A 52,438-nucleotide genomic window follows, 5' to 3' on the forward strand; every position below is an offset into this window, starting at 1 on the left:
ACTTCTTCGTTTGTCTTTCATTCAGTGTATGAGATACGCATCATTCTTCTGTATGTCCACATTTCAAAAGCCTCCAACTTATCTATAGTCTTCTTGTTTGTGGTCCATGTCTATGATGCATACAATAGAGTCGATAATATGTAGCATCTGAGCATCCTCTTTCGGAGAGCTAACATCAGACTATAGAAGGAGAATAAAAACAGCAAACTATGGTAATGTGATTGGTGTCTGAAAAACAGTATTGTGCCATTTCTACTTTGAGCACATTGTTGATTGTTAGCTAAAAGTTGACTCGGTGAACATTAAAAGATTAAATTTACGTTTAGTGATAAACATTATCTTAACCGCTTGAAAAGCACTGGTTTAAAAAAAAAATTTAAAAAGCGCTATGGTGCTACTGGAGCAAGGTGAGCACGTTTAACCAAATTAAGGTGGACTGCATCACACTGCACTCTCCATCCATGAGTATATGTATAAATATTTCCGTGAATGGATGAAACAACACACGCGTTATCTTATACAGTTAAAGATGTACCTACTGAGAACATGAACTGAACTCATGAATGAATGACCTCTTAAATCAGACTGTGTAAAGCAGAGATGGCAATACATTTAATGTTGGCTTAATATTGGTTCATGAGATTAAAAATAAAAGTACAACCTCATAACAATCACCAGTTCTCAAAGACAGACAACAAAGAAGTCAGGTCTGCAGACTTGCCTCTTCCTGGCACAGAGAGCCACATGTAACGTGCTGTTGCTTTCTCAGACTTTAATAGAAAGATCCGAGCACCATCCAGAATAAGGCCACAAAAGGCACAGCAGCACAAGGCCATGTAGATTCAAATGACTTTACAGTGGCGTAATGGGAAAAGTTGAAGAATCAAAGAAATAAAATTTAAAACAAAAAACCTGTCACAGGCATGGCTTAGTGTATTTATTTATAAAAAGTGTGTATCCAGCCTGGTAAAGAAGGTTTAGATTTTAGTACATCATTCCTCTGCTAAAGATTCCTTAGAAAATAGATCTTCTGATAATGATTTAAATAATTTTTAATAAAATATGTTAATAAAACAAAACTAAATCTTCTTCAGCAAAGTGCAGTCAGTAAAAAGCTGTTCTCTCAGGGGATTGTTCAGTTCAGTTTCTTATCCCAAAAAGCACTGATGGATTATTTCAAGACCATTTTTCACATCCAATTACTTTGTATGAAGTGAGTGTAAACGATTACCAGCCTAGAAAATGTGCATTGCGTGAGTATGTCATGTGTAATCTTTTTTTTTTTGGAGGAGGAGGAGGAGGAGGAGGAGGAATTCAGGAAAAATCTTGCCTCAGTCCAGACAAATTTGTCCATCAGATACATAAGAATGTAAAAGCCATTTTCAGCTCCATGGGACTAGCACTTTTAACAAAGGGGAAAAGTGTTTAAAAAAAAAAAAAATCAAGAATTCCCAGCACCATCAGATCAGCTAATAAAAATTTTAGAAACTGAAAGAAATATCTCGATTAGTGAAACTCAACAAACTCCTCCAGGCTTTTAGGAATCTGATCTCGGTAGAGGATGTGATGCTGTCGGACAGCCCGAGCAGCCAGGCACTTTAGACTCATTTTCATCTGCGTTTTCAGGAGGATCTCCGAGACTCCTGTGGTGCTCTTCTCCAACGGGGTCTTCTTCTGCTTGTTGGTCATGTCAGTGTGAGCTCCGGCTTCCACCAGACTAATGATGATGGCATGCAGGGTAAGGAAGTCACTGATGGGCCGATTGTACTGCACTATGAGGTGCAAAGGGCTGTTTCCTTCATTATCAACGCAGTTCACTTGTGCCCCACAGTCCAGTAGTATTTTGGTGACTTGCGCGTTGGGGAAGCTGCACACATCATTTGTGTGGAAATCATCCACTGGAGTGCTGGAGCTGGCGGCCAGGTGGAGCAGCGACGAGCCTTCTCGGGTGCGCGGGTCGAGCCGGATTAGGTCATAAATCTGCTTGTTGATGCGTGCACGGTCCTCGTCATCGCACTGCGTCTTGGTAGAGATGCACACCAGGTAGAGAAATGTAAAAATGTTTGACTCGTAGTTGTCGGTGCAGACTGGACGCTCAGCCTCAGAAGCGGTTTCCAATCGCGCCATGCTGCGCCGGATCTCCAAAACACTGCAGCACAACACCTGCTCAACGTCAGGTGCCTGAACTGGCTCCTTCAGGTGCACCATCTGTGAAAAAACTTGTGCAAAACGCAAGAGGTCCTTGTGTGTGTTCCGGTTGCTTCGTTGGCGCAGGTGCAAGGCATGTAGCCACAGCTTAATGCACTGCTCAAACTCCATGTTGTCAGCGTAGACGGCACCACGGTATATGATGGGATGGGAAACATCTACATTGTCCGTTCCCAGAATGCGCTCACGAACCATCAGACCTTCCATGTGCAGTGCGTCACGGTCCTGCCTGATCGCCTCCAGATCCTGCGGGGTCCTACACTCCATCCGACCACCGTAAGCTTCCACGGGCGGCGGGAGCTCTTTGGCGATGATCCTCTCAGGGTCTCGGTAGCGCTCCAGCATGGCCAGATACAAGTAATGGTATGTCTTGAGGATGTCGTAATTCTCACGGTCGTTAGCAAACGAAGCTCCAAGCAGCTCTAAAGCTTCGATACGGCTATGAGGGTCGCAGTCAGCGTGGGAGAGAAGCAGCTCAACAACGTCTGCCTTGCAGCTTTCTGCCGCCACTTTGAGTGGTGTCATGCCGTGGCCGTTCACCACCATCGCTGCCTGACATCGCACCAGTTCCTTCACAATTTCCAGATGGCCAGCTTCGGCGGCGAAGTGCAGTGCCGTGGCACCACAGTGGGCTTTGGCATTTGGGTTGGCGCTCTGCTCTAGTAAGAAGCGCACCACGTCTGTGTGTCCCTTATAAGCAGCTATCATCAGACAGGTATTGTCGTACTTGTTGGCGATGCTGATGTCAGCGTTATGCTCCACCAGGTAGTGCACAATGTCCAGCCGTCCATCGAAGCAGGCTGCCCTGAGAGGGGTCGAGTTGGTCAGGGTGGTGTGGTTCACGTTGGCATTGTGAGACACGAGAAGCCGCACGACCTCAAAGTGTCCTGCACCCGCTGCGCACCAAAGAGCCGTGGCTCCGTCGATGACGTACCTGGAAAAAGGTAAGGAAGAAGTAGTTGTTGTTTGGTATTAGTTACAACCGGGTTAATCTGTACAATAGTGTTCAACATTCTTACCCGTCAAACCTGACTGTCCCGGTCTGCTCAGTGTCCACTCGGTAGTGGTCCAGAAGCAGACGGACCACTTTGTCATGGCCGTTTCTTGCTGCTATGATGAGAGGAGTTGAGCGTTGGCCAGCCAACTGTGTCGTATAGTCTAACAGGTACCGGGTCTCAGAGGCAGAATGGTTGAGTAAAAGAGCAGCGAGGGTCAGGACTCTGCCTTCACTGGCCGCTTTATAAACGTAGCCTGCCAATGACTCCATTCGGGCCGCCGGTTCTTCTTCCGTCTGCGCGAATATCGCCCACAAATCTGGCAGAGACGCGGCTCGAATCCCATTAAAAAGTCAGTCTGAGCTCACAGGCTCATGGGAAACATCCGCATGTGCTCGACTGGATCCATAGCTGTGCTCCACTCTGAATAAACCAACACATTAAATAAATATAGTGACGAATTCACGTTAACTAAATCAACAACCCAGGCAATATTACACTCGCTACACTCAACACTCTCAAGCCAAGCTGGTTAAAACATAAAATACGATAAAAATATCCATCAGGTACCTCGGTTTCCTCCGTTTAAACGCCGTGTGATAACTGAGCTAGCTAACAGCTAACGCTAACCATCACAACACCCAGCGACTTCTGATCGTTAGCCAGCTGTCTACAACTAACTCAACCCAAATCCTCTCAGTATTAACCTGTTAACAGCATCCAATTACGTTCAGAACTTTTCGCGATAAAATAAACAAACCCGCAAATACAACACGTATACGCTTAACATATTTATTAAACAGCCAAAAAGCTAAGCTAGCAGTTTCCGGAGTTAGCACAAAATCGTAAACTAGGACCAGCGTTCACTTCCGGTTGCGTTCAACCAAATCTTTCAAACCAAAAGTTCAAATTAAAACAAGTTTAGAGTCCTGTCGTTATTATTGTACGACAGTCAGTCATTTATGAACATATAAGTGAACGAGAATTTCTTTCTCGAATGATATGTGTGTATATATGTATATGCTTACATCCACACTTGAGTTTAGGTGTGCATTTATAGGTGTATATATGTATGTATGTATGTGTGTATATTCTGAATGCCTATTTAACTTTTATTGTTTGTATATTCACTAGACATCTGTATTGCAAGTTAGTTCTTCGTATATAGCCTTAAGGATAATTATAACCACCCCTTTTTTATAGCCCTACCTGTACATACTTCTCCCATAACTTTTGTACATATACTGCACAGATGTCTCATCTCATCTCATCATCTCTAGCCGCTTTATCCTTCTACAGGGTCGCAGGCAAGCTGGAGCCTATCCCAGCTGACTACGGGCGAAAGGCGGGGTACACCCTGGACAAGTCGCCAGGTCATCACAGGGCTGACACATAGACACAGACAACCATTCACACTCACATTCACACCTACGGTCAATTTAGAGCCACCAGTTAACCTAACCTGCATGTCTTTGGACTGTGGGGGAAACCGGAGCACCCGGAGGAAACCCACACGGACACGGGGAGAACATGCAAACTCTGCACAGAAAGGCCCTCGCCAGCCCCGGGGCTCGAACCCAGGACCTTCTTGCTGTGAGGCGACAGCGCTAACCACTACACCACCGCTGCACAGATGTATATGTGTATATTCTGTATGCCTATTCAACTCTTATTCTTTTATATTCACAAGACATCTGCATAGCAAGTTAGCTACTTCTGTATATAGCCTTAAGGATAATTAACCCCGCCAACAGTAGTCGGAGGGGTTATTATTTTCACCTGCGTCAGTCTGTGTGTGTGTGTATCTGTCTGTCTGTCTGTTTGTCTGTGTGTCTGCAAGATATCTCAAGAACCAATGGATCGATTTGGACCAAATTTTGTACGTGTTGCCAATCACCCAGGAAGGAAACCATTAAATTTTGGAGGTCAAAGGTCAAGGTCATGGCAGAACTTCGAAATTTTCGCCCAATGTATTTTAATGGGGAAAAGGCGGGGTTTGCACTCGTTAGAGTGTCCCTGTCTAGTTATAATTATAACCACCCTTTTTTATAGCCCTACCTGTAATTACTTCTCCCTTAACTACCATACATATACTGCACAGAACTATTGAACATCCTATTTATTTATCTGTACATTCTCTACTCACTATAACCATCTCATTTGCACTAGCTGTACATAACTGCATTCATCTATACATATTGCTTATCTGCACATACTGTATTTATTTGTATTATACTGCATTTCTGCTATTTGCACTTCTGATTAGATGCTAACTGCATTTCGTTACCCTGTATTTATACTGAGTAATGACAATAAAGTTGAATCTAATCTAATCTAATCTAATCTAATCTAATCTAATCTAATCTAATCTAATCTAATCTAATGTACACTCACTGTCCTCTTTATTAGGAACACCTGTCTTCTTCTTCTTGAATGTTCTGCCTGATGGCAGGTCCGCTCTGGCCGCCATCGATGTTTCAATTACACTACCATTCAAAAGTTTGGGGTCACTTTGAAATGTCCTTATATTTGAAAGAAAAGCACTGTTCTTTTCAATGAAGATCAATTTAAACTAATCAGAAATCCAGTCTATACATTGCTAATGTGGTAAATGACTATTCTAGCTGCTGGTTTTTGGTGCAATATCTCCATAGGTGTATAGAGGCCCATTTCCAGCAACTCTCACTCCAGTGTTCTAATGGTACAATGTGTTTGCTCATTGCCTCAGAAGGCTAATGGAGGATTAGAAAACCCTTGTACAATCATGTTAGCACAGCTGAAAACAGTTGAGCTCTTTAGAGAAGCTATAAAACTGACCTTCCTTTGAGCAGATTGAGTTTCTGGAGCATCACATTTGTGGGGTCGATTAAATGCTCAAAATGGCCAGAAAAATGTCTTGACTATATTTTCGATTCATTTTACAACTTATGGTGGTAAATAAAAGTGTGACTTTTCATGGAAAACACAAAATTGTCTGGGTGACCCCAAACTTTTGAACGGTAGTGTACAGTAGTGGTTTCCTGTTGCCTTCGACTGGATTATTATACAGGTTTTCTCATCTCAACCATTCACACAAACATTCACACCTATGGACAATTTAGAGTAGCGAGTTAGCCTAACCACATGTCTTTGGACTGTGGCATATGCAAACTCCATGCAGAAAGGCCGCCGTCAGTTACTGGACGCAAACCCAGAACCTTCTTGCTGTGAGGCGACAGTGTTAACCACTACACCACCGTGCCAGGAACACCTGTACACCTACTCGTTCATTCAGTTATCTAATAAGCCAATCATGTGGCAGCAGTGCAGTGCACAAAATCATGGAGATACAGGCCATCATTCATCCATCCATCCATCCATCCATCCATCCATCCATCCATTATCTGTAGCCGCTTTATCCTGTTCTACAGGGTCGCAGGCAAGCTGGAGCCTATCCCAGCTGACTATAGGTGAGAGGCGGGGTTCACCCTGGACAAGTTGCCAGGTCATCACAGGGCTGACACACAGAGACAAACAACCATTCACACTCACACTCACACCTACGCTCAATTTAGAGCCACCAATTAACCTGACCTGCATGCCTTTGGACTGTGGCACCTGGAAGAAACCCACACAGACACAGAGAGAACATGCAAACTCCACACAGAAAGGCCGCCGTCGGTTACTGGGCGCAAACCCAGAACCTTCTTGCTGTGAGGCGACAGTGCTAACCACTATACCACTGTGCCAGGAGCACCTGTACACCTACTCGTTCATTCAGTTATCTAATAAGCCAATCATGTGGCAGCAGTGCAGTGCACAAAATCATGGAGATACAGGCCATCATCCATCCATCCATTATCTGTAGCCGCTTTATCCTGTTCCACAGGGTCACAGGCAAGCTGGAGCCTATCCCAGCTGACTATAGGTGAGAGGCGGGGTACACCCTGGACAAGTTGCCAGGTCATCACAGGGCTGACACACAGAGACAAACAACCATTCACACTCACACTCACACCTACGCTCAATTTAGAGCCACCAATTAACCTAACCTGCATGTCTTTGGACTGTGGCACCTGGAAGAAACCCACACAGACACAGAGAGAACATGCAAACTCCACACAGAAAGGCCGCCGTTGGTTACTGGGCGCAAACCCAGAACCTTCTTGCTGTGAGGCAACAGTGCTAACCACTATACCACTGTGCCAGGAACACCTGTACACCTACTTGTTCATTCAGTTATCTAATAAGCCAATCATGTGGCAGCAGTGCAGTGCACAAAATCATGGAGATACAGGCCATCAGCTTCTAGTAATATTCACATCAACTATCAGAATGAGACAAAAAAAAGAGAGAGTGAGTAATCTCAGTGATTTTGATCATGGCATGACTGTTGGTGCCAGATGGTCCTATAAGTGCTGATCTCCTAGGATTTTCACACGACAGTCTGTAGAGTTTACTTAGAATGGTACAATAAAGAAAAGCATCCAGTGTGCGACAGTTCTGCAGACAAAACACCTTGTTGATGAGAGAGGTCAACAGAGAATGGCCAGAGCTGACAGAAAGGCTACAGTAACTCAGATAAACACTCTGTACATTTGTGGTGATCAGAAAAGTCAAGTCAACTTTATTTCTACAGAACATTTATCAAGCAACAGGACTTGCTCCAAAGTGCTGTACAATAAAACAATAATAGGTTAGTTTGACGTGGGGCGGCCTTGGGCTGAGGTGCCCTTGAGCAAGGCACCGATCCCCTGACTGCTCCCCGGGCGCTCTGGTGTGGCTGCCCACTGCTCTGAGTGTGTGCATGTGTTCACTGCTTCAGATGGGTTAAATGCAGAGGATGAATTTCACTGTGCTTGAAGTGTGCATGTGACGAATAAAGGTTTCTTCTTCTTCTTCTTAATAAAGGAACATAAACTAGTTAAGAGCAAATAGAGTATTAAAAAATAAGATAGACCGATACTGGTTAGATAAAATAGTAGAAAGTCATAGATAGCTACAGGACAGAAAGCAACTACTTTACACATGGAACACCAAATTAAAATAACTCAAGGCATTATTATGGTACATTAAATGCCAAAGAGTAAAAGTGTGTTTTAAGGCAAGGTTTAAAAGTATCAATAGATGGGAAGGACCTTATATGGAGAGGGAAACCATTCCAGAGCTTAGGGGCAGCAAATGAAAAAGCCTGATCTCCCTTTGATTTTAACCGTGACTGGGGACAGAGTGAAGCAACTGACCAAATGACCAGAGTGTCCTGAGAGCAGAACATTGGAATGAGGATGTCATGGCTGTACTGAGGAGACTGACTGTGCAACACCTCATAAATATGAAATACAAATTGTGTGATGCATTCATGTCAACATGGACCAGAATCTCAAAGGAATGTTTCCAACTTCTTGTGGAATCCATACCGCAAAGAATTGAGGCTTTTTTGAGAGCAAATGGAGGCCCTACCCAGTATTAGTATAGTGTTCCTAATCAAGTATTTGATGACTGTATTTTTATGCCTCCTCCACTAGGTGGTGGAGAGATATCTCAAAAATGTGTGGTTGAATGTGTGTAGGATTTCTATTGAATTATCACTGTAAACTGCAGATGAACTGATAAAATTTTGGAATTGATCCAAACAGGGTCAAGATCACGGCAAAAGGTGGACTAAATCTAGAACAGCATGTTCAGCAAGGTGTGATCGTCAGGTGTCCACAAACTTTTGGACATATTTTGTATATCTATCCATCCATTATCTGTAACCATTTATCTTGTGCAGGGTCACGGGCAAGCTGGAACCTATCCCAGCTGACTATGGGCGAAAGGCAGGGTACACCCTGGACAAGTCGCCAGGTCATCGCAGGGCTGACACACACATAGACACAACCAATTTAGAGACAAACAACCATTCACATTCTCATTCACACCTCCGGTCAATTTAGAGACACCAATTAACCTAACCTGCATGTCGTTGGACTGTGGGAGGAAAGCTACCCAGACACAGGGAGAACATGCAAACTCCATACAGAAAGGTCCCCGTCGGCCACTGGGCTTAAACCCAGAATCTTCTTGCTGTGAGGGGACAGTGCTAACCACTACACCACCATGCCACCTGTATTTTGTATATTTAAATTTTTATTATATTACATCTTTAACACATTAATCTCATTTATCAGCAGTGCATTTCTGCCACACATCTGCTTACTGGTATGTGTATATATATATATATATATATATATATATATATATATATATATATATATATATACTGTATATATATATATATGACCAGAGTGTCATATATATATATATATATATATATATATATATATATATATATATATATTAGTGCTGTCAAGCGATTAAAATATTTAATCGCGATTAATGTCGCGACTGTCATAGTTAACTCGCGATTAATCGCAATTTAATCGCACATTTTTGTCACATGAAAAACCATTGTAATTCTCTTATCAGCATAAAAAAGTGAATGGGCTTGCTTTGTACCAATGTTTTTTTATTTATTGCAGAGCATAACACGTCTTGTCACAGCCACTGCAAAGTCGGGCTGGAGCCGCCGATGGGAAAACGAAACCTAAGCCGAGCACCGTGGCTCTTCTTCCCGAGGCGCGGGGCTAGCGCGCCCTGCCCGCGCTGGTTCTTTGGGGGGAGGGCAGAGGACTCTGGCTGTGCGGGGTGTGGCATTACAGTCTACAGTGGTGCTTGAAAGTTTGTGAACCCTTTAGAATTTTCTATATTTCTGCATAAATATGACCTAAAACATCATCAGATTTTCACACAAGTCCTAAAAGTAGATAAAGAGAACCCAGTTAAACAAATGAGACAAAAATATTATACTTGGTCATTTATTTATTCAGGAAAATGATCCAATATTACATATCTGTGAGTGGCAAAAGTATGTGAACCTCTAGGATTAGCAGTTAATTTGAAATTAGAAATTAGAGTCAGGTGTTTTCAAACAATGGGATGACAATCAGGTGTGAGTGGGCACCCTGTTTTATTTAAAGAACAGGGATCTATCAAAGTCTGATCTTCACAACACCTGTTTGTGGAAGTGTATCATGGCACGAACAAAGGAGATTTCTGAGGGCCTCAGAAAAAGTGCTGTTGATGCTCATCAGGCTGGAAAAGGTTACAAAACCATCTCGAAAGAGTTTGGACTCCACCAATCCACAGTCAGACAGATTGTGTACAAATGGAGGAAATTCAAGACCATTGTTACCCTCCCCAGGAGTGGTCGACCAACAAAGATCACTCCAAGAGCAAGGCGTGTAATAGTCGGCGAGGTCACAAAGGACCCCAGGGTAACTTCTAAGCAACTGAAGGCCTCTCTCACATTGGCTAATGTTCATGAGTCCACCATCAGGAGAACACTGAACAACAAGGGTGTGCATGGCAGGGTTGCAAGGAGAAAGCCACTGCTCTCCAAAAAGAATGTTGCTGCTCGTCTGCAGTTTGCTAAAGATCACGTGGACAAGCCAGAAGGCTATTGGAAAAATGTTTTGTGGACGGATGAGACCAAAATAGAACTTTTTGGTTTCAATGAGAAGCATTATGTTTGGAGAAAGGAAAACACTGCATTCCAGCATAAGAACCTTATCCCATCTGTGAAACATGGTGGTGGTAGTATCATAGTTTGGGCCTGTTTTGCTGCATCTGGGCCAGGATGGCTTACCATCATTGATGGAACAATGAATTCTGAATTATACCAGCGAATTCTAAAGGAAAATGTCAGGACATCTGTCCATGAACTGAATCTCAAGAGAAGGTGTGTCATGCAGCAAGACAATGACCCTAAGCACCCAAGTCGTTCTACCAAAGAATGGTTAAAGAAGAATAAAGTTAATGTTTTGGAATGGCCAAGTCAAAGTCCTGACCTTAATCCAATCAAAATGTTTTGGAAGGACCTGAAGCGATCAGTTCATGTGAGGAAACCCACCAACGTCCCAGAGCTGAAGCTGTTCTGTACAGAGGAATGGCCTAAAATTCCTCCAAGCCAGTGTGCAGGACTGATCAACAGTTACCGGAAATGTTTAGTTGCAGTTATTGCTGCACAAGGGGGTCAGACCAGATACTGAAAGCAAAGGTTCACATACTTTTGCCACTCACAGATACATAATATTGGATAATTTTCCTCAATAAATAAATGACCAAGGATAATATTTTTGTCTCATTTGTTTAACTGGGTTCTCTTTATCTACTTCTAGGACTTGTGTGAAAATCTGATGATGTTTTCGGTCATATTTATGCAGAAATATAGAAAATTCTAAAGGGTTCACAAACTTTCAAGCACCACTGTAGCTGCTATCGTTTTTCTAAGCAAAGTCTCTGTTCCAAGTTCCTGGCAGTTTCAAAAGCTTATGAAAAACCTACATCATGTCACAGAGCGTTAATCTCGCGATAAAAAAATTATCGCCGTTAAAATTGAGTCAAGTTAACGCGATAATAACGCGACATTTTTGACAGCACTAATATATATATATATATATATATATATATATATATATATATATATATATATATATATGTCATTGTTTTTCTCACCATTGTGTCAAAAACTTTACTGTGAATGGAAATCCACAGAAATTAGGAGTTTCTGAAATATCCAAGGCAGACCATCTGGCACCAACAACATTGTCAAAGTCACTGAGATAAAATATTCCCCCATAATAATAATAACTGAGCATCTCCAAAATGGCACATTTTGTGGGGTGTTCCTGGTATGCAGTGGTTAGTACCTACCAAAAGTGGCCCAAGGAAGGACAACCAGGGAACCGGCGACAGGGTCATGGGTGTCGAAGGCTCATTGATTCACATGGGGCACGAAGGCTAGCCCATATGTTCCAATCCCACAGAAGAGCTACTGTAGCACAAACTGCTGAAAAAGTTAATGCTAACACCTTTCTGTTTTAGCCAGCATTAACTTTTTCAGCAGTTTCTGCTCAGATCCAGTCATCTAGCCATCACAAATTGACCCTTGTCAAAGTCTCTCAGATCCTTAGGCTTGCCCATATTTCCTGCTTCCACCACATCGACTTCGAAAACTGACTGTTGTCTCACTGCCTAATATAAGGCAGGTGCCATTGTAAAGAGATAATCAGTGTTATTCACTATATCTGTCAGTGGTCATAATGTTATGGCTGACCGGTGTTATATATAATGTGCCACATACATCAGCTGATTAAAGTTTGAAAGTACCTTGTAAAGATCCTCAAACCTCCTGTCACAAATCATCAATCACCATGTGTCTTGACCAATAAACGATACTACAGTCCTACCTTCTAGTTGCCAAAAGAAAACAACTTAGCAAAGTCAGGACAGAGTTCAGGCATAATGATGAGTAGTTGAAGGACAAGATGTTAATGTTTATATAAGCAGTAATTATCTACTTGATACTGAGTACACACATACAGTAATTCTTCTTGTCACTTATAAACACCATCAAGGTTGAAGTTTGTACTATCCTCATACAAGCCTTTCCCATACGTGATAGCATGTGGATCCATGAGTGGAAACGTGGCACAGCTCTGGTTGTGGAAATTTAAACAAGTATTATCCCAACAAGGCAACAAAAAGTTTGCACTTTGACAACAAACCAATTACATTTCTCCTGATTGCATGTCTAACCTGAGATATGATAAATGTGACGAGTCATGGAATCCATGGACACATGTCGGCCGAAATGAATCCGAGAAAATCGCAAAAGAAGCATTTTTTTTTTTTTCGAAAAAAATGCTTCTTTTGCGATTTTCTCAGATTCGTTTCGGCCGACATGTGTCCGTGGATTCCATGACTCGTCACAAATTCTATTTCAGGTTATCTTATACAGCATAAATTTAAAGCATATTTTTAAATATGCAAAAGGAACTTTTAGCATTTAGTTTTATACCTAATCTTAAGTATTCATTTTTTTAACCCTTTAGTGACAAAGTCAAGTCAAGTTTATTTGTATACCGCTTTTAACAATAGACTTTGTCGCAAAGCAGCTTTACAGAATTTTAATGACTTTAAACATGAGCTAATTTTATCCCTAATTTATCTCCAGTGAGAAGCCTGTGGCGACGGTGGCAAGGAAAAACTCCCTCAGACGACATGAAGAAGAAACCTCGAGAGGAACCAGACTCAAAAGGGAGCCCATTCTCATCTGGGTGATAACAGACAATATGATTATAACATTTTTAGCAGTTTTAACATGAAGTCTGTTTCGTTGATGTTATAACTCTTCATTGATGGAAACTTGAGTACAAAACTGTTCATGACAACTGCAGTCCTAAAGTTAGCAAGTTAACTATAGTCCTCAGCCATAAAAGCATTACTGTAAGTGTCCAGAGTGTCTTCCAAGCATGACTTTCAACTGTCCATATGGGGCTGTCCTACACAAGAGCGATGTGATTCCAGCCAGACATAGGGCATTAGGATGGATCAGGCAGGTCCGAGGAGCAGAGGAGGTCAGCATCTCGATCCCAGGATTGACATGTAACTCAAAGGGACAGACAGAGTGGGGGGGAGAAAAAGAGAAAGAGAGAGAAAACACAGGTTGTTAGGTATACCCAATGTCACCTGATGAGTAAGAACAGTATACATTTTGCGCTGAGTGCAAGCAGGGACTCCGGCAAAACTAACTATGACAGCATAACTAAAAGGAGAGAGCCAGAAGGTAACACAGGCATGAGGGAGCCCCGGGACATAAGGAGCAGCCACTACACCGTCAACAAACTCAAGCGAGCAAGCGAGTGGAGGACTGACAGCATCCATACAGCCCAGTTTACCAAAACACTCCATGTCTGAGGACCCTCCAGATCTACACCTTTACCTCATAAACACTTAACAAAAGGCTTGACTAAACAGATATGTTTTCAACCTAGACTAAAATGCTGAGACTGTGGTGTTTTTTGTTTTGTTTTTTCTCATGTGATAAGCAATGTGCCAACTGTCCCCAATGGGCTAACCTGGATATACTCCATCATCATGTCAACTGTCCCCACTGGAATTATGGGACTTAACCCTTTGATGCAAAACATATGCACACCCCTTCTAATGCACAACATGGGTCAAAAATGACCCACATTCATTTTCCAGGTTATTTCATGCTGACTGAGTTTTTCTTTGCTCTATCTTTTGAAATCAATTTATTTTATGATTGAATATTCCAAGTATTCTTTAAATATCTTGTTTTTAATTACCACAAATCATGAATTAAATTTTTTCTTTCCCACCTTATGAACAAAAATACTTTTTATATTACTACACCATGGGTCATCCAAGTGTGATTTAAAATTAAATGTCTTAATACTATAATAATAATTTGTTTCAAGTAATTACTTTAGCAGTGAATGGGGCCAGTTATTTATTTATTAACTATGTAGTTAGCTAAGCCAATTACAATAAAATTAGCTAACTAAAGTAGAATATGTCAACAGCTAGGTAGCTAATAGTAATTACTTGTAACTTTCTGACAAGTAATCCACTCACTCTCAAGGTAACCTAAACATAATCAATTTTTTTCTAAGGTAATGTTAGAACAATTGAAAAACATTACTTACATGTATCAGATGGGCAAAGGGCGCTGTGCTGAGCTGTGAAATGTCTGACACAAGCACAATTCACAGTTCCCACCAAACACTGTAGTAAATGCATGCAGGTCGTTTCTGACCCATGTGTGTAAACTTGATGTAGAATTACAAAAGCTGTGCTTGTTCATAACTTAAGAAAGGAAAAATAAAAATGATGATTTGTGCTAAACAAAAACAAGATATTTACTGCATATTTGGAAAAGTAAATGACAAAATGAATTTATTTCAAAAGTATATCATAGAAACACTCAGCCATACATGAAGCAACCTGGAAAATGAATGCAGGTCGTTTTTGACCCATGTTGTGCATTAGAAGGGTAGTGATACAAAAAGGGTTTTTATTCAAAAAGTAAGAAAGGAAAAAATAAAATAAGGATGTATGATGATCAAAAACAAGTTAATTGAGGAATACCTTGAATACTGAATGATGGAATTAATTTATTGCAAAGATATAGAAGATAAAAACTCAGCTGGGTCACTTTTGACCCATGTTTTGCGTCAAAGGGTTAATAATGTGCAGTGTACACATGATAGTTTTTTAGTAGAAATAAAGTGGCATCTAGGCATTTTTAATGTAGTATTTTGTGTCAATATAGTGTCTTGGACATTCTAATCTTCAATTTTATTCTACTTTTTAAATCAGAAATATACAATTTCAGCCAAACATAAGAATCATCATCACTAAACCAAAGCAAACTATAGGGTTGATCCTCTTAGTAGTAGAAGATGAGTGATTGAATGTTCAAACAGTGCAATTTCAGATGCGAGAAGTTAAGGGCTCAGGGAGAGAAGCTCACAAATTAAAAAAAAAAAGTAATGCTAACCATACCCTAGGAAACTTTGAAAAGGCTCTGAAAATCCTTTTAAAAGACTAAAGTCTGACACCCTTTCACATCTAAAGACAATGTGTCATTAGTCACTGAGTTTTTAGTCACAGAATATAATTTTTCAAAGACTAGGAATCTTGCAGGGTCACTATCTGCAAGACTGAAACTACATTCCTTTGGACAGATGTTCCTGTACCCACTTTGCTGCTTCCTGGTTGGTGCTGGGGAGAGAGAGAGAGAGAGAGAGAGAGAGAGAGAGAGAGAGAGCTCACCTACTGGTTGTTGATAATGTCAACATCACAATTTACATGAGCCAAGACTAAATACACAGTAATAATATTAAAGACGGTTGATTTTATCGGAAAGTTAAGGCAAGAAAAAGACTGACTTAAGACTTATCCTGACCACCTTACCCCTAACAATTAAATTTGTCTCCATCCATCCATCCACCCATTATCCATAACCACTTATCCTGTACAGGGTCGCTGGCAAGCTAGAGCCTATCCCAGCTGACTATGGGCTAGAGGCAGGGTACACCCTGGACAAGTCACCAGATCATCGCAGGGTCGACACATAGACACAGACAACCATTCACACTCACATTCACACCTACGGTCAATTTAGAGTCACCAGTTAACCTAACCTGCATGTCTTTGGACTGTGGGGGAAACCGGAGCACCCGGAGGAAACCCACGCGGACAACATGCAAACTCCACACAGAAAGGCCCTCGCCGGCCACTGGGCTTGAACCCAGAACCTTCTCGCTGTGAGGCGGCAGTACTAACTACTACACCACCATGCAGCCCTGAAAATTTGTCTGTGAAAGTGAAATCACTTGAAAGGTCTTTTGGTGTGAGGCAAAGCAGCCTGGAGACACTCCGAGGACTGAGGCAGGGACAGAAAGGGTTACTGGGAAAATATCCAGAATACAGGAGGGCACTGAGGGAAAAATCTAAAGTTTGAAACAGTCAAAAGTGTGTCAAAGATAAATGAGACAAATAACTTGATTCACAACGAAACAAAGCTAGCCATAATGTTATTTTAAAAAACAACATTGAAATAAATTTTTGTATTTCTATGCAAAAAAATAAGAAAAACCTGGCTTGTATGATTATAATTTTCAGGTTTCATGGTACTTTTTTGCATATCTATTTACAGATTACAAGTTTGACAGAAAAAAACATCAGCTGGCAACATTCTCAAAGGCACAAGGACAGCGGGTGTGGAGTATTTGGAACAGCACTTGAACTTTGGGTTCATAAGCAGACATCGATGATCAAGGAAAGTACAGTATCAAGTCTGTTCATATTTTGAGACTTTTTTCTTAATTGTATGTGAAATTCTGCACTATGGTCATGGACTGGTGTCACATCCATGGTGCATTCCTATATTCCTGTCTCACACCCAATGTTCCTGGATTCTTAGAAAAGAACATTTCGAATACACCCATAGACACACCTTTACACAATAACACCTTTCCTGATAAGTATCTGTCAGGAAGCCAATTGGTCGAATCATTCACTAGGCGTGGGATATTTTGGGGAATGAACACTTGCAGGTGGTGTGTCTGTGAAGGTTAGGTCAGAATCAAGATCTCGAATGTTTGTAAAATATCAGAAGAAATGATTTTGTGCTTGAAGATTTACGATTGATGGCAGTTTAGGGTAAAAAAAAAAAGAGAGTACCGTATATTTGTATGGCATTATGCATTGTTGTGATGCACGCTCACCGGCCACTTTATTAGGTACACCCATACACCTGCTGTTTTATGCAGTTCTCTAATCAGCCAATCCCTTGACAGCAGCATAATGCATAAAATCATGCAGATACAAATCAATAGCTTCAGTTAATGTTCACTTCAAACATCAGAATGGGAAAATTTGTGATCTCTGTGACTTTCACTGTGGCATGGGTGTTGGTGCCAGACTGGTTTGAGTATTTCATAAACTACCGATCTCCTGGGGTTTTCACACACAACAATCTGTAGAGTTTACACAGAATGGTGCAAAAAACATTGAGTGAGCGACAGCTCTGTGGGTGGAAATGTCTTGTTGATAAGAGAGGTCAGAGGAAAATGGCCACTGCCGAGTTTCCCAAAAGCATCGTAGCACAAAGATCATCATTAAATGGTAGAGCGAGCAGCACAACGAACACTCTCTTTGTTAAAATGCTCTTAGTGTTAAGAGGCTTTTGGGAAACCCACCACAGATTGGTTCGAGCTGCCAGGAAGGATATAGTAACTCATAGCAACGCTTTACAACCGTGGTGAGCAGAAAAGCCTCTCAGCATGCAACAGCAGAAGACCACATTGGGCTCCACTATGTGGAGTTAGTAACCACATGGTTAGTAACCACGATTTAATCGAGTTTATGGAAAAACCAAACATTGCCTCGATAAGATAAGACTTTATTACTCACATTACAATCAGAAGCCTAGTCAAAGTGTGTACATTCATTTCCTTTGGGACAAAACCACCAGATTATTAAGAACATATGCACACTTTTATGACACAAATCTTTCAAGTCAGAAGCATAAAGACTGACAAACATACTGTATTTCATAGACAAAGACAAAATAAGGAGTTTAAGTCTATTTAAATCAGAAACACTAGAACATTAATTTATGCTACTTGGTTTAGGACATTTACACAACACTGAATATAGCTAATTGTTCACCAATTTAGTCAGTAAACATGTTCTCTAAATACAAATGTAATGTAAACAATGCCTCTGTGTTCAAGCCTGGCTTTATTAACATTTCACTGGACATTAAAACAGATTTCACTGTACAACAAAAATGGTTCTGTGCACACAGACACGTGTGTGCGTGCGTGCGTGCGTGCGTGCATGCATGTGTGTACACCGCTAGGGAAAATGTACAGGATATTCAGTACTGTGCAAAAGCCTTAGGCACATGGAAAGAAATGCTGTAGAGCAAAGATGCTTTCAAAAACAATGAAATTAAATGTTTTTACATTCAAAACACTATAAACAGCAGTAAACAGTTATACATGAAACAAAGTCAATATTTGGTGAGAGATGACCCTTTGCTTTAAAAAATTATATGGGTGGCACGGTGGCGTAGTGGTTAGCGCTGTCGCCTCACAGCAAGAAGGTCCGGGTTCGAGCCCCGTGGCTGGCGAGGGCCTTTCTGTGTGGAGTTTGCATGTTCTCCCCGTGTCCGCATGGGTTTCCTCCGGGTGCTCTGGTTTCCCCCACAGTCCAAAGACATGCAGGTTAGGTTAACTGGTGACTCTAAATTGACCGTAGGTGTGAATGTGAGTGTGAATGGTTGTCTGTGTCAATGTGTCAGCCCTGTGATGACCTGGCGACTTGTCCAGGGTGTACCCCGCCTTTCGCCCGTAGTCAGCTGGGATAGGTTCCAGCTTGCCTGCGACCCTGTAGAACAGGATAAAGTGGCTACAGATAATGAGATTTTATATATATATATATATATATATATATATATATATATATATATATATATATATATATTCATTTCAGGTCTCAGGTAGGCGACAATGTGTGCAGTTTTATAAGAAAATCAGCTGTTAGTTTCACTGAGCATCTTGCAGATCCAGACACAGTTCTTCTGGACACTTTGTCACACTTGCTTCTTAATTCTGCAGCAAAACCCAACAGCCTTGATTATGTTTTCTGTCTGGAAAATGTCTCTTATGTCCAACAATATGCTGCTTTCTTTGCTGACATGCAAAAATATTTTCTGTAGCATTTCATTTTGTGCTGGGAAACTGTTTGGAACTCTGAAATGTTTTTTGTACCGACTTGATAATGTAGAAATCATAAAATAATTTTAAAAACCTAATTTAAAAATGGGCGGCACGGTGGTGTGGTGGTCAGCGCTGTCGCCTCACAGCAAGAAGGTCCGGGTTCGAGCCCCGTGGCCGGCGAGGGCCTGTCTGTGTGGAGTTTGCATGTTCTCCCCGTGTCTGCGTAGGTTTCCTCCGGGTGCTCCGGTTTCCCCCACAGTCCAAAGACATGCAGGTTAGGTTAACTGGTGACTCTAAATTGAGCGTAGGTGTGAATGTGAGTGTGAATGGTTGTCTGTGTCTATGTGTCAGCCCTGCGATGACCTGGCGACTTGTCCAGGGTGTACCCCACCTTTCGCCTGTAGTCAGCTGGGATAGGCTCCAGCTTGCCTGTGACCCTGTAGAACAGGATCAGTGACTACAGATAATGGATGGATGGGTGTCTATTTTTGGTAGGCCTGTTTTCAGATAACAGCCAAGCTTTTGAGTGCATATCTATGTCGTTAAAGCAGCAATAAGCCATTTATACCTACAAATCAGTGCGGATCTACAAAAGCGCACAATAAAGACTTTCTGTGTGTGTTGATTGACTATGGGCTTCTTGCTTCTCTCGAGCTGATCTAAGGTTCATTCAGTACCGAGACACGACATGTTTGCGTGCACAGAGGACGCAGTCGCCAATCTGGATCCTTGTGCCTTGTTTTCCCTTTACAGCGAGCCATGGGCTGTAGGAATGGTGTCGCACTGAGCGTTAAACATAGACAGTCGGTACTGCTCGCTTTCTAATGCATTGAGTGGAATCACTGCCTGGCTGTCCTCACGCTCTCCTTTAGCACTACCTGAGAACGGGCGGATCTGGCAACTGTTCGCCATGGATGGAGAGGAAATCCTCCAAAACAAGTCTTTGAGCATTTTCCTGAACTCCCTTCTAGTGAGGCAGTACAAGACTGGGTTTAAGCAGCTGTTGGTGTGCGCCAGGCAAATCGTCACTGGGAAAATGTACGTCTGGACCATGTAGTAGGTTTGATCAAAGTGCACGACGTCCAGTTTGATCAGGACGCCCCAGAGCGTTATGGCATGGTTTGGCATCCAGCAGATGAAAAACGACAGCACGACCACTTTAACCGATCGTGTGACCCTGGATTTCCGCCTGAGGTTTGGGAGGTTGTTGTTCATGCTGCGGAGTCTCAGGAAGCGCAGGAGGAGCAGGTAGCACACACACACGATCATCAAGGGGAACACGAAGCCGATTAAGATTTTCTGAAGGTGGTACAAACCGAGCCAGTGGTTGCCGCCGGGGAAACTGATCAAGCACAGGTTTTCTCCGAACACCTCCTTCTGCGTGGAGAAGATGATGGTTGGTGTGGTGGCGATCGTGGCGAGGATCCAGATGAGCGCGCTCGCCCAGCGTCCCGACCAGAACCCGCAGCACCGACTGCTCGCGCGCTCCTTCAGCGCCGACGCCACGGCCAGGTAGCGCGTAATGCTCATGGCCGTGAGGAAGAACACGCTCGCGTACATGTTCATCACCGTCACCGAGAGCACCACCTTGCACATGATGTGCCCAAACGGCCAGCTGAAATCGCGCGCGGTGTCCACGGCCCAGAAAGGTACAACCAGCACGAACTGGAAGTCGGTAGCCGCCAAGTTCAGGATGAACAGGTTGATCGTGGATGATCTCCTTCCATGCCGAGATCTCATCAGGAAAAACACAAGCACGTTGCCGACCAGACCCACAGCGCACACGAACGAGTAGACCAGCGAGATCAAGAAGCGCAGCGTCAGCGAGCCACCAGTAGAACCCACACCCTCCTGTCTGGAAAGGTTGGAGTAGCTCATGTTCAAAAAGCCTTCCATCATGTCCATGTCCATGTCCAACTGCCCCAGTGTCTGAACCAGTGGTATCACTGGTATTTTTTTTTTTTAATGAAATAGGTGCGGTTCGGTTATCTTGGAAAACGCATCTGGTAATCGCACACCTGGTTTGCTGTCATGTCCCTCAGCAGCTGCATCTTACAGTCTACAGGTTCCCCCGGGTTTGGACTTTCATTGTGCGCGACCCCCTGATCTTGAACCCGTGCGCGCCCGGGTTTTAAACGCAGGTAATATCACTCGGTTCGTGCGCGACGCTTCAGCAACAGGTGGAGGAAAGGAAAAAAAAAAAACCACCAACAAGCATTTCCTTATATTGCAGTTTTCATGTCCCGTGTATGAGCAGAGCACTGCCTTTCTTATAGCCCAGATGTACTTCGACCCTTGCTGATTGAAGCGACCCAACAAAGAAACCCGCCCACTATTTAATCATTGATTTCTTCATCGCATGTTTCTATTTCAATTACTATTCTGAAGACAAAAAAGGGAAGAAAGTAATTCTCTTCCCAGTCCTATAACTCAGTGGATCTCAAAGTGGTCTCATCTCATCTCATCTCATCTCATCTCATCTCATCTCATCTCATCTCATTATCTGTAGCCGCTTTATCCTTCTACAGGGTCGCAGGCAAGCTGGAGCCTATCCCAGCTGACTACGGGCGAAAGGCGGGGTACACCCTGGACAAGTCGCCAGGTCATCACAGGGCTGACACATAGACACAGACAACCATTCACACTCACATTCACACCTACGGTCAATTTAGAGTCACCAGTTAACCTAACCTGCATGTCTTTGGACGAGCACCCAGAGGAAACCCACGCGGACACGGGGAGAACATGCAAACTCCGCACAGAAAGGCCCTCGTCGGCCAAGGGGCTCGAACCCGGACCTTCTTGCTGTGAGGCGACAGCGCTAACCACTACATCACCGTGCCGCCCAGTGCAAATCATATTATCTTACATCTTATTATAGTATAATATGTTATCTTTCGTGAGAAATATTTATATTTATATGGATATTTATGGGGCGGCATGGTGGTGTAGTGGTTAGCACTGTCACCTCACAGCAGGAAGGTCCTGGGTTCGAGCCCAGCAACCAGCTAGGGCCTTTCTGTGTGAAGTTTGCATGTTCTCTCCATGTCTGTGTGGGTTTCCTCCGGGTGCTCCGGTTTCCCCCACAGTCCAAAGACACGCAGGTGACTCTAAACTGACCGTAGGTGTGAGTGTGAATGTGAGTGTGAATGGTTGTTTGTCTCTATGTGGCAGTCCTGCGATAACCTGGCGACTTGTCCAGGGTGTACCCCGCCTCTCGCCCATAGTCAGCTGGGATAGGCTCCAGCTTGCCTGCGACCCTGTAGGACAGGATAAGCCAGTCTTTCTCAACCGGGGTGCCGGTCTGGCTTCGTTAGGGGTGCCGTCAAAAAATTATATTTTCTAACATTGAAATAAATAAAATGAATTAAAATTCCAAAAAACGATAGTTACACTAATGTAGATCATCGCCACCTCATGCATCATCAAAATTTGTCTCACGGCCCCCTTTCCCATGTCACAACGTCACTGCCGGGGTCAGCGTATGGTCAGCATGACTACGTATATTTTATATGGGGGTGCCTTGAGGATTTGCATACTTCTGAAGGGTGCCGTGACTGAAAAAAGGTTGAGAAACGCTGGGATAAGCGGCTAAAGATAATGGATGGATGGATATTTAGAGTTAAGAACTGGAAGAACATCGCCAGAGACAGATGGAGGGCAACATCAAAGCAAGGAGCTGAGGCCTTTGAAAAATCAAGGAGAGGAAAAACACAATTGGAGGAAAGCTCCAGCTGCTAGCAAACCCCCTGCCCATGGGTTCTCATGCTCTGTGTGCGCCAGAGTGTGCCATTCAAGGATCGGCCTTCACAGTCATCAGAGAGCATGCTGTCAGATACTTTCTTCCCAGTGATCCTAGGATACGAGGAATCAGCTATCATCATTATATTTAGTATTTTTTCTTATAGTTTCTTAGAAGCTATATACTGTATTTGACTGCAGGGAATGGGTTTAAATGTATACGTCACTTTGGACCTTTTGTGTTCTGCTGGAGAGAAGTGCAAGAATTAACAGCTGTATGGCTCCAATAAATCTCATCTCATTACCTCTAGCTGCTTTATCCTGTTCTACAGGGTCGCAGGCAAGCTGGAGCCTATCCCAGCTGACTACGGGCGAAAGGCGGGGTACACCCTGGACAAGTCGCCAGGTCATCACAGGGCCGACACATAGACACAGACAACCATTCACACTCACATTCACACCTACGGTCAATTTAGAGTCATCAGTTAACCTAACCTGCATGTCTTTGGACTGTGGGGGGAAACCGGAGCACCCGGAGGAAACCCACGCGGACACGGGGAGAACATGCAAACTCCGCACAGAAAGGCCTTCGTCGGCCACAGGGCTCGAACCCGGACCTTCTTGCTGTGAGCCGACAGCGCTGACCACCACACCACCGTGCCACCCTGCTCCAATAAATATCCAGAATATTATTGTCTAACTTTAAATAATGAACCTGAATATGAACAGATGGATTATGTTCGTAAAATAAATATTTGCGATATGGGTGTGTTGAATTTTTTTAAATGGGTCCTTGAACACTTATTTAACTTTTCAGAGATGTTGTTTAAGCACATTAACATTTAGACTGAAGGCTGTATGGCCAAAATTTCTAACACCTGAGCAAAATAGAGGAGGATCTCATTGATTTTTTTTTTCATTTATATCACAGTAATCAGCATGATCAATACTACATATGATGTTTATAGCCAGCCTATAAAAATGAAGTGAATTTATAATTATCAAATAATATTTTTGTTAAGGTACATCACAGTGTAAATGACTATGCACTGCATAGAGTTTGTAGCTTATTATTATTATGACAGTTGTTTATTGCACTTAGTAACAGGGGAAAAACCTTCATTATCTTGTGCTGAAGATATACAGTATGGCACTGATTAGGAACATGGGAATGAGAGGCAAGTAACAATTAAGCAACTGCTATGAATTATTCAGGAACTACTGCAAAACTAATAAGAAATCTACAGTGGTGCTTGAAAGTTTGTGAACCCTTTAAATTTTTCTATATTTCTGTATAAATATGACCTAAAACATCATCAGATTTTCACACAAGTCCTAAAAGTAGATAAAGAGAACCCAGTTACACAAATGAGACAAAAAATAAAAATATCATTTATTCATTGAGGAAAATGATCCAATATCTGTGAGTGGCAAAAGTATGTGAACCTTTGCTTTCAGTATCTGGTGTGACCCCCTTGTGCAGCAATAACTGCAACTAAACGTTCCCGGTAACTGTTGATCAGTCCTGCACACCGGCTTGGAGGAATTTTAGCCCATTCCTCCATACAGAACAGCTTCAACTCTGGGATGTTGGTGGGTTTCCTCACATGAACTGCTCACTTCAGGTCCTTCCACAACATTTCGATTGGATTAAGGTCAGGACTTAGTTAATGTTTTGCAGGCCATTCCAAAACATTCACTTTATTCTTCTTTAACCATTCTTTGGTAGAACGACTTGTGTGCGTAGGGTCGTTGTCTTGCTGCATGACCCACCTTCTCTTGAGATTCAGTTCATGGACAGATGTTCTAACATTTTCCTTTAGAATTCGCTGGTATAATTCAGAATTCATTGTTCCATCAATGATGGCAAGCCGTCCTGGCCCAGATGCAGCAAAACAGGCCCAAACCATGATACTACCACCACCCTGTTTCACAGATGGGATAAGGTTCTTATGCTGGAATGCAGTGTTTTCCTTTTTCCAAACATAATGCTTCTCATTTAAACCAAAAAGTTCTATTTTAGTCTCATCCATCCACAAAACATTTTTCCAATAGCCTTCTGGCTTGTCCACATGATCTTTAGCAAATTGCAGATGAGCAGCAATGTTCTTTTTGGAGAGCAGTGGCTTACTCCTTGCAACCCTGCCATGCACACCATTGTTGTTCAGTGTTCTCCTGATGACATGAACATGTACTCATGAACATTAGCCAGTGTGAGAGAGGCCTTCAGTTGCTTACCCTGGGGTCCTTTGTGACCTCGCTGACTATTACACGCCTTGCTCTTGGAGTGATCTTTGTTGGCCAACCACTCCTGGGGAGGGTAACAATGGTCTTGAATTTCCTCCATTTGTGCACAATCTTTCTGACTGTGGATTGGTGGAGTCCAAACTCTTTAGAGATGGTTTTGTAACCATTTCCAGCCTGATGAGCATCAACAACGCTTTTTCTGAGGTCCTCAGAAATCTCCTTTGTTCGTGCCATGATACACTTCCACAAACATGTGTTGTGAAGCTCAGACTTTGATAGATCCCTGTTCTTTAAATAAAACAGGGTGCCCACTCACACCTGATTGTCATCCCATTGATTGAAAACACCTGACTCTAATTTAATCTTCAAATTAACTGTTAATCCTTGAGGTTCACATACTTTTGCCACTCACAGATATGTAATATTGGATCATTTTCCTCAATAAATAAATGACCAAGTATAATATTTTTGTCTCATTTGTTTAACTGGGTTCTCTTTATCTACTTTTAGGACTTGTGTGAAAATCTGATGATGTTTTACATCATATTTCTCATCTCATCTCATCATCTCTAGCCGCTTTATCCTTCTACAGGGTCGCAGGCAAGCTGGAGCCTATCCCAGCTGACTACAGGCGAAAGGCGGGGTACACCCTGGACAAGTCGCCAGGTCATCACAGGGCTGACACATAGACACAGACAACCATTCACACTCACATTCACACCTACGGTCAATTTAGAGTCGCCAGTTAACCTAACCTGCATGTCTTTGGACTGTGGGGGAAACCGGAGCACCCGGAGGAAACCCACGCGGACACGGGGAGAACATGCAAACTCCACACAGAAAGGCCCTCGCCGGCCCCGGGGCTCGAACCCAGGACCTTCTTGCTGTGAGGCGACAGCGCTAACCACTACACCACCGTGCCGCCCTACGTCATATTTATGCAGAAATATAGAAAATTCTAAAGGGTTCACAAACTTTCAAGCACCACTGTATGTAGTTACAAGAATGAGTAATTTAAGTCTGGTTCCTCAAATGGGTCTTGGGAGTATATCTAAAGGAAACGATTCATGCATCAAAAATCAAATGGGCGAAGTTGAAAAAACATCTGCATTTTGGGAAAATATACTTTAGTATGGCAGCACGATGGTGCAGTGGTTACCACTGCCACCTCACAGCAAGAAGGTTCTGGGTGTGAACCTCACTAGTCGACTGGGGCCTTTCTGTGTAGAGTTTGCATGTTCTCTCCATGCCCGTGTGGGTTTCCTCCAGGTGCTCCAGTTTCCTCCTACAGTCCAAATACATGTGGAGTAGGTCAACTGGCTACTATAAATTGCCCATGGGTGTGAATGTGAGCATGAATGTTTGTTTGTCTCTGTGTTAGACCTACAGTAGATTGGCGACCTGACCAGGGTGAACCCCACCTCTCACTGGAAGTCAGCTTCCCCGCTACCCTGATGGACAAGCGGTATAGATAGTGGATGGATATATTTTAGTCATACATGGGTATGTCCAAAATAAATAAAGGACATGATTGAAAAAAAATTCAAGATACAGATACAGCACTAAGTGCAAAGATAGTTATAATATTCCTATTTTACCTATTGTATCTGTGAATTGCATGGTAACACACAATGCTCTATCTAGCTGTGAACTCTTTGGGAACTATTTTTGTTGCTGGTGCAAAAATAACAAACAAAATCCATTTCATATGAAATGTCAGTTACTCAATATTAATTTCTTGTTGTATAAAACCAGTATCACACAATAATAGATGCAGGGCCTGGGTCCCCTGTACTGTATTTTATATCTTGTGAAAAAGAAATAAGATGAGGTGAGGTGAAGGGACAAATGTACCCTGAGTCCAGCGCATCTTACATATTCTTCCATTGCTTGGGTTTAAAGGAATTGGGTAGAAAGTTGATTGGGCAGTCTCAAGGGTGGTGATGGGGTAACTCAGAGGCTTTTGCAAACCTCTGTGAAGTCAGAATATGGAGTGGGAAGTCTATCCTCTTTGTCCATCTCTGGGATCCCCATGAGAGGGAAGAATTATGACTGGGCAGCGAGTTCTGTGAATGCACAGAACTAAAAGGATTTGGTGATCAGGAATGTAATGCCAGTTGTATGAAGTCTGGTATGCATAGCAGAATAGTGCTCATCACTGCTATTCATTATCTAAGGGTTCATAATCTAGATCCATCCATTATCTGTAGCTACTTATCCTGTACAGGGTCGTGGCCAAGCTGGAGCCTATCCCAGTTGACTATGGGCGAAAGACAGGGTACACCCTGGACAAGTTGCCAGGTCATTGCAGAGCTGACACATAAAGACAAACAACCATTCACACCTACGGTCAATTTAGAGCCACCAATTAACCAAACCTGCATGTCTTTGGACTGTGGGGGAAACCGGAGCACCTGGAGGAAACCCACGCGGACACGGGGAGAACATGCAAACTCCACACAGAAAGGCCCCTGTCAGCCACTGGGCTCAAACCCAGAACCTTCTTGCTGTGAGGCGACAGCGCTAACCACCATACCACTGTGCCGCCTCATAATCTAGATCATGAATCCTAAAGGGCTGTTTAACAGGATGAAAGGGAATTTTAATTTGCTTGCCTACTTCCTCATCCGTGATGTTATCAGCTGTCCAAGTATCTATATGTGGCTTTGAGTACCATGACAAACAGGCTGATGAAGTGCATTTTTAAAGAGCTGTGCAATGGGCATGCCAATCTGGTCAGAGGTATTTTGGGAACAATATTGATACTAATGTCCTTTTTCTGCAAGCAGACCCATTCTTGCCACTTAGTTTCCATTCAACTGATAACTTTGCACAAACAAGCTCTATTGCCTCCCTCTCTAATTTCCGACCTTTCTCCATTAGTTGACAGCTAGTGATTTGTTGGGATTTTCTGGTCCTTGGCAGACTATTAGTTTGTATGAGCAGCTAAATTAATTTATTTTAGGGACATTTGCTCATCCTTGCAAGCTAATTCAGTTTAACTGTCATTCAACCCACAGTGAAAGGCAGTACTCCCATTGGGGTTTGCAGCTTTCCCTTTCTTGACTGATAAACATATGCTACCTGGCACAGTTTTCTTAAACAGGCTGATCAAACACTTCCCAGAGTGCCTGTTCAAACTGTTAGAAGGACAGTTGTAGGGACTCGCGAGTATGATAAATGGCAGTGGTCCAATCAATTGCTCTTCCTGTGAGTAGTGATATTACTAAAGTAATTTTGTTGATGTCCCAGGAGTAGAGTGACTAAAAGCAGGTGTACAAGAGAGAGCACCAGATAAAGAACCCTCTGTGTTCACCCAAGGCCCATACTATTCCACTAGGGTTACATGAGGCTTGAAATCACTGCTTTCTGGGTAAGTTGGCTGTACTTGGTTACTCTTGGTTGCTCATGTTTGCTTTAGAACTCAGGAGGGAGGAGTATAGCCTCGACAGATGTGAATTAACTCCTCCAGCTGTAATTGGTGAGTGTAAGCTCCCGGGCATAGGCCTTGGATTTCTTTGTTTTTTATTTACAAATCCAAAACACAATCCAATAATCATAACTGTCGAACAGCCAAGAGTCAAAACATGATCATGACAGAGGTATGCAGGCAAAGGGTCAGAACTTACACAAGAATATTGGCAAGATTTTGTAATGAGTAGCTAAACGTGTAAGCTTAAATACATGAGCAAAAAGCTGATGCCACAGGTCTTGCTACAATTCAGGAGAGGGGTAATATACTTTGCTGGTTAGAATTGCAGGGACTAAATCACGTTCAATTTCAAACCCTCATCAAAATATTATTGCAGCTATGAAGGCTCTTCATCTCAGTGCAAAGCTCAGAGATTATATGTGAATAAAAATAAAATATGGGATTATTAAGATAGAAGAAGAAGGAAGAAGAAAAACAACAACAACAACTAGGCCTGTGCATATGACCCAGAAGGCTCCAACAGGAAGCAAGATTATTAAATTAGTAAGTAAATACAGAGTTCATATCAAAGTTAAGGGTTATTTTAAAATTAAACCACTTGCTAACTTATGAATGCACCTCCATGAGTTTTAACCTAAAGCACTTTCCCTTTCTTGGTCCTTGTCTTGGTCCTTTCTCTAACTCACACCCACCCAAAAGGAAGAAAGGGGAAAATAGGCGTGGGTGTGTATGTGTTTAGGATTCAGAGTTATTGTCTGCAGTTGGTAAAGTTTATGGTATTTGCAGAGCTGCACAGTCATTACGCTTGCTAAACAAGCAACAACAGAAGCAAAAGGAGGCCCATATACTGGAAGAAAAGGTGCTGTATTTTATAGAAGAAGATAGAGTGTGTACTTTTTTTGGTTCCTTGTTCAATACAGGAGGAATTCTGCATGTGACAAGGAGTGATTATGAACCCTGGATGGCTCACTAACTTTTCTGACTCTAATCTATCATTTTACTCACTTAATCACCATGCTCTAAAAACATTACTCTTTCTGTCTCGGGCTTCTATTTCGTCCTTTAAGTAATTCATTTGCTGAGCAAAAACCCTCAAACACGACTAAAACAAACACACACACACCTCCTAATCCCTCCTCTCGCAGACAGAAGGAGACAGTGCTTATTCCTGTGCCATCATTGCATCTCGTTTCCCACTGAAAACAGATTAATGCACTAATATGACAACAATCAGGATTATTAGCCCTCACCCAACCTCCTGTTTACATACACAGAAAACAGATGAATATTATTTTAATTCAATTTTGGTATGTTCTCAGTCTAAGCATCAGCGGGTGATTGGAAACACAGGAGTGTTGGCAGTGAATTTTATTTTGACTAATGCACAATAACAAGTGCAAGCGTAATTCATTTTGTGATGTTCTTGCCAACCAACATGTGTCACTGACCAAACCACATAAACAGCTTTGTACACTAAATTGCTGTTGAATACACTGTTCTTTTGTACATACAGTACTGGGGTGGGTTTCCCAAAAGCTTCTTAACGCTAAGAGCATCTTAACTAGGAGACAGTGTTTATTGTGCTGCTCGCTCGACCATTTAACGATGATCTTTGTGCTGCGATGCTTTTGGGAAACTCAGGCCTGTACAGTTGGCACATTTTCCCCCCCTCACCAAATATTTTTATGTGCTGCTCTTTATTTCACCCAAAGTTATTCCACTTGACCAGCATCTAGTGCTTTATATAATTTCAAATCTATAGTCATGCAGGGGTGGCATGGTGGTGTTGTGGTTAGCACTGTCACCTCACAGCAAGAAGGTCCTGGGTTCAAGCCCAGCAGCCGGCAAGTCGTGTGGGTTTCCTCCGGGTGCTCCGGTTTCCCCTGCAGTCCAAAGACATGCAGGTTAGGTTAACTGGTGACTCTAAATTGACCGTGAGTCTGTGTCTATGTGTCAGCCCTGTGATGACCTGGCAAGTTGTCCAGGGTGTACCCTGCCTTTTGCCCGTAGTCAGCTGGGATAGGCTCCAGCTTGCCTGCGACGCTGTAGAACAGGATAAGCGGCTACAGATAACAGATGGATGGATAGTCATGCAGTTTTATCAAGCCTGGAGGAGAAATGCAAGTAATGCTACCGTGTGATTACAATATGTAGGGACCTAAATTTGTTCATGTGTGGCTATTGAGAATGTTTCCATATATACACCACCTAGGGCTCCCTTTAGACAAACACAAAGTGTAGCACAGCAGAAATTTGTTTATTGATAGAGCACACAGGAGTCAGCTTGTTGATGTCTAACTCATTTATTCACTTACTTACCCTCTTAGATTTCCTTCTAATGGACCTGAATTGGATAGAGCTCCTAATATCCAGAGGTCTTTCCCACTGGTTTTGAAGGAGCTGTTGTCTTTACACTCTCAGCAAATAAAGTACATCATTGTATCTTTAGGGGTACAATGGCTTGTCACTGGGGCAGTACACTCTAAGGTACTTATTTGTGCCCTTTATATACCGCTTGGGAACATATGTGTGCCTTTTTGGACCTAAAAAGGTACGTATAGTTACCTTGAGATCCAATAATGAGCCCTAGGGGGTACATTAGTGTAGATTGTACCATGGGGGACAGAAATGGACTCTTACTGTAACCCCTATTTCTGACAGTGTAGTTAAGCTGATAATGAAAACTTCCACTAGCTGTCACTGATGGAATATGAGATATAGTGAAGACAAACATTTGCAGACCCCTGTAGAGAGCAAGAAATGGAACAAACTGTGAGTAAGAACATATTATTAAATGCATTGTGTAGATTTCAGCACATTTTGACTCAAAAACATTCAACATATATATAGTGAGAGAGAGAGAGAGAGAGAGATCATATTTTGAGGCCAACAGCACATGAAAGACCAAAGCTAGTAAGAGGCATCTTCACCCCATACTGCCCTCTCCTCCAGAAAGCAGTGCCTTGCAATACAGGGTTTAAATGTCATGACCGATAGCAAGAGCAGCAGATCAGGCCGCTGAAGTCTGCTTCTCTGATGAGAGATGAAATTGACTTGTGCCCCTATCTTCTTTGTTCTCTGTTCACAAAGAGCTCTGATAACATTATATTGCTGAAAACAAACCAGCCAAGTGAGCTGATCTCAAATGTGAATGTAAATATTTGCCTGCTGATTATTATGTCACTGTGTATGACACAGCGAAGCAATCAACTTCTTGAAAAAGCAAAGACGAAATCCATAAATAGGATCTTAATCTAAAAGTTCATACTTTTTCTACTGCAAACCTTTTGAGTGCAGAGAAACGTTAAAATCTTCTTTTTTTTCTTCATTTAGCACCCCATGTATAAGCTATATACCTGTACACTTCATTTAAACAGCACTTTCATCCAATAATCCTGGTTTCCTATCTTTTCTCTCGCTTTTATTTATTTATTTATTTATTTATTTATTTTTGCCTACGTATTCCAGAGCTAAAGTGAATTATGTTTGTGGTGCTTTGTTTGAGAAAAATTTTTTTGTTAATGTCATTACTAGAAACAGCCAGTGCTGCATTATGGTCCCATGAGAGACATTTGCGACTCTGTGCTATTGTATGAAGTTTTCCCTTTTTTGTCTCAGGTCTGACGTGACCTCTGGTATCATTCTTTTTCTGGCATTACTTATACCACATGAAAAGGATTTTTAGTTCTAAAAATATTTCTTTAACTGGTACAATATGTTAACAGGACATGTATATTTTACACCTTGGCAATAAATAAATAAGGGCGGCACGGTGGTGTAGTGGTTAGCACTGTCGCCTCACAGCAAGAAGATCCTGGGTTCGAGCCCAGCGGCCGGCGAGGGCCTTTCTACGTGGAGTTTGCATGTTCTCCCCATATCAGCGTGGGTTTCCTCTGGGTGCTCCGGTTTCCCCCACAGTCCAAAGACATGCAGGTTAGGTTAATTGGTGGCTCTAAATTGACCGTAGGTGTGAATGGTTGTTTGTCTCTGTGTCAGCCCTGTGATGACCTGGCGACTTGTCCAGGGTGTACCCCGCCTTTCGCCCGTAGTCAGCTGGGATAGGCTCCAGCTTGCCTGCGACCCTGTAGGACAGGATAAGCGGCTACAGGGGATGGATGGATGGCTGGATAAATAAGTAAGTAAATCAGTAAGTAAGTACGGTACAAACACCACAATTATTTAATTCAGCAGCATAATTCAACATTCCATACAAATTTAAACTCAGTGTTTTCTTTTCTCATCTTGTGTTGAGAATTTCACAGACTAAATTCTGTGAGGATTTCCAAGATAAGGTTTTTGTTCTTATGAAAATGTGGAATTAACTACATGTCTTAGACACCTGGCTTTATACACAGCAAATTTCCCAGTGTTGAATTAACACTTTCAGAGTTCATTTGTGTCCAACTGGACACATAAACACAGTCGGGTGTTAAATCAACACTCTGTGGGGTTAATTCAACACTGGGGATTTTGCTGTGTACTAGGGTCTGTGGAGAGGTGATACTTCAAGGTTCACTATGGAGGATTTAGGGGAGGTCTACATATTAACAGAAATGGAATATAGTATTATGTTTATCTACGAATTGCTGTGTTTTTGTAAGATTAGATTAAGACCTTTATATCTACATAGGGTACAAGTCTACTTCCCTGGAGCAACTATGTTGCGCTGCTATAGTAGCCCAGAACGGACAAACCTCTAGAGATGCCTTCCACATTTCACTATTTACAAATGGCAGCATGAATCCAGAAGGAAGCACTGGAATGAAAGGGAAAAAGAAGAAAGAAAAGGAATCAGTGTTTGATGACGCTGGCTAACAAGTTTGAGGAACCAAATTTTGAAATATGGAGGCTCATACTTATTATTTAGCATGAGAAAAAGCAAGGGAGCCTGAATGTAAGTATTGGAAGAACATCACAGGAACCTGACGTTCTATGTTCTAATACACATTGTAAGGGGGTTTAAGGGAGGAGTGTTCAGCTGGTTGAATTCTACATAGTGAACCTTTAAACAGTTTTGAAATGAATTATGGAGGTGGTTATGGAACGGTCATTTTGTCCCTGGGAACATTATTAGAATACCTGACAAGTATTTTAGAGCAGAATCATCACACCTGACCATTTAACCTTTTTAGCTCAATTTCTTTTCTTTCCCCTCTGTCAGTTCTACCTGCTCTCTCTCTCTCTCTCTCTCTCTCTCTCTCTCTCTCCGACACCCACACAGTGTTATCTCTACTGAAGCAGGATTCATGTGTATTGGAAATGTCAAACAATTTCAAATAAATCTATAACACAATTTAACCTAAAATCAATGACATGGAGTTTACTACTAAATGGACACAAGTGTTTTACTGGAAAATACGCCACTCATATTTTCCATACAAGCTACACCTGGGGCATGGAGAACCAAAACCATGACATATTTCTGTACATGTCACTCGTGAGGAAATCAATGAATTGTTTTGATAAATTTGGGTACATTTTGTTTGTGAATGCGTCTATATAATTAAAAAAAACATCACAATGATGTCATACCCAGTGTTTTCCCGCTGACTAGACACACGTTGTCAAACTGGTGAACTGGTTCAAAATTAAAACTCTTTGGATTAACTTGCTTATTTATTTATTTATTTGGACCTATCCATATAATATAAAGAACATGACACAGTTGTGCAAAGATATGAAGTTTATCTTCTCGTGTTGATAAATATATCACTCGTTTGCTTTGCTCACTCATAAAATATACATTCACCACTCAAAGATAAACAGATAAACTTCATATCTTTACACCACTGTGTAATATCATATATGCCAAAAACAAACATATGTAAATGCCATGTTTACAATTATAATTTCTTGTTAGCTACAGTAAGTTACCATGTAATATATATAGTTTAGAAAGTTCTATCTGGAACATACTGTTTCAGTCCCATGGCCTCAGATCTTTGGCTTGGACACATCTGCATGAATGTTTCAGACAAAATTCTCAAACTGTAATTATGTACTTTTGCCAGGTAACCAGAGATTTTGTAAATGTAATTCTGATTCAAGGCAGCATGGTGGTGTAGTGGTTAGCACTGTCGCCTCACAGGAAGGAGGTTCTAGGTTCGAGCCCAGTGGCCGACAGGGGCCTTTGTGTGCGGAGTTTGCATATTCTCCCCGTGTCCGCGTGGGTTTCCTCCGGGTGCCCCCACAGTCCAAAGACATGCAAGTTAGGTTAACTGGTGACTCTAAATTGAGCGTAGGTGTGAGTGTGAATGGTTGTCTGTGTCTATGTGTCAGCCCTGTGATGACCTGGCGACTTGTCCAAGGTGTACCCCACCTCTCGCCCATAGTCAGCTGGGATAGGCTCCAGCTTGCCCACGACCCTGCACAGGATAAGCAGCTATAGACAATGGATGGATAATTCTGATTCAGGAATTTTGCTTCTCCCATGTTATGCACTAGTTTTATTGATTACAATACTTGTGTCAAATAGTGTCTAATGTGCTGACCTTCTGTTCATTACATTAATTACTTCATGTACTTAAAGTACAAATGCGGCAAAATACTGATCTTAGTGACATGTTTGATATTGGCTGGCTTTTTTTTGTGGTCTCTCAGATATATTCCATTCAGCTAGCATGATATCGAACTCATCTTCAACTTGTTCAGTATCATGCTACCTGAATGAAGTATATCTGATAGACCACGAAAAAAAAGCCAGCCAATATCAAACATGTCACTAAGATCAGTATTTTGCCGCATTTGTACTTTAAGTACATGAAATAATTAATGTAATGAACAGAAGGTCAGCACATTAGACACTATTTGACACAAGTATTGTAATCAATAAAACTAGTGCATAACATGGGAGAAGCAAAATTCCTGAATCAGAATTATCCATCCATTGTCTATAGCTGCTTATCCTGTGCAGGGTTGTGGGCAAGCTGGAGCCTATCCCAGCTGACTACGGGCGAGAGGCGGGGTACACCCTGGACAAGCCGCCAGGTCATCACAGGGCTGACACATAGACACAGACAACCATTCACACTCACATTCACACCTACGGTCAATTTAGAGTCACCAGTTAACATAACCTGCATGTCTTTGGACTGTGGGGGAAACCGGAGCACCCGGAGGAAACCCGCATGGACACAGGGAGAATATGCAAACTCCGCACAGAAAGGCCCCTGTCGGCCTTAAAGTACAAATGCGGCAAAATACTGATCTTAGTGACATGTTTGATATTGGCTGGCTTTTTTTTGTGGTCTCTCAGATATATTCCATTCAGCTAGCATGATATCGAACTCATCTTCAACTTGTTCAGTATCATGCTAGCTGAATGGAGTATATCTGATAGACCACGAAAAATGTCAGCCAATATTATTTAATAATTCCTCCCTGGAAATTAATAGTATTTACCTGTGAAATTGTCCTGGTCATCTTAGAAGCACTTTTTAATGGTGTAAATATGAAGTGAATAAAATGACGTCATTTTACTGTATCCTCTGTACTCTGTCCTCTCCTCAGCTTCTGAATATTTTATGGCAGCATTCTAAATAAATATTTTATAGTCCGTAACATCAGACCTCATTCTTGCCCTTCACACTCTGTGCATCACCGACTGTGCTTTCTTGATATGGTGTTTCCTGTTCTCATTACACTGTTGCTATATTACAACCCCGATTCCAAAAAAGTTGGGACAAAGTACAAATTGTAAATAAAAAGGGAATGCAATAATTTACAAATCTCAAAAACTGATATTGTATTCACAATAGAACATAGACAACATATCAAATGTCGAAAGTGAGACATTTTGAAATTTCATGCCAAATATTGGCTCATTTGAAATTTCATGACAGCAACACATCTCAAAAAAGTTGGGACGGGGCAATAAGAGGCTGGAAAAGTTAAAGGTACAAAAAAGGAACAGCTGGAGGACCAAAGTGCAACTCATTAGGTCAATTGGCAATAGGTCATTAACATGACTGGGTATAAAAAGAGCATCTTGGAGTGGCAGCGGCTCTCAGAAGTAAAGATGGGAAGAGGATCACCAATCCCCCTAATTCTGCGCCGACAAATAGTGGAGCAATATCAGAAAGGAATTTGACAGTGTAAAATTGCAAAGAGTTTGAACATGTCATCATCTATAGTGCATAATATCATTAAAAGATTCAGAGAATCTGGAAGAATCTCTGTGCGTAAGGGTCAAGGCTGGAAAACCATACCCGGTGCCCGTGATCTTCAAGCCCTTAGACGGCACTGCATCACATACAGGCATGCTTCTGTATTGGAAATCACAAAATGGGCTCAGGAATATTTCCAGAGAACATTATCTGTGAACACAATTCACCGTGCCATCCGCCATTGCCAGCTAAAACTCTATAGTTCAAAGAAGAAGCCATATCTAAACACGATCCAGAAGCGCAGACGTCTTCTCTGGGCCAAGGCTCATTTAAAATGGACTGTGGCAAAGTGGAAAACTGTTCTGTGGTCAGACGAATCAAAATTTGAAGTTCTTTATGGAAATCAGGGACGCCATGTCATTCAGATTAAAGAGGAGAAGGACGACCCAAGTTGTTATCAGCGCTCAGTTCAGAAGTCTGCATCTCTGATGGTATGGGGTTGCATTAGTGCGTGTGGCATGGGCAGCTTACACATCTGGAAAGACACCATCAATGCTGAAAGGTATATCCAGGTTCTAGAGCAACATATGCTCCCATCCAGACGACGTCTCTTTCAGGGAAGACCTTGCATTTTCCAACATGACAATGCCAAACCACATACTGCATCAATTACAGCATCATGGCTGCGTAGAAGAAGGGTCCGGGTACTGAACTGGCCAGCCTGCAGTCCAGATCTTTCACCCATAGAAAACATTTGGCGCATCATAAAACGGAAGATACGACAAAAAAGACCTAAGACAGTTGAGCAACTAGAATCCTACATTAGACAAGAATGGGTTAACATTCCTATCCCTAAACTTGAGCAACTTGTCTCCTCAGTCCCCAGACGTTTACAGACTGTTGTAAAGAGAAAAGGGGATGTCTCACAGTGGTAAACATGGCCTTGTCCCAACTTTTTTGAGATGTGTTGTTGTCATGAAATTTAAAATCACCTAATTTTTCTCTTTAAATGATATATTTTCTCAGTTTAAACATTTGATATGTCATCTATGTTCTATTCTGAATAAAATATGGAATTTTGAAACTTCCACATCATTGCATTCCATTTTTATTTACAATTTGTACTTTGTCCCAACTTTTTTGGAATTGGGGTGGTACAACCTTGTTTTCAAAAAAGTTTGTATGTGGTGCAAACTGTAAATAAAAGCAGAATGTGATGATTTGCAAATCATGGAAACCCTATATTTAATTGAAAATAGACAATAATCATATTGTCTTTGATAAAGACAGCATATCAAATGTTGAAACTGAGAAATCTTATTGTTTTTTGAAAAATATATGCTCATTTTGACTTTAGGAGAAATTTAGAAAGGAGGAAACTGGAGAACCCAGAGGAAGCCCATGTGAATATACAGAAAACAAGCAAAAATCTGCATGTACAGTCACCCAAACTCAGAATCAAACTTGAGGTAGCAAGTCAATCCTGTCTCCCACTGTGCTCCCTGATTATTTTTCTTGATAAAAATGTAGTGTTGTGTCATGTAACGTGTGTAGTGTGAGTTTGCTGTGAATTTTAGGATGAGCAGAAACGTGTCGGTTCCAATAAGATGACAATGCAGACATTGTTTTCAGTCAGACCTTGGTGATATTGAGAAGTTTTACTGTGATTGTGGAGGTGGGGGCGTGGTCGAGTGTCGGTTTGGGAATGGAGAGCAAGGCCATGGGAGGGAAGTGGCAAAGCAATTGCACCTGGGATTGATTAATGGTGGTGTGTGTGTGTGTGTGTGTGTGTGTGTGTGTGTGTGTGTGTGTGTGTGTGAGTGAGCGAGACGATGAAGTAATAAGAACAGCTGAAAAGATAAATCTGGAAGAAAAGTGAATAAGACGAGTCAAAGTACCCCGCCTGTCCATATCCTTCAGTTTTTTTGCTTATTCTTGCAATATAATTCACTCCAGTGCTTCAATGAATCTGTCTGTGTGAAAGTTTTCTTTCATCTGTACTTTTTTTTAAAACTGGTGATTGCTAACAGTTCCAGTACCTTAATGAATTAATCTCATTAATCTGAATTACATAGTATGGGACAGACAGAAAAAAATGTTATACACTGTCAAATAACGTTATTCCACACAGTGACTGTGCAAAAATGATATTTTTAAATAGGTCAACATTATCATTGTGAATGGATATTTAATCACTCCAAACGTCAAATGAATGTGTCCCTTGGTTTGTTTAATCACAGTTTATTGGCTATTCACCAATTATTCACCGAAGCCAAAGTGAATATCGGTGAATAATAACCGAGACAAAGTCGAGGTTATTATTCACTGATATTCACTGAGCCTGAGGTGGATAATAGTTTTAGTATAAATACAACCCCAATTCCAAAAAAGTTGGGACAAAGTACAAATTGTAAATAAAAACAGAATGCAATGATGTGGAAGTTTCAAAATTCCATATTTTATTCAGAATAGAACATAGATGACATATTAAATGTTTAAACTGAGAAAATGTATCATTTAAAGAGAAAAATTAGGTGATTTTAAATTTCATGACAACAACATATCTCAAAAAAGTTGGGACAAGGCCATGTTTACCACTGTGAGACATCCCCTTTTCTCTTTACAACAGTCTGTAAACGTCTGGGGACTGAGGAGACAAGTTGCTCAAGTTTAGGGATAGGAATGTTAACCCATTCTTGTCTAATGTAGGATTCTAGTTGCTCAACTGTCTTAGGTCTTTTTTGTCGTATCTTCCGTTTTATGATGCACCAAATGTTTTCTATGGGTGAAAGATCTGGACTGCAGGCTGGCCAGTTCAGTACCCGGACCCTTCTTCTACGCAGCCATGATGCTGTAATTGATGCAGTATGTGGTTTGGCATTGTCATGTTGGAAAATGCAAGGTCTTCCCTGAAAGAGACGTCGTCTGGATGGGAGCATATGTTGCTCTAGATCCTGGATATACCTTTCAGCATTGATATTGTCTTTCCAGATGTGTAAGCTGCCCATGCCACACGCACTAATGCAACCCCATACCATCAGAGATGTAGGCTTCTGAACTGAGCGCTGATAACAACTTGGGTCGTCCTTCTCCTCTTTAGTCCGAATGACACGGTGTCCCTGATTTCCATAAAGAACTTCAAATTTTGATTTGTCTGACCACAGAACAGTTTTCCACTTTGCCAAAGTCCATTTTAAATGAGCCTTGGCCCAGAGAAGACGTCTGCACTTCAGGATCATGTTTAGATACGGCTTCTTCTTTGAACTATAGAGTTTTAGCTGGCAACGGTGGATGGCACGGTGAATTGTGTTCACAGATAATGTTCTCTGGAAATATTCCTGAGCCCATTTTGTGATTTCCAATACAGAAGCATGCCTGTATGTGATGCAGTGCTGTCTAAGGGCTCGAAGATCATGGGCACCCTGTATGGTTTTCCGGTCTTGACCCTTACGCACAGAGATTCTTCCAGATTCTCTGAATCTTTTGATGATATTATACACTGTAGATGATATGTTCAAACTCTTTGCAATTTTACACTGTCGAATTCCTTTCTGATATTGCTCCACTATTTGTCGGCACAGAATTAGGGGATTGGTGATCATCTTCCCATCTTTACTTCTGAGAGCCGCTGCCACTCCAAGATGCTCTTTTTATACCCAGTCATGTTAATGACCTATTGCCAATTGACCTAATGAGTTGCAATTTGGTCCTCCAGCTGTTCCTTTTTTGTACCTTTAACTTTTCCAGCCTCTTATTGCCCCTGTCCCAACTTTTTTGAGATGTGTTGCTGTCATGAAATTTCAAATGAGCCAATATTTGGCATGAAATTTCAAAATGTCTCACTTTCGACATTTGATATGTTGTCTATGTTCTATTGTGAATACAATATCAGTTTTTGAGATTTGTAAATTATTGCATTCCGTTTTTATTTACAATTTGTACTTTGTCCCAACTTTTTTGGAATCGGGGTTGTACACAGGTGATTTATTTCAAAAAAATAAAAATCATATTTAAAAAATAATTTATTTCAAACTTCAAAAGTGGCAGGCATATGTAATAACGGCATGGCACAGGGTTGTGTCACTTATCTACAGTGTCTTGCAAAAGTATTCATCTCCCTTGGGGTTTGTCCTGTTTTGTCGCATTACAAGCTGGAATTAAAATGGATTTTTGGAGGGTTAGCACCATTTGATTTACACAACATGTCTACAACTTTAAAGGTGCAAATTGTTTTATTGTGACACAAATAATAATTAAGATGAAAAAACTGAAATCTGGAGTGTACTTAGGTATATTCACCCCCAAAGTCAATACTTTGTAGAGCCACCTTTTGCTGCATTTACATCTGCAAATCTCTTGGGTAATGTCTCTATTAGCTTAGCACATCTAGCCACTGGGATTTTTGCCCATTCCTCAAGGCAAAATTGCTCCAACTCCATCAAGTTAGATGAGTTGTGTTGGTGTACAGCAATCTTCATGTTATGACACAGATTCTCAATTGGATTGGGGTCTGGGCTTTGACTAGGCCATTCCAAGACATTTAAATGTTTAAACCACTCCAGTGTAGCTTTAGCAGTATGTTTAGGGTCATTGTCCTGCTAGACCATGAACCTTTGTCCCAGTCTCAAACCTCTGGCTGACTCAAATAGGTTTTCCTCCAGAATTGCCCTGTATTTAGTGCCATCCATCTTTCCTTCAGTCCTGACCAGCTTTCCTGTTCCTGCAGATGAAAAATATCCCCACAACATGATGCTGCCACCACCATGTTTCACTGTAGGAATGGTGTTCTCAGGGTGTTGGGTTTGCGCTACACATGGCGTTTCCCATGATGGCCAAAAAGATCAATTTTAGTCTCATTTGACCAGAGAATCTTCTTCCATGTGTTTGGGGAGCCTGGTACATGCTGTTGGGCAAACTCCAAACGTGTTTTCCTAAGTAATGGCTTTTTTTCTGACCACTCTTCCATAAAGCCCCACTCTGTGGAGTGCACGGCTTAAAGTGGTCCAATGGACAGATACTCCCATCTCCACTGTGGATCTTTACAGCTCTTTCAGTGTTATCATTGGTGTCATTGTTGCGTCTCTGATTAATGCCCTCCTTACCCAGTCTGTGAATTTTGGTGGGTGGCCTTCTCTTGTCAGGTTTGTAGTGGTGGCATATTCTTTCCATTTTGCTATAATGGGTTTAATGGTGCTCCGTGGGATGTTCAAAGTTTGGGATAGTTTTTTACAACCCAACCCTGATCCATACTTCTCCACAACTTTGTCTCTGACCTTTTTGGAGTGCTCCTTGGTATTCTTGTTGCCTGCTTCGTAGTGTTGCAGAGTCAGGGTCCTTCCAGAACAAGTTGATTTATACAGACATCATGTGACAGATCATGTGGCACTTTGATTGCACACAGGTGGATCTTACTCAAATAATTATATGACTTATGAAGTGAATTGGTTGGAGCAGCTCTTATTTAGGGGTTTCATACGAAAGGGAGGTGAATACCTATGCACACTCCAGATTTCTGTTTTTTCATCTTAATTATTGTTTGTGTCAAAATAAAACAACAATTTTCACCTTTAAAGTGGTAGGTATGTTGTGTAAATCAAATGGTGCTAACCCTCCAAAAATCCATTTTAATTCCAGCTTGTTATGCGACAAAACAGGAAAAACACCAAGGGGGATGAATACTTTTGCAAGACACTGTATACTGAGTCATATAAAATACTTTGTTTTGAAATTGATAAAATAAATCACAGTCCCACCTTACCACTGAATAGTTTTAAACCAAACTTCGTAGCATCTTTAGTGCTTTTAGGAACAGTACTTTCTTTCATAATTTGTAATTCTTCATCACTTACGGTGACAAAGCAACTGGCCGCCACTTTGCCGAGTCGCTCGGGGTGATTATCAAGAAATAGTCTGAATTTCTCGACCAATCAGCATGCGTGATTTTCTATAATCACCTGTGTATTTATACTAACACCTATTATTTTAAGAAACTGGATTAACCTATTGAATTCATGTGTTTTTCCCATTTTTGTTTGAATTCCAGCTAGCTACACTCCTAGCTCAGGGATTTCAAAGTGACAGACAGTGAAGTACTGAAGGAAAAAGAATTGTAGCTCTGATTTTATAACAAAAAATGTAACAACCATCTTCTTACTAGCATCTACAGTAGTATTTCAGTGATTTTCATTGGAACTGACATAAAGGTATTTTATGGCAATGTTATTAATATGGCAAGTTGGGTTGAAGATATATTGGGTCTTAAGTGATTAAAATAACAAATGTGTCACCATCACTCCTTCAACCCCAGTTCAAAAGAAGCTATAAAACTGTGTATGCTGTGTAAAGTGTCAGTAAAAAGAGATGCAATGATTTGCAAATCCATTTTGACTTATATTGAATGGAACACAATACAAAGACAAGATATTTAATGTTCAAACTGATTAACTTTATTATTATTATTTTAATATCCACTCATTCTGAATTTGATGCCTGCAATACGTTCCAAAAAAGCTGGGACGGGGCAACAAAAGACTGGGAAAGTTGTAGAAAGCTCAAAAAACAGCTGTTTGGAGCATTCTACAGGTAAACAGGTTAACTGGTAATAGGAAAGGCTCAGTCGTTCACAAGCAAGGATGGGGCAAGGTTCACCACTTTGTGAAAAACTGAAAGGGCAAATAGTCCAACAGTTTCTGAACAATGTTTCTCACATACAACTGCAAGGAATTTTATGATTTCACCACTGACAATCTATAATATCATCAAAAAAGTCAGGAAATCCAGAGACATCTCTGTACTTAAGGGGCAAGGTAGAAAACCAACACTGAATGCCCGTGACCTTCGATCCTTCTGCTATGTGTTACATGCTACTGCTGTATCATTTGGTTTGGTCGATGGTAATAATAGTGTTTACACTGTAACATTTTTAAAAATTTGACTCGCTTACTGTATAAGCTATTAAAAAAGTAGATAGATGGCTCACCATTCCTGTTGGCTCACTTGTTGCTCAGCAGCAAGCTTTAATTCAATTCCATTTATTTAAATAGCACTAAGTTTTACAAAGCAGATTTACAGAAATCCAGATGTAGATTTAGATCTAATGAGCAATCCAGAGGCAGGAATGGTGAGGGGGAAAAAATGCTGAAATGACATCAGGAAGAAACCTTGAGAGGAACCAGACGCAAAAGGGAATCCATCCTCTTCCAGGATGCACCACATAGTTGGATTATAAGTTATTACTCTTCTACAGCTGTATAAAATACAGTTAAACAGTTCTGTGTGTTTAAAGGAGCTTCACTAGAAGTTTTTTATTGTTTGTTTGTTTCAAATGTCTTTTAAAATCAAATCAAAATCAAATCAAGTGTATTTGTATAGCGCTTTTAACAATAAACATTGTCGCAAAGCAGCTTTACAGAATTTGAACGACTTAAAACATGAGCTAATTTTATCCCTAATCTATCCCCAATGAGCAAGCCTGTGGCGACGGTGGCAAGGAAAAACTCCCTCAGACGACATGAGGAAGAAACCTCGAGAGGAACCAGACTCAAAAGGGAACCCATCCTCATTTGGGCAACAACAGACAGCCTGACTATAATATTAACAGTTTTAACAGGTATAACCCTCAACTGTCCTCATGGGGCCGTCCTTCACAGGAGCGGTGCGATAAAACTCCGACCAGACACAGGGCACCAGGATGGATCAAGCAGGTCCGAGGGGCAGAAGAGGCCAGCATCTCAATCCCAGGATCAACATGTAACTCAGAGGGACAGATTGGGGGGGGGGAGAGAAAGAAAACACAGGTTGTTAGGTATGCCCTAAAAATGACAAGTATTAAATCTGTGTGGTAGGCTCGCAGAGACGAGAGTCTTTACATCAGGCATAACACACAACAATGGCATGTTAATATGGTAAAAAATATCATCAAGCTTTTATCCAAGGGATACTGCCACCAACTAATGTATGAAACTTGGGTATAAATTGATTTTAAGTGTGATTTTTAGGGTCTCTAGGTGGAATCATCCACAGTAATCTTTGGGGCATCTATTGGGAACATCCTCAGCAGCAGTGAGTGAGGAAGCTCCAAGCTCTTGCTCTGTAGTATATCAAGATAAGTCAAGGATCTTTGTTCCCAAAAATTCTCAATGTCCCTGATTCCCCAGCTCTTCCCATTTTCCTCAGGAAAAAATAAATAAATCAAGCTTCAACAAAGAGCTTAACAAAGCAAACTAGATTTCAAACTAGTATCTCAAGCTCTAATTTTATGCTACCCATCTGCAGGAGCTTAGCACTAACTAACATTCTTATACTATTTATGTGAAAATATAATGGTTTGGATAAAAATAACTTATACAGCTGCAATAACAAATAATTGTCTCTGGTTAGTGGAGCTTTTTTTTCAGCTAAATATATTTGCTTGTCCTGTAACAATTGACGGAATCACTTTACACACTAAACTATCCATCCATCATCTGTAGCCGCTTATCCTGTTCTACAGGGTTGCAGGCAAGCTGGAGCCTATCCCAGTTGACTATGGGCGAGAGGCGGGGTACACCCTGGACAAGTCACCAGGTCATTGCAGAGCTGACACATATAGACAAACAACCATTCACACCTACGGTCAATTTAGAGTCACCAGTTAACCTAACCTGCATGTCTTTGGACTGTGGGGGAAACTGGAGCACCCGGAGGAAACCCACGCAGACACAGGGAGAACATGCAAACTCCATACAGAAAGGCCCTTGCCGGCCGCTGGGCTCGAACCCAGGACCTTCTTGCTGTGAGGCGACAGCGCTAACCACTACCCCACCCCACACTAAACTACTTTATCTTAGAATCTAACAACCAAGAATTTATTTCTGCTTTGACTTCATAACAGCTTTTGAAATCACCATTCCAGTTGTCTATGAGCAAAGTGGAAACTGTCAAATTAGAGCAAAGGTCTGTCTAGTTTAAACAGACATTCTAGACCTGGCTGTCAGTTCAGTTCATTTTATCGTAAGGTTGATTGTTTTTCCTTTCTGTGACTTTTATATTATCATAAGTTAATGAGGTCGATGGATTGTTTATTGTGATTTCTCTCGGTGAAGTGAACCTTCCCCATCCCTGTTTTAGTCAGGGTTTGAGTTCAGTGCAACAATTACTCTCTGTCAAGTCCCATCTGTCTGTATCAAGTAACTGCATGCGGAGCTGTCAGAAACAGCAATGGTTCTCTTTATCCACTTCATAAGACTTATGGACTTTCATTCCATTGGCTCTTCTCAGCCGGCAAGACTGTCAATGAATTGTGATTTCTGTACTTTATTCTTAAATCTCATTATTTTGTCTTTAGAAATTTACCATTGGTGAAATTAAGTATAATAATACTGTAGGTTCAATCAGCATATGTTCAAAAGTTCCAAAGCCAAGAAGTTTAAAGCGAGCCAGCCTTTCGATTTCTTAAAATCGGTGAAATTTAGTTCCCTCTGAAATTTGGTCATTGTGATATATGTTCATTTCTGTAATATCTCACAAAATATCAGGCCATTCTGTGGCTGGGAAGTTATTTAATTTGAGGGGATTCCTGAGCAAATAATGTGCATGAAATCGCTCATTTCACGCAGTGAAGCAGACAGAGGAAGTCCATGTGCGCATGCGCAGGCTTACCTTTGACCATGTACTGACAGTTACATCATTCTGTCGCTAAACAAACAGCTGATCACACCGAGGTGCTCGCTGACTGCCAGTATTTATTAGTTTGGTCCTGCGTTTCCTTTCTTTCGCAACATAACGTCTTTTCTTCTCGCTTTCTGTTACTGTAGCCAGTCTTTCACGTTTCATTTGCACACTCGCCCTCCATTTTTCTCTCCCGTTTCAAATTTGTATCCCACAGTGCCTTGCGCGAACAGGGAAAGCCCACCATGTGATACATGGTGCAGTGTCTTGAATTGGGTTATGGTGAAGCAGGTAAAAATAGCGGAGAATTTAGGGCCATGTGGCTCTAAATTCATTAATTGTTATATTTAAAAAATAAATAAAATTGGAAATCTATGATTCGAATTCAGTAGCTTTCAGTCCACTAAACAAAAATAATTGGGTGTCAGGGAAAATTCTTTTTATGACTGACGCTTGAAAAATCTGAAAGGCAGTCTATCTTTAATGGTAGAGATTCTGAATAACCATCTGTCATTGTTGTGGATCTCATCACATAAGAGCACCGTGTGCATGTGTTTGTGTGTGTGTGTGTTTCACTGTCAGGTTTCATCCCATTCACTTTTGGGATTGACTAAACCTGGTCAATAAAGTCATGAAGAGTCTTTAAAGAAAAACCATTGGACTAGAATGTGTGTCCAAAATGTACACTATTTTGGACACACATATATACTAAGACATGTGGTTAGGTTAATATGGGACGGCCGTGGGTTGAGGTGCCCTTGAGTGAGGTACAGTGGTGCTTGAAAGTTTGTGAACCCTTTAGAATTTTCTATATTTCTGCATAAATATGATCTAAAACATCATCAGATTTTCACAGAAGGCCTAAAAGTAGATGAAGAGAACCCAGTTAAACAAATGAGACAAAAATATTATCCTTGGTCATTTATTTATTGAGGAAAATGATCCAATATTACATATCTGTGAGTGGCAAAAGTATGTGAACCTTTGCTTTCAGTATCTGGTGTGACCCCCTTGTGCAGCAATAACTGCAACTAAATGTTTCCGGTAACTGTTGATCAGTCCTGCACACCGGCTTGGAGGAATTTTAACCCATTCCTCCGTACAGAACAGCTTCAACTCTGGGATGTTGGTGGGTTTCCTCACATGAACTGCTCGCTTCAGGTCCTTCCACAACATTTCGATTGGATTAAGGTCAGGACTTTGACTTGGCCATTCCAAAACATTAACTTTATTCTTCTTTAACCATTCTTTGGTAGAACGACTTGTGTGCTTAGGGTTGTTGTCTTGCTGCATGACACACCTTCTCTTGAGATTCAGTTCATGGACATATGTCCTGACATTTTCCTTTAAAATTCGCTGGTATAATTCAGAATTCATTGCTCCATCAATGATGGCAAGCCGTCCTGGCCCAGATACAGCAAAACATGCCCAAACCATGATACTACCACCACCATGTTTCACAGATGGGATAAGGTTCTTAGGCTAGAATGCAGTGTTTTCCTTTCTCCAAACATAACGCTTCTCATTTAAACCAAAAAGTTCTATTTTGGTCTCATCCATCCACAAAACATTTTTCCAATAGCCTTCTGGCTTGTCCATGTGATCTTTAGCAAACTGCAGATGAGCAGCAATGTTCTTTTTGGAAAACAGTGGCTTTCTCCTTGCAACCCTGCCATGCACACCATTGTTGTTCAGTGTTCTCCTGATGGTGGACTCATGAACATTAACATTAGCCAATGTGAGAGAGACCTTCAGTTGCTTAGAAGTTACCCTGGGGTCCTTTGTGACCTCGCCGACTATTACACGCCTTGCTCTTCGAGTGATCTTTGTTGGTCGACCACTCCTGGGGAGGGTAACAATGGTCTTGAATTTCCTCCATTTGTACACAAGCTGTCTGACTGTGGATTGGTGAAGTCCAAACTCTTTAGAGATGGTTTTGTAACCTTTTGCAACCTGATGAGCATCAACAACATTTTTTCTGAGGTCCTCAGAAATCTCCTTTGTTCGTGCTATGATACACTTCCACAAACATGTGTTGTGAAGATCAGACTTTGATAGATCCCTGTTCTTTAAATAAAACAGGGTGCCCACTCACACCTGATTGTCATCCCATTGATTGAAAACACCTGACTCTAATTTCACCTTCAAATTAACTGCTAATCCTAGAGGTTCACATACTTTTGCCACTCACAGATATGTAATATTGGATCATTTTCCTCAATAAATAAATGACCAAGTATAATATTTGTGTCTCATTTGTTTAACTGGGTTCTCTTTATCTACTTTTAGGACTTGTTTGAAAATCTGATGATGTTTTAGGTCATATTTATGCAGAAATATAGAAAATTCTAAAGGGTTCACAAACTTTCAAGCACCACTGTACCTCACTCCCAACTGCTCCCCGGGCGCTGTTAGCATGGCTGCCCACTGCTCTGGGTATGTATGTGTGCTCATTACTCACGTGTGTGTTCACTGCTTCAGATGGGTTAAATGCAGAGAGGAATTTCACAAGCGTGTGATGAATAAAGTTGTTGTTGTTGTTGTTGTTCTTCTTCTTCTATACATGATATAAAGATACAGAATAATTTGCATAAAAAATACAGAAAAATCTGAACTTTACCAGAAAATCACATTCTTGTGAAAAGCTGTGTATTGCAGAACAAGAGATTTCAATAAAGGTGACCATATACTAATAATTAGCACCACAAACACTTTACTAATGTCTCACTTATAGTAATTATATTCATTATTTGGAATTTACATTAAACCCTACAAACCTGGAATCAAATAATTTTAACAAGTAATATACAGTACTAGTCAAAAGTTTGGACACCCCTTCTCATTCATAGGTCTTTCTGTATTTTTGCTATTTTCTACATCGTGGAACAATACTGAAGACATCAAAACTATTAAATAACATATGGAACATGTTTCAGATTTTTTTAAAGATATTTTTCTTTGGGCTTTTTTCACCTTTAATGGATAGGACAGAGAGGGATCGGGAAATGACCTCAGGCCAGAATCAAACCTGGGTCCCTGGATTTATGGTATGGTGCCTTAGTCACCTGAGCCACAACACCCCATGGTTCAGGTATTAGATTCTTCAAAGTAAAAGACCTTTTAGGTTCACCTTGATGATGCTTTACATACTATTGGCATTATCATCACCAGCTTCATAAGGGAGTCACCTGGAATGCTTTTCAATTAACAGGTGCCTTGTCAAAACTTAATTAGTGCAATTTCTTGCCTTCTTAATGAGCTGGAGATCAAACATTAAATAGTAAATAATAAAAATACAGTCAATAGCCCTATTCCACAACCGTAGTAATCCATATTATGTCAACTAAGTAAAGAAAAACAACATACATCTGGGTAGCATGATGGTGTAGTGGTTAGCACTGTTGCCTCACAGCAAGAAGGTTCTGGGTTCAAACCCAGCAGCTGACAAGGGCCTTTCTGTGTGGAGTCTGCATGAGTTTCCTCCCATGGTCCAAAGATATGCAGGTTAGGTTAATTGGTGGCTCTAAATTGACCATGAGTGGTATATATATATATCTCATCTCATTATCTCTAGCCGCTTTATCCTTCTACAGGGTCACAGGCAAGCTGGAGTCTATCCCAGCTGACTACGGGCGAAAGGCGGGGTACACCCTGGACAAGTCGCCAGGTCATCACAGGGCTGACACACAGACAACCATTCACACTCACATTCACACCTACGGTCAATTTAGAGTCACCAGTTAACCTAACCTGCATGTCTTTGGACTGTGGGGGAAACCGGAGCACCCGGACGAAACCCACGGGGAGAACATGCAAACTCCGCACAGAAAGGCCCTCGCTGGCCACGGGGCTCGAACCCGGACCTTCTTGCTGTGAGGCGACAGCGCTAACCACTACACCACCGTGCCGCCGTGTGTGTATATGTATATATATAATATATATATGAATGACAGTTGTATTTGCAGAATACAGGGTGTTTCAAAAAAATTTGATATCATTCTGGGATATTTACATCTCAAATAATATCAATTTTTTAAAAACACCCTGTATATTACCTGATGCACAAAGAATATTTATTACTCAACAACTGCTGTTGCTCTAAAAGTTCATAGGGGGTAGCATCGGAGGAGAGAGTTTCACAGTCCACACCATCTCATCTCATCTCATTATCTCTAGCCGCTTTATCCTTCTACAGGGTCGCAGGCAAGCTGGAGCCTATCCCAGCTGACTACGGGCGAAAGGCGGGGTACACCCTGGACAAGTCGCCAGGTCATCACAGGGCTGACACATAGACACAGACAACCATTCACACTTACACTCACACCTACGGTCAATTTAGAGTCACCAGTTAACCTAACCTGCATGTCTTTGGACTGTGGGGGAAACCGGAGCACCCGGAGGAAACCCACGCGGACACGGGGAGAACATGCAAACTCCACACAGAAAGGCCCTCGCCGGCCATGGGGCTCGAACCCAGGAGTGTTGCTGTGTTCTTGCTGTGAGGCGACAGCGCTAACCACTACACCACCGTGCCGCCAGTCCACACCAAATAAGCTCAAATATTCTTTCAGCCAGTCCTTCATTTCATGAGTAGTGTGAGCTTGGCATCATTTGCTATCTGCACCCACCAAATATCAGGCATGTTACTTGCGAGATAATTTACTAGTATAAACAAGGGCTAATACTATTGTGGTCATACAAGTTCATCCCATTAAATAAATTATTCACCATTATCTTTTGTATAATTATCTTTGGTAGAATTATAATGGATTAATGATTGAATATTCTTTATTACGTTTAATCAATTGAATTGCCTTTATCCTTAGAAGGGGGAAGTGTATGATTATAAGTATGACAACTTGGTTTGTTTTGGTTAAAAGGGGGGGGGGGGGGGGGACTGGAAAAATAGAAGTGAAAAATGCCGCAACGAAATTGTACCAATTTCATGAAATGACTGGGCTTTGATTGATTTCATATATATTCAGGCACCTCAACTGCTATCTCAATATTCAAGACAACAAAATTCTGACACTGCCCCCAGTTTTGGAGTCAAATAAGAAAAAACAACTTTCCCAGTGTCAGTTAAGCAGTGAGCGCCATCAGACAAAGTAGATGAGGAAATGAGATATTTCAATCTTTCCATGTTGTATATTACATTTCATTTACATTATACTTTTGGGGGCAGCATGGTGGTGTAGTGGTTAGCGCTGTTGCCTCACAGCAAGAAGGTCCGGGTTCGAGCCCCGTGGCCGAGTCCATGCAGGTTAGGTTAACTGGTGACTCTATATACACACACACAGTGGTGCTTGAAAGTTTGTGAACCCTTTAGAATTTTCTATTTTTCTGCATAAATATGATCTAAAACATCATCAAATTTTCACACAAGTCCTAAAAGTAGATAAAGAGAACCCAGTTAAACAAATGAGACAAAAATATTATACTTGGTCATTTATTTATTGAGGAAAATGATCCAATATTACATATCTGTGAGTGGCAAAAGTATGTGAACCTCTAGGATTAGCAGTTCATTTGAAGATGAAATTAGAGTCAGGTGTTTTCAATCAATGGGATGACAATCAGGTGTGAGTGGGCACCCTGTTTTATTTAAAGAACAGGGATCTATCAAAGTCTGATCTTCACAACACATGTTTGTGGAAGTGTATCATGGCACAAAAAAAGGAGATTTCTGAGGACCTCAGAAAAAGCGCTGTTGATGCTCATCAGGCTGGAAAAGGTTACAAAACCATCTCTAAAGAGTTTGGACTCCACCAATCCACAGTCAGACAGATTGTGTACAAATGGAGGAAATTCAAGACCATTGTTACCCTCCCCAGGAGTGGTCGACCAACAAAGATCACTCCAAGAGCAAGGCGTGTAATAGTCGGCGAGGTCACAAAGGACCCCAGGGTAACTTCTAAGCAACTGAAGGTCTCTCTCACA

General features: G+C 41.5%; 2 protein-coding genes across 2 annotated transcripts; both read right to left on the reverse strand.

Annotated features, from left to right (window-relative positions):
- Positions 1-590: 590 nt before the first annotated feature.
- fem1b (fem-1 homolog b) lies at positions 591-4,062 on the reverse strand. The gene is made up of 2 exons (XM_060908703.1): positions 3,228-4,062; positions 591-3,142 (listed from the first exon to the last, which is right to left on the reverse strand). Exons 1-2 carry the CDS (start codon positions 3,473-3,475, stop codon positions 1,507-1,509), a joined length of 1,884 nt encoding a protein of 627 aa, XP_060764686.1. The 5' UTR covers positions 3,476-4,062; the 3' UTR covers positions 591-1,506.
- A 16,009-nt stretch (positions 4,063-20,071) lies between these two features.
- Positions 20,072-21,220, reverse strand: rxfp3.3b (relaxin family peptide receptor 3.3b). Its single transcript, XM_060908716.1, has one exon. It carries the CDS (start codon positions 21,218-21,220, stop codon positions 20,072-20,074), a length of 1,149 nt encoding a protein of 382 aa, XP_060764699.1.
- Positions 21,221-52,438: the final 31,218 nt, after the last annotated feature.

Source organism: Neoarius graeffei, chromosome 2 (assembly GCF_027579695.1).
Source record: "Neoarius graeffei isolate fNeoGra1 chromosome 2, fNeoGra1.pri, whole genome shotgun sequence".
In the NCBI taxonomy this organism is placed as follows: Eukaryota; Metazoa; Chordata; class Actinopteri; order Siluriformes; family Ariidae; genus Neoarius; species Neoarius graeffei.

Coding starts and splice junctions, on each gene's coding strand:
- fem1b (XM_060908703.1), bottom strand. CDS start 3,475: ATGGAGTCATTGGCAGGCTACGTTTATAAAGCGGCCAGTGAAGGCAGA. Junction 3,143..3,227: donor GGGACAGTCAGGTTTGACGG/GTAAGAATGTTG, acceptor ACCTTTTTCCAG/GTACGTCATCGACGGAGCCA.
- rxfp3.3b (XM_060908716.1), bottom strand. CDS start 21,220: ATGGAAGGCTTTTTGAACATGAGCTACTCCAACCTTTCCAGACAGGAG.